Here is a 72,089-nt window from a genome sequence, read left to right on the forward strand (position 1 = left end):
CTGAGTTGTTCCCAAAGAACACTGCTCCAGCATGTCTGGTGTAGGTGTTGCTTGACCATTTGCCTTTATTTATACATCATTCTCAATCTCTATTTTACTTTGTTAAGATAAAAGTTGTGTCATTTTCTCTCTACAATCTATTCCTGTTTTTAAATTAAATTTATTGGGGTGACATTGGTTAATAACATTATATAGCTTTCAAGTATACAATTAAATAATACATCACCTGTGTATGCATTGTATGTTCACCACTCAAAGTCTAGTCTTCTTCTGTCACCATGTATTTGAATTCCTTTACCCTCTTCAACTCCCCCCCAGCCCCCTTCCCCTCTGGTAACCGCCATACTGTTTGTACCTATGAGTTTTTTGTTTGTTCATTTGTTGCTTTCAGTTTTATATCCCACATATGAGTGAAATTGTATGATTCTCAACTTTTTCTGTCTGACTTATTTCACTTAGCATGATTACCTCAAGATCTGTCCATGTTGCAAATGGCAGTATTTCATCTTTTCGTACAGCTGAGTAATATTCCATTGTATATATGTATCACACCTTTATTCAATTACCAATCATAGCACATCTAGGTTGTTTCCATATCTTGGCTACTATTTATAATGCTGCAATGAACATATATTTTTATTAATAAATGTTTACAAATTTTTCAGGTAGATACCCAGGAGAGGGATTGCTAGGTCATTGGTCTATTCTTAGTTTTTTGAGAAGCCTTCAGACTGTTTTCCATAGCAGCTGCACCAATTTACATTCCCACCAGCAGTGTATGAGGGTTCCTTTTTCTTTACATCCTCTCCAACATGTAATTTATTGTCTTATTCGTAAAGCCATCCTAGCAAGTGTGAGGCAATATCTCATTATAGTTTTGATTTGCATTTCCCTAATAGTTAGTGAAGTTAAGCGTCTTTTCATATGTCTGTTGACCATTTGTGTGTCTTCTTGGGAAAAGTATCTGTTCAAGTCCTCTGTCCATTTTTAAATAAGGTGTTTGGTTTTTGTTTTGTTGAATTGTATGAATTCTTTATATATTTTATAAATTAGTCCCTTATCAGAGGTATTATTTGCAAATATCTTCTCCCATTCAGTTGGTTGCTCTTTTGTTTTACTTACAGTTTCTTTTGCTGTGCAGAAGATTTTCAGTTTGATGTAGTTCCATTTATTTATTTTTGCTTTTACTTCCCTTGCCTTTGGGTTCAAGTTCATAAAATCTCTGAGACCAAGGTCCATAGGTTTAGTACCTATTTTCTTCTACATATTTTATTGTTTCATATCTTTTTTAAAAAATTATTTTTATTTTTCAGTTACACTTGACATTGAATATTGTTTTATATTAGTTTCAAGTATAAAGCACAGTGTTTAGACATTTATACAATGTATGAAGTGATCCCTTGATTAATCTAGTACCCACCTGGCACTATAGTTATTAAAATATTATTGACTATATTCCCCATGCTGTACTTCACATCTCCATGACTATTTTGTGACTATCATTTTGTACTTCTTTTTAAAAAATATTTAAAATTTTTAATTATACTTAGCATATGGTATTATATTAGTTTCAGGTGTACTACATAGTGATTAGACATTTATATCTTACAAAGTAATCACCTTGATAAATCTAGTACCCATCTGACACCATACATAGTTATTACAATATTAATGACTATATTCTTTATGCTGTACTTTACATCCCCATAACTATTTTGCACTACTAATTTGTATTTCTTTATTTCTCCTTTTTTTTTTCACCAACATCAACTCCCCTCCCATCTGGCAACTATCAAAATGTTTTCTGTATCTATGAGTTTCTGTTTTGTTTGTTTTGTTCTTTAGATTCCACACGTAAGTGAAATCATGTGGCATTTGTCTTTCTCTGACTTACTCCACTCAGCACACTACCCTCTAGGTCCAACCACGTTGTTTCAGATGGCAAGATTTCATTCTATTTTTATGGCTGAGTAATATTTAGTTGTATAGATGTACCATCTCTTCTTTATCAAATCATCTATTGATGGATACCAAGGTAGTCTCCATATCTTGACTATTGTAAATAATGCTGCAATAAACATATGGATTCACATGTCCCTTTAAAGTAGTGTTTTGGGTTTCTTCGGATAAATATCCAGAAATGGGATAACCGTGTCCTTCGTTGTCTTTTATTGTATCCTTTAAGTCTATTTTGTCTGATATAAGTATTGCTACCCTAGTTTTTAGCTTTTTCCATTTTCATGAAACATTTCATCCCTTTACTTTCAGTCTATGTATATCTTTTGATTTGAAGTGAATCTCTTGTAGGTAGCATATGTAGGGGTGTTGTTTTCTTATTCATTCGGCCACTCTATCTTTTGATTAGAACACTTAATTCTTTTGCATTTAAAGTAATTGTTGCTAAATATGTAGTTTTATTTTTCATATTTTACATCTTTTTAAAAATCTTCTTCTTCTTAAAGAAGTCCCTTCCATATTTTGTGTAATACTGGCTTGCTGTAGATGAACTTCTTTAGCTTTTTCTTGTCTGGGAAACACTTTTTCTGTCCTTTGATTCTAAATGATAGCTTTGTCAGAAAGAGTAATCTTGATTATAGGTCTTTGATTTTCATCCCTTGACTATATTCTGTAAGCCTTTCTGTCCTTCAAAGTTTCTATAGAGAAATTAGCTGACAGTCTTATAGGAGTTCCCTTGTAGGTAAATAACTTTTTCTCTTGCTGCTTTTAAGATTCTCTCTTTGTATTTAACCTTCAGCATTTTAATTATGATGTGTCTTGGTGTAGGTCTCTTTGGGTTCATCTTGTTTGGAACTCTCTGCACTTCCTGAATTTGTATGTCTATTTGCTTTGCCAGGTTAGGGAAATTTTCAGTCATTATTTCTTCAGATAGTTTTTCAATTCCTTGCTCTCTTTCTTCTCCTGATATCCCTAATAAAGTGGATGTTGTTGTTATGCTTGATGCCACTGAGGCTCTTAAAACTATTCTCATTTTTTTTGGATTCTTTTTTCTTATTGCTGTTCTGATTGGGTGTTTTCTGTTACCTTATCTTCTAAATCTCTGATTTGATACTCTGCTTCATCTAATCTACTATCGATTCCTCCTAAGGTATCCTTCATTTCAGTTATTGCATTCATTGCAGACTGGTTCTTTTTATGTTTTCTAACTCCACTTTTTTTTTTTAAGTTTCTTATATCTTTAAGTTCTCACTGGGATCATTTAGTGTCCTTACAACCAATGTTGTAAACTCTGTATTTGGTAGATTGCTTGTTTCCATTTCATTTAATTCTTTTTCTGGAGCATTTTTCTGTTCTTTCCTTTGGGACATGTTTCTTTGTCTCCTCATTTTGGCTGTCTCCCTGTATGTTTCTATGTATTAGGTAGGGCTGCTATGTTTTCTGGTCTTAGGAGACTGGCTTTATGTAGTAGGTGTCCTATGCGGCCCAGTGATGCCGTCTCCCTGATCACCTGAGCCAGGTATGTCCTTTATATGGGTTGCGTGTGCTTTTCTGTTGTGGTTGAATCTTGATTGCTGTTTGCCCATCAATGAGAGGGATTGACCATCGGGCTGATTGGTTGTGAGGACTGGCCATGACTACAGTGGAGGAGCTGTTGTACAGGGGCTGATCCTATGGAGCAGGATTTGCTTTAGCATGGGTCCAGGGCCTGCCCAGTCTGCCTTTTGGGTGTGTCATCTTGTGTGTGGCCCTGGGTGGTGTTCCACCTCAAATTGAAGTTGGCCAATGGGAGTACAGGCCGGGACCTTCTGGGAGGGGCTCTGCCACATGCCACGTTCAGCTGCAGCTTGTGCCCTGCCCAGGGCCACCTGGTATGAGCCGCCAAACAATCCACAGATGGCCATCACCCATGCTTGGTTTGACTATGCCTTGAGTGGCCAAGCCACAAACTGAGGCAGGTTGCTGCTAGTGCCGGTCTTGGGGCTGCACAGCAAGAGTTATGGGACACACTGAGGCCAGATGCTACTTGTTTGGGGTTTGTGAACCTTTCAGAGATTTTAGGAAAATCTGTAACATGAACTAAGTCAAGATGTTTGTATGGAAAATTCACTGAAGGCAGCTCGAGTGGGCCTGCAAGTTGGGAGAGGCAGAGTCTCAGAGAAGCATTAGGGTGGGGCAACCAGTGTTAGCCAGGTTGCTGGACACTAATATATGGTGGCCATCTGTGCCTGCACACCAGGCAGGGGAGGGCTCAACAGAGAAACGATGCCCTCTGCCAGTACTTCTGTCTGGGAGAAAGCTGCCCCTCCAGCCCTCCCCCTGAAGTCAGACAACTCAGTTTCTCCCTGTATGCCACCTTTTGTGCTGCTTCAGCACTGGAGCTCAGAGCAAGTGAATCCATCAGCAAGTCTGCGTGTGGGCTCCTTAAGAGGATTGTTTGTCATTCCAGCCACCTTTAGTCTCACTCAGCCCAATCTCCCCTCATTTTTATAGCCAGAAATTGTGGGGGACTTCTCTTCCCAGCACTGGAACCCTGGGCTGAGGTGCCAGGTATTGGACTGGGGCCCTCACTCTTCCAGGGTGACCTCCACAGCTGAGATATCCCTCTCATTTCACAACTGCTACATGACCAGCCCGTTCCATGTCTTTGTCCCTTATACCAGTCTAGAGGTCGCCTCTTCTGTGTGTCCCCAGTTGTAGAACTGCTACTTAGCTAGACTTCAGTTGATTCCTGATGATGGCTGTCCTTTAGCTTAGTTGTAATTATGATATGGTTGTGAGAGGAGGCAAGCACAACATTTACCTACTCTGCCATCTTCACAGAAAGCCCTTCAGGTTTTATATTTAAATCTTTAATCCATTTTGAGTTCATTTTTGTGTGTGGTTTCAGATAGCAGTTGTAGTTTCTTTCTTTGGCATGTAGCTTTCCAATTTTCCCAACACCATTTATTGAAGAGTTTTTCTTTTCCCTAGTCTATGTTTTTGTTTTCTTTGTTGAAAATTCGTTGCCCATATACATGTGGGTTTATTTCCTGGACTCTCAATTCTGTTCCACTGATCTGTGTGTCTGTTTTTCTGCAAATACCATGCTATTTTAATTATTTTACCTTTGTAGTGTAGTTTGAAGCCAGAGAGTATGATACCTCCAGCTTTGTTCTTTTTCTCAGGATTGCTTTGGCTATTTGGGATTGTTTGTGGTTCCATACAAAGTTGATGATTTTTTGTTCTATTTCTTTGAAAAAATGCCATTGAAATTTTGATGGGGATGGCATTAAATCTGTATATTGCTTTGGGTAATAAGGTCATTTTAACTGTATTGATTCTTCTAATCCTTGAACACTGAATATCTTTCCCTTTTTTTGTGTCTTCTTCAATTTCTTTTAATAATTATTTTCAGTGTATAGGCCCTTCACATGCTTCATTAGGTTTATTCCTAGGTATTTTATTCTATTTGTTGCAATTTCAAAAGCAATTGTTTTTTTTTTTCATTTCTTTTTCTGAAAATTCATTGTTAACATACAGGAATGCTGTGGATTTTTGAACATTGATTTTGTATACTGAAACTTTACTGTATTTGGTTATTACCTCTAATAGTTTTTTAGTGAAATGTTAGTTTTTTTGTTTTAGTTTTTTGTTTGTTTGTTTATTGAGGTAGATCTGTAATGCTATAAACTTCCTTCTTATTATCATTTTTGCTGCATCCCCCAAATTTTAATATGTAATTGTACTATCATTCTCATTTGTCTCTATGTATCTTTCGATCTTTTATTTCTTCTTTGACTCAGTCATTGTTTAGTGGCATATTGTTTAATCTTCATGTATTTATTGTTTTTTCAGCTTTCTTTTTGCAATTGATTTCCAATTTCAAAGCATTGTGTTTGGATAGTATGCTTGGTATGATTTCAGTCTTAAATTTGTTGGGACTAGTTTTGTGTCCCGACATATGGTCTATCCTTGAAAATGTTCTCTGTGCACTAGAGAAGAATGTATAATCTGGTGTTTGGGGATGAAAGGCTCTATAAATATTGATTATGTCCACTTGCTTTCTAATGTGTCATTTAAGACCAATATTTCCTTCTTATCTGTTTGGATGATCTATCCATAGGTGATACTGGGGTATTTAGGTCCCCTACTATAATTGTGTTTTTATCAGTTTATCCTTTTAGTTCTGTTAGTAATTGCTTTATTTATTTTGGTACTCCAAGATTGGGTGCATGTGTATTAATAAATGTTGTATCTTCTTTATGTACTGTCCCCTTTATCATTATAAAATGTCCTTTTTTGTCTCATTACTTTTCTTATCTTAAAATCTATTTTGTCTGATATAAGTGTGACTACACCCATTTTTCCCTGGATGCCATTGCTCGGAGTATAATTTTCCACCCCTTCAATTTGAGTCTGGTTGTCTTTCCAGCTGAGATGTATCTCTTGAAGGCAACATAGTTGTTTTTTTTTTAATCCATTCTGTTACTCAGTGACTATTAATTGGTGAGTTCAGTCCATTTACATTTAGAGTGATTATTGATACCTGAGAACTTCCTATAGCCAGTTTATGTTTTGTTTTGTTTTTTTTTTTTCTGGTAGGTCTGTGTCTTCATTCTTTCTTTTCCCTCATGTTTCTGTCTGTTATTTTAGTTTGGTGGTATTCGATAATTTTTTTTTCTGTTTCCTCTTTTTCTTTGTTATGTGTCCTAGTTCTAGATTTTTGTTTTGTGGTTATCATTATGTTTATACAAAAATAAGTTTCCTCTGTACAATAGTCCTTTTTCTTCTGATTGTATCTTATTTTCATTCACCTGTGGAAGTTCAGTCCTTTCTCCTCTCCTCTTTTATGTTTTTGTTGTCACAAATTATACCCTTTTATGCTGTGTGTTCATTTCCAAATCATAGTAGCTATTGTCTTCTTTAAAATTTTTTTTTTACCTCTTTTAACTTTTATGTTATATTTAAGTGTTTAATATTGTATTCTGAACAAGAGTTGCAGTTTTCTGCTTCTGGCTCTCCATCATATTACAGTTTTATATCCTTTTGTCCTTGTTTTAGACAGAAGAGTACATTTCATCATTCTTTGTAGTGCAGGTCTTGTGGTGTTAAATTCCCTCAGCTTCTGTATGTATGGAAAAAGTTTTATTTCTCCTTCATATCTAATGAATAACTTTGCTGGATATATTATTCTTGGCTGGTGATTTCTGTCTTTCCATAATTTGAATATTTGAATCTACTTTCTTCTAGTTTATAGGGTTTCTGCTGAAAAATTTGATGATAATCTAATGGGATTTCCTTTGTAGGTTACTGTCTTCTTTTCCCTGGCTGCCTTGAGAATTCTTTCTTTGTCATTAATTTTTGACAGCTTTAATATAATTTGCCTTGGAGAAGGCCTTTCTGGATTGAGATAATTAGGTATTCTGTTAGCTTTTTGGATCAAAGATCCAGTTATTTCCATAGTTTGGGGAAGTTCTTGTTTATTTGCTTGAATAGGCTCTCCGTTCCCTTCCCTGTCTTCTCCTTCTGGTATACCCATTATTCATATGTTGCTCTTTCTAAAGGAATTGGTTCTTATAGAGTTCTTTCATTTTTTTAGTTGTTTGTTTTACTCTCTTTTCTCTCTTCTTCCACCTGAGTCATTTCTAGGTTTATATTTTCATATCACCAATTCTTTCCTCCATCTTGTCTGCTCTATTTCCTAATTTCACTAGTTCATTCTTCATCTCATTTATTTGGTTCTTCAGCTCCATAATTTCTTTTTTTTTTTTTTTTTTTTTACAGTTTCAGTCTCTTTGTGATCTACTTCTTTTGCTCATGGATTTTATTTCTGAGCTTGTTGAATTGCTTTTATGAGTTTTCTTGTATCTTGTTGATTTTCTTCAGAACTACAATCTTGAATTTTCTGTCATTTAGATCACAGTCTTCCATTCTTTTTTATTTTCTAGAAATTTTTTATTTCTTTCTGAACTCCCTTATTTATTGTGCTGGATGAGTTATTTCTCTGCTTGAGCATTTGTGAAAACGAAATCTTTCTTTTCTTTCTTTTTTTCTTTTTTAGTATTTGACTTCTGTTTGGCTGATTAGTAAGTACAGGTCCTTCTTTTGTTTTCCAGTAGGTGGTGCTGAAGGTCAAGTTTTTATTTTCTCTTACCTGAACAACTGGGGTTTCTGAGATCTCTGTGAGGTGGTGTTGCCTCAGCTGTGGAAAATCCCCTGTATTCTCCAAGGAGGTGGATGTCCCCTTTATAACTTGGTTGCCTCAGCTTCAGGGCACCTTCTCCATGGTGAGATGCAGTGAGAATGGGTGTTCTGGCCTGTGCATTCCTGGTGTCAACTTCCTGTATCCAGGAGCTGCCAGGAGAGCCACTCTTGTCTCAGTTGACCCAGGTGCTTCTGCTGGGCTCGCTGTGATGGGTGGCAGGGTGAAAAGCAGGTTTGCGTGTCTGCAGCTCTATTCTTTCTAGTGGGTTTAGCCCAGTGAGTACAGAGCACTTAGACTGGAAAGTTGTTTCTGACATTTTGTGATCTGCTGAGTGAGGATTTTACTGCCTGGCAAGACACAGGAGGATGGGATAGGCAGGTTTCATGTCTACGGATTCCTTTGTCCTATAATGATGAGTTGTAGAAGACTGCCACCCTTCAAAATGCTTCTCTTCCCCTGACCCTGGGCTCAGTCTCAATGTGTACTGGCTACCCAGGCCTGATTGCTAACTCTGCCTATCTAATTTTCCCTTTGGGGGTTGCACCCCAACCCTTCACTGCTGTTGCGTATTCTGGGCCATGACGAACACCAGACTGCATCTGTGGCTCTTGTCTCTGTCCTTCCCCTATCTCATCTTCCCTGTTTGCTCTGATATGCCTACCTTCAGATGTCTCAATGCGTGGATCTCTCAGACATGTTTGTGTGTTGAGAAGGAAATCCTTTGTTGAATTATAGCTGCCTAACTTGTTGTAAGTTTAAGGAGAAAGGCCTGAAGGTCCTCTCATGCTGCCATGTTGCTGACATCACTCTATTCTTGATGAATCCATTGGTCCCTGTGATACTACAATTGATAATAAGTATATTTAATCTTCATCTTTGCTCCTGGTTTGGTTAGATTGTCTGTCTGATTTATTTTTATTTAATAGAAATGACTTGGAGTAGAACTAGGAAATAAACATTGAGAAACTGCTCTTGAGCAACAAATATATTTTTTCCAGAAACCATAAAGTCTTATTAATTCTGATGAGACTGTACTGGAATTGAAGCAGCCTTTTCCTGTCCACTTCACACTTGCTCTATCTACCTTTCCTGAACACGTGCACTCTGTGTTTTAGTGTTTGAGCACAAGCTACCTCACTTTATTCTATTGCTATTGCATTTAATTATCTGATTTTCTCAAGCAGGTTACAAAATTGATGAAGACAGGGACTCTTATATTGACATTCTCTTTGTCCCCTTCTTGTCATTGTCTCAGTGATGCAGCACAGAAGGTCTTTTAAGATTTCATTGTGAATAAAATGCGTTAATGAGAAGGAGAAGAGGTATAAAAAATAAATACATAATTTGAAAGAAGAGTCCTTCCACCCTCATTCTGTTTCTTTCTTTAGATATAAGAGCATTCCTTTCTCCCAATATCCCCTTTGAAATTTACACAATCCATCTCTCTCTCTTCAGACAAACCTCTTACAAATCTTCTACCACCTGCTCTAACTTTTCAATCCCATGCAGGCTAGGATTATCATCCTGAATGAAGCTCTGACTAAGAAGATTTTGTATATGTAGTCCTTTCTTGATAGGCAATTTTCTTAAAAGAATTTCATTAATAAGTACTGGCTTTAGGCCTGCTAAGAGGGGCCCTTGAACTGGGCCTCAAAATTTAGAGGGCACTACTCGATCTTCCTCTAGCTGTGCCCTGTTTCATGGGGAGAAGAGTTTGTGGCCCAAGGAGACATGCTTACTCAGAACCTGCACTCTCTCTGTTATACCATGCTCCAGCTGCCCTGGGCCCCAGAGTACCTGTTTTAAGAGCTCTACCCCTGCCTTGAGGTCATGCAGGGTCATCTTCCCCAAGTTTATCCTTTCAAGGGCAAATTATAACACAAACATGCACACATGGGGTCAAAGAGTAGCCAAAGGATGACAGGGGATGGGTTGGGGCAGATTGGAGGTGTGCAGACTATGGTGTCCACATACATGTGTGCAAATTTGCCACAGGTAGTGGGAAGAACTGAGGGGAAGGAAAAGAGTAGGCCACAGGCCTTCCCATGTGGCTGTGTTCTTGCTCAAGGACTCTCAGAATTCTAAATTCAAACCTGGGCTTCTAGGTTGTTACAAAAACATCTGATAAGAAAGCCTCCATCTATATATACTCTTGCCTCAATCCTGAAAATGTTAGGGAAGGATCTTCCAGCAATGTCATAAAAATTCGTTTTTTTGTTTTGTTTTGTTTCGTTTTTTGTTTTTTTTGTTTTTTGTTTTTGTTTTTTTACTTTAATCTGCCTTTGTTTTTCTTAGTAAATGGTGGTCACAACACTGCTCCTCAAAAGTCAAAACAAGGTGTCTGTAAAGTCAGTGTTTAGACGAATCATCTCTTTTAATTTCATTCTAGGATAACTAAGAAAAATAATGAACTTGCATAGCTTCCAGTAGTAATATGATCATTTATGAAGAGTGATTGAGAAAAACAAATGATGTTTTTCTCTTAAATTGTTTTAGAAATTTTAAAGATTTGAATTAACTGGCATTTCTTGTGCATGTTAAAGAGTGACTTTTTAGCAATGTGTAAAACGAACCTTACTTTACCCATGATATTTAAAAAGATATAAGAAATGATAACTCAGATAAACATAAGGAGAAAAGAGAGGATAAAGCAGGAGGTGCCATGTAATAAAAATGACTTAGAGACAAAGCTGTCCACTCACCTTGACTGGAAAGCACTATGAAAAATCTTGCAGCTCTAACATTAGGTCCAGCTATACATAAGCAATTTTGTAACTGACCTTCATGTTCGGTAGTTGTTACAAAGTTAGTCTCACTCAATTGAATTTGTATTATTATTTTGTTCCTGTCCTCGACTTTTAGAGAGAGAAAATTTTTTCCTTTCATTCTATCACATGAATTTTTTTCCCCAGCACATTTTGTTCTTGAGAAATATTTTAAGGCATTATCACTGGGCCCTTTCACTTGAAAGTGGAAAGCATTGTCGTTGATTCATCTTCTTTGTCTTGTCAAACACTTCACTCATCTTGACATTTGCAGAAGACTTCAAAGGTGTGTCTTCTATTAGTAATATCAAATTGCAGTTGCTCTCATAATTTTCAATAGAATTTGAATAGGATGCAGAAAATTACTAGAATATCTGATTTTGGCATTTGTTAACTGAATGATGCATTGTCAACAACCTTGGCTTTTTGTTCTATTCAATGGAGAAAGAAAAGCACTCTGAAAATAATATCACTTGTTTATGTAGGAAAAATGTAAATAGAGAGTATATATGGTGTTGTCTTTGATTTCTATACATCTCTGGACTTTACGTGATAGGCCTATATGTCAAGTGGTTCAGGTATCTCTTGCTCCCTCTCTTCCTACAACTCAGCATGGATCTGCTCATAAAATAGTATTTAAATTAGAACAGTAACCTAGAGAAATTTGTGTTACATATATAAAATATAGCAATATTATTTGTTTTAACAAAAAATTGGGAATATCCTAAAAAATCATTAGTAGAAAATATATATTAAGATATAGTCATACAAAGGAATATTGGATAACAATGAAAAGGAATTAACTAATCCTACATGCATTAACATGGCAGATCTCAAAAGCATATTTGGAAAGTGCAAGTTGCAAAGGGAGGGACACAGTATGTGTGGCTAGCATTGCTTTTGTTCCTTGACATCTAGTTCCTCTCTCCTATGGAGAATGTGGGAGAATTTTATTTCCCTGTTCCCTTGAAGTTTGGTGTGGCCACATGACATGCTTTGGCTAATAAAATATGAGCAGCAATAATGTTCATCACTTCCTAGAAGCATTTACATGCTGTTTATTGGTGCAGGACTCTTCTTCTTCCCCTGCACCAGTGAATGGAGGAAAATATCATGTGGAGGTGTGATACAAAGTCACCCTATAGGGGACAACTATCCCGAGATGTGTGGACCTGCAATGAATTTAGAGTAAGTGAAAAATAAACCTTTGTTTGAAGCCACTGAGATTGTTCTACTGAGTGTTGGGGGAACTGGAATGTTTATTCACCAACTTCCATTCTTTACTGGTTGAAGATGTTAAGTCCTTGACACTTCGAGGCTGCCCAAGCTCCATCACTGGATAAGGCCTCAGGATAGAAACAGTGGAACATGGGTGGTTTAAGTGAGAAGCTGTCAGTGTACATACGAATTGTCTGTTGCAGCTCTGGTTGAAGTCAGGAGTGGACCCAGGGAACATGGGGTAGTCCTTGCTATGGGATCAGTCAAATATGATTGTATGCTAGTTATTGTCAGCCACAGATACATTTTTGTTGTCTTATTAACATTTTTTGGGGGGATAATTACTGTATTTTGGAAATGCCAAGCAAAGAATGGCAAGTGTACATGGAAGAACAAAATTGTGTAGGTAAAGAGGAAAGAGAAAATCATAGAAGGGAAATGAGAATTAGATAATGGTGATGGGAGGAGAGAGTAGAGAGTAAGAGGGTTTTGGTTCTCATTTTCTAGATGTGGTCTTTTAAACCAGCAGTTAAGAGATGAGCTGTTCCTTCTCAGGCACTTTTCTGGCATTTGTGTGTTGATGTCTCCAGGAGAATTATGACAAGTTGTATATGGCCTCCAGTATCAGAAAAGTTCTCATAAAGTCAATAGTGAAGCACAACAGATCAGCATTTCTTTCTGTTAAGTTAAACTTTATCTCAAACCGTTGGAGCCAGACATCTTTTGGACTTCATAACTTTTTAGAGTTTAGAAAAATAATAATGGTTCAGAGATTTTGTATTACCTAATATTCCAGGATCATACCACCTAATCAAATGGATTTATGCAGTAAAATGTAGAAATGTTCACACCAAGTAAAATAGAATATCATTAGCTTCTTATCCGTTTAGACCAGGTTTTGCTGACAGATGAGTTCAGCTTGGGTGAAGTTTGACCAGTAATAGAGTTATAAAAACATTTGTTTTCAGGGCCTAATGGATTTTATTATTGAGGATAAGGAAATAAAACCTATATTAAACTATTCTTTAAAGTTGCTATAATGAATAAATGGAGTAATAACTGTAGTGTGGTAGCCAGCCTCCAAGATGGCCCTTAACGATTCTCATCTCCACACTGAATGAGGTTGATCTGTGTGTATTGAAGAAAATATTGTAGAAATGACCAAGTATGACTTCAAAGGGTAGGTCGTGAAAGACATGCAATTCTGCCTTGCCCTTTCTCCTGGATCACTAACTCTGGGGAAGCCAGCCATCATATAATGAGAATATTCAAACAATCAGACATATGAATGAGAAAATTTGGAAGCATATCTTTCAGGCCTAGTCAAGTCTTCTGATGATTGCAGCCCCAGCCAACATCCTAAGGAAAGACTTTGAACCAAAACCACGTAGCTAAGCTGTGCATAGATCTCTGACCTACAGAAATGGTATAAGATAATAATGTTTATTGTTTTAAGCTGCTAAGATTATTACACAGCAATAGACAATTAATATAGATTTAGGTATCTGAAAGTAGAGTGCTCCTATAACAAAAACCTAAATATGGGAGTGGTTTTGGAACTAGGTAATGAATGGAAGCTAGTAGGACTTTGAGGGAGTGCTAGTGAAATCCAGTCATATGAGTAAAGTTCTTTGAAAGCACATCCTCTAGCCCCAGTCAAGCCTTCAGATGACTGCAGCCCTAGCCGACATCCTGACTGCAACCTCATGAGAGACTTGGAGTCAGAGCCACCCAGCTAAAACATTCTTGAATTCTTGACCCACAGAAACATGTGCAATAACAGTTATTGCTATTTTCAGTGGCAAAGTTGGTAATAATATGTTATGTAACAGTAGCTGACCAATATATACAGTAAGAAATAAGATAAAGGATAAATAAACTGATACTTGGAAATCATGGACCTCGCGGTAACTCTCCAATAACTATAAAGTATAGTTACTGAATTTATACTTTCGTTGTCAAGAAAATATTTGCCATGTGTTTGTTTATAAAGCTCAGACTTATTATTTATTGTGCTTAGATGAAAAATTATTAAAGCTCATTCTCCTATTGAGAGTTAGCCTACAAAAACTGATCTTTCTGTTTAAGAGAGAGTTATTCTCGTTTCGAAATGATAATTCTGTGGAGGCTGTGTAGTCTCCTTTCTCTTTAAGATCAGAAACAGAAAACCAAAGCAAGCAAACAATACCTCTGTATTCTCATAATAGCCACAATAAAAAAAAGACCTTATTTAGCGATTAAGTAATTATCTTAATTAACTCCTCCATTCCTGATAGGAAGTCCATGCCATGAAAGAGGTTTCTTTACTAAAACTCTATAGGGTTAGGATTTTAGTACATATGATAAGATTTCGAAGTGTAAGTGGCCAGAAACTTTTTCAGTAAAGAGCCATATAATATTTCTGGATTTTCGGGCCATACACTTTCTGTCACAACTACTCAACTTTGCTATTATAATGAAACGACAGCCATAGACCATATGTAAATGAACAGGCATGGCAATATTCAAATAAAACTTTATAAAAAGAGGTGGCAGGCTGGATTTCACCCATAGGCCTTAGTTTGGCAATCCTGTATATACTTCAAACATTTGTTAAGACAGAGCAATTAATGGTTCTTTTTACTTTATTTATTAATTTCAAAAGATGTTTCATACACATCCTATGATATATTTAGGGATATTCTATGTCATCTACTCAATGATAAAAACTTGCAAAGTGTCTTTGAAGGAATAACTAGAGGGGCAAGTTTCATATATGGAATAGGTACAGTGATGCTGGATACTTAATGAACATAAAGGTCCCTCACATTCTTAAATTTGTCACTCAGCTGAAAGGACAATTTCTCAATGACTCAGATTTTTGAGACGTTTAACTTAATTCATGAACCATCTTTTACCTTTCTCCAAGCCCAGTAAACTTAGACATATAATCATTTTTGCTTCTCTAAAGAACATTATCAGTCAAACTTTAATTTAGTTGAAGAAAATACTCCATATTTGAGAAGATAATTTATTATATTTTGCAAAGTGATTTCATATAGATGATTTCACTTACTCTTCAAAATATTCAGAGAAGGAAATTAAAATCTAAGACATTGCAATTTTACATCCCCTCCTCCCACCAAGGTGTTATAGATTCGAATAAACTAATATAAAAGAAAAGAATAAAAACTTCCCACTCAATGTTGTTTTCATCTGCTCAGGAGAATTTGTAGTAACCATGATACTTTCTAGCTCAAAAGCAAAAGAATGAGGTCTACTTAGGGCAGAGCCAATGAGTCTCTGACCTGTAACTAGCAAGTGACTCTGATATAAGTAGGATTCAACTTCTGACCTTTGATAAAGAAGTCTCAAAGTTTCTGATGAAAGTTATTTTCAATGGCATCCAATTTAGGAGCTACTGAAATGAGGCCAACCATATAGTCGAAAAAAAATTTATAAAGACACCCACTAGTAAAAGGGTAAACAAAATATGGGGATAGAGAGGTTTCTAAACTGGTTGGCTAGTCATGGAAAACCAAAGTGAAAATCTCAATTCAGACATGTAATAATATAAAACCGGACATTTTTAAGGATGAACTTTGCATGTATTTCTTTTCCTTCTAATTATTTAAAAATACACACATGTAATTAAATGCACACGTACGTAGATACATACACACATAAATGGTTAGAAATATGACCAAGTAAGTAGAAAATAAAATCCAATATGTAATGGTTTGCTTCTACAGAGAAAGATATAAAAATTCATTTATCGAAGCACTTGCATGAACCAGGAAGTTTATGACTGATTTTGATGCCATTTCCTGCCTCTGCAGCAGTGGCCAGATTAGAGGGTGATGCTGCAATCATAGAATTTGGGCACCCAGATCTATGAGTCAGAGAATGGAAATCTAGAGAGGACATCTCACAGATGCGGATCACTTTTATAACTTGAAGAGCTCTAAAAGTCCCCTTGCTTTATCAAATGTCAGAAAAATGATGGTGTAAAAATTATCTCCTTTAAAACATATAAACTGAATGGTTTCTATTTACTGGCTTTCGATAATAACAAAGGAAAACATGTCTTTTGATTGTAAGAATGCACAAGAGGGAAAAATAAGGAGCTCTAGTGCAAAGCTAGCAGTAAGAAAAGAGTGGAGGCTGAAAACGTCAATGACTAAACTGCCGATGTTCTGATATAGACCCAGGAAAAGTTAAGAAAGAAGACCTAGAAATTGAATTGGGTACTAACTGATGGGAATTACATAGTGAATGGGAATAGAAAGCTAATAGGAGAAGCCAACTAGTGTCAATATAACAGATTCATAAATTACTTAATGTGTTAGAAGAAAACTGAGAATGGGTGTGGGGCTAGCAGGTTGGAACAGATGAAAAGAAAAAAATAAAGAACAAATAAATAGAAGGATTGAGAAAAATTTCAAATATATTGGATATATTCCAGTGGATTGTTTTTATGTGAGACAAATAGTTTTGCAAAAAGCTTACTGTAAAAGTGTTCCATTTTTGGCTCATGGTATTATGAGAGCATGTGCACAGATTTAGTGAAATCGCTAATAACTAAGATTTCTTGATCATTTACCATGTGGTAGACAAACTAATTTGTATATATTAATACATAGTATAGTCACATGTCTAGGGCAGGTTTGTTATTTTTTTTTTAATCTCACAAATAAGCAAACTGAGGGAAAGAGATGTGAAATAACTTCTCCAAAGATGTTTGTGAAACCATGTATCTTGGCTTCACAGACTTCATACATAACTTATACTTTATTTTGACTCCTTTTTTTAAAGAGCAGAATTGATATATTTCAAGTTTTATTTAAAATAGCACAGTAAATATGCATTTTTTTGTCCATGTGAAGTCCCTATAAAATAAGAGTAAAGAGATAAAAATTAGATAAAATCACAAGGACAAAGAGAGTAGCATGTATGATGAATACAACACAAGTTGGAAAACAAGATGATTGGTAACTGACCTAGCTGGTCTGAGAGACCCAATTCCTTATTTGACAGAGGAGAAGTTGAGAAACTAACAGATTTATACCTCTGGACCCTCAAAGTTCTAAGGGAATTGCTGATACCTCTGAAAGTGAAGGGTAAAGGAGGAGTTGAAAATAAAACTGGATGTAATTCTGTTTGAGAAGCAGTTAGTTCTTCAAGGCCACTCTTTTACCCTGTCTCAGTTCTGGGATTTTATTCTTGGGAGAAGTAAAACAGAGGGTTCCTGTTTTTCTCAGCAGAGAGGTTTGGTTAAATTTGCTAGTGCACCATTACCTGGAAGAGAAATTTATAGTTTTTTTCAACAGAAAAACCAGATTGATGCTGAGAAGATGACTTCTCATATAAACTGGAGTAAGAGTTGAAGTTTTTAGAAAGGTCTACAAGGCTCTACATCTGCCCTGCTTCAGAGTTTTCTCTCTAACCTCATCACCAACTACTCTGCCCTTTACTCATTTCATTCCATTTATGCTGGACTTCTTGCTCTTCTTCAAACATGGGACCATTTTCTCCTTTTGGCATTGACTGTGTCTCTTTTCTCTGCCTAGAATACCCTCACTCCAGAGATCTGTAATCCTCATTCCCTCATTTCGAGGAGATATTTAATAAAACCTTACCTTTTCCGGGACACAATTCTTGACCAACAAATCTAAAATTGCAGCCCTTCCCAGCCTTCCTTGTCCTTCCTTTTTGTTTTTTCCTTTAGTTTAGCATCCTATTTAACCACCCTTTACCTTAGTTTCCTCCCATGTAAAAGAAGGAAAATAACAAAAGCTACTTATGCTGTTTATTGTTTTTCTAATATCTTAAATATTTTACTTATCCTGTTTGTTTGTCTAGGACAATAGAATATAGAAACAATAGACTGTCATCTCCATGAGGGCAAGGGTTTTTGCTTCTGTTTTGTTCAGCTCCTGTATCCTCAGCAATTAAAACAATGCCTGACACTTGATAATTGTTCAATAATTGCTGACATATAAATAAAAGAATCCCAAGATAAAGTTGAAAAAATTGCTAGGAAAGTAGGGCCAAAAGATTAAATGAAGAAAGTTGGGAGGTAAAAAGATAAGAAAATTTAAGATCTAACCTAAGAGATCCATTATTCAAACAAGAAGAGTTCAGAAGTGAAAATGGAAACTAGAGGGAAGGATGTATATCAGATAAATCAAAAAAATGTCCTTGGGCATAAGTTTCTAGTTTGAAACGGCTCACTTAATACTTAGGTCAATGGTTGAAATTGGATTCACATCAAAGTGCATTTTAGAACACCAGAAACAAAGAGAGAATTCTAAAAGTATATACAGAGAAAAAAGTAAATTACTTACAAAGGATCAGCAATCATAATGTCCTCAGACTTCTCAATAGCAGTATTTGAATCTAGAAGTCATGCCTTCACTCTTCAGACGGAAAAGGAATATAAGTCTAAAATTTGTCAATCTATCATTTAGATGTGAGTCTATAATAAAGATATTTTCATATAGCCTGGGCCTCATAATATTTACTTCTCATGCATTCTTTCTCAGAAAGTTGGTAGACAAGACTTCACCACATAAGAGAATATAGTAAGTCTTCACTTAAGGTCATCGGTAGATTCTGTGACTTTAAGTGAAATGACCCATAAGGAAACCAGTTTTACCATAGGCTAAATGATATAAACAAGAGTTCTATCCCTAAGGCATCTTATCAACATTATAATGAATGGGAAGGGATGTTACGGGAGAACCTGCTATTACAGAAAGGGGAACATATGTGAAATTCAACATGGAAGAGCTAAAGGGAAAAGTAACTGTGACACAGTCTATGATTCAGATCACATTAACATTTATAAGTCAAAACAATGTAAATACTGATTATTCACATAACCAAAATTATGCCATAAACTGTTAGTGTGATTGCATCTTGGAGAACATAGGAAGCAAATGATTCAAATTCTTAGCTTTCATAGTGGGATATCAAGAAGTAACATCTAAAATGAGAAAATATCTAGAAGTTTCAAAATAAGCATATTCAGGCTTCTGGAGTTCTCTCTCTCTCTCTCTTTCTGTCTGTCTGTCTGTCTCTGTCTCTCTCTCTCTCTCTCTCTGTCTCTCTCTCCCTCTCTCTCTCTCACACACACACACACACAGTTGTTGAAAGTGCTTGTCTCTATGGCCTTTGAAATACAGTGGGAGGAAGGGACTACTGTTTCTTTGTAATATGACTTAAAGAACTATATGATCCTCTGAACTATGTGATGAACAACCTCAATAAATATGAAGACAATGTAAGCAACCTCAATATATATCAAGAAAAATAGATCTACTATTATATGTCTCATTTAATTTGGAAATAAATGATATTTCTTTGATAGTTCAACATGTCACAAGACCCCTTTGAACTCCAAACAATCCTGTTTATGCCCATGTCATTGTCACCTCAGAGAGGTGCACTTAGAAAAGCTTAGCAGAGACCCTGCTTCCTATTCTTTCTGAATTGTTCTCTAGGGATAACTTGGATAAAGGCAGCAGCTCTAAATTCTTGGATCTTGGTTCTGGTGCTATTTTCGCATGACTCAAGGGCAATCTTAGACAATTTGCCATCAGTCTCAAGTCTTCTTTTTCTCCCTTTTAAAGATCACCTAACTTTAAAACACTGAAATGTTTAAAAATAAAAACTAAAAAAGAAATTGTGAGGCCTGGCAGGAGGTAAATATTTTGAAGAAATTGGAAGGAATAAAGAAATTTAAGTGGCTATGTTTATAGAAACCATTTTCCCATCTTCAATTATATTTTACATGAAGCAGTGTATGAGTCCTATCTTTCAAGTAGCTTCAAGTGTACTCATTGTAGAAATAGCCAGGTTCTAATGATCATAACAATTTTTAGGCTTTGGATTGAAGCATAAGACAAATATCACCACTGCTATTGACTGTAGAAAAGTGTCGTGGTTAGTACCAAAGTGTGGCTTGATTTTTTTTTCCTTCAAATTTTCCACAATTTATATGAATTTATTTTTCATCTCTTTGTGTAGCTGAATTTAAAATGAAGCTAACACAAACTCCTTGTTTTAAAATATGCCATTGAAGTATCTATCTCATGCTGGTCTGAGTTATTTTTCAAGAGCCCCCAGGAGTTTCCAGAGGGCATTATGATTGAGATATAACTAAAAATTTATGGAAACATTTTAAGTAGATTTCTGACTACATTTATTCCAAATTATTCACCATTAATTTTCCCCAAGCCAATTTCACTGTGACACAAAACATACACTGGCCTACACATTCTTTTATAATAGATAGTTTCAGTTGATGTTGCATTCATATATTTAGTTTTACCTCAGTCTCTTAATATAGCTACAGTAATGAATCTGTAATTAGAATAACTTTTCGGTTTGTTCATTTGAGAGGCTAACATAGTATCCCAGATTCAATATTTACTCTCCATCTATTTGATGTAGTTTACAAATTAGAACACCATGAAAGATAGGACACAGAAAGTTAAAACAGAATCTAACTGAAGAAAGCAGAAGAGGTAAATAATGTCAGACCCCAGAAATGAGCAGATTATAATACATGGGAAAAAGTATACTTCTAAAGTTTCTGAAAGTGAAGGCTCTGGAGGAAACAATGTATTTGATAATTGTATTTATTTATTTTTTTGACAGTTCAGTGCTCATACATAAATCTATGGAGATGAAATATTTCTCTATGTGAAATTGGCTCTCCTGGCAGTCAGGACAAAAAGGGACGTGCTGGAATTTATTGTATATAAATGACATTAAGTCAACCTAGAGCTAATATTTTGAATTATATTTTGTAGGACTAAGGCAGAAATTCTGTTTAACGGGATGATTTTCACGTCTTCTCCCAATAAAAGATAGAAAGGAGAACCATCCAATAAAAGCATTTCAAGGGGATATGGAAAACCAGGATTTAATTAATGTGGTACAAGTATGATCACCATAAGAGAAATGATTGGTTCTGGCTAATAATGGGTGACTAACCATGGAGACAGGTCCGGGTATTGTTTTTCTGAAGTTAACTACAGAATAATATAAGCCTGAGTCTAGGTAAGGTTATGAGGTCTGAAGATTGTGTGTGTGCATGTCTCTGTGTGCATGTACATGGGTGTGCATATGTCTGCACACACATGTGCGTGTATGTACACATCTAATAATGTAGGGTACAGAAGGCAGAAGAAAATAGACCCATGAGTATCATTGTTTAATTTGTCAGACAAAGCTTGAAGTTCAAGAGCTGTTGGGTTTTTGATGTTTAGGGCCAGGACTTTCAGGCACTGAGATGGATTATTAAACTTGCTTTCCATACTGCAGTCCTGGTTTTATTTTATTAAATAGAGACTTCTTTTGAACATTTTAATGTCTGAGTTTCAGACAAGATAAAGAAGAGATAGGAGAGCTGAGAGAGCAGATAGGATCAAATTTTCTGAGAAGTGGGGAAAAAACGGTAGGAATGTAGCCAATAGTGAGAACATTTTGATTTTGGATCAGTAAGGTTCTCAAATAGGAACTCTTGTGTGCCCCTCCGCTAGGGTTGGTCCCAGAGTCAGACATAAGTTAACTGACACAGATAGCTTTTGAGAGGCTCAATGATGAAGTTTAGATGTGGGAGGTCAAGGTGAGGAAACAGTGTTCGTTGTCACAGTCGTCAACAGATATTACCCTCTAGACCCTGTCTTTAAGTTATTAATGAATGAACTTTTTTCATATGCTTTAATTCACAATATATTTGTGTCTGTGTCTGCATTTTGGCTGGGTTACCCAAGAATGTGCTTTTTTTAGGGGAGGATCTTAGTACCTCTCATACTTCAAACACTATTTTATTTGCCATGCTTTCCTGACAGTTGTGGAGGTCTGTGATGATTAATACTATGTGTCACCTTGATGTTCAGATAGCTGGTAAAATATTTTTCTGGGTGTGTCTGTGAGGGTGTTTCTGGAAGACATTAACATTGGAAGACATTAACATTTGAATCAGTAGAATGAGTAAAGAAGATTTCCTCACCAAGGCAAGTGGGCATCACCCAATCCATTGAGGGCCTAAATAGAACAAAAAGGTAGAGGAAAGGCTTATTTGCCCTCTCTTGTTGAGCTGGGGCATTGATTTTCTCCTGCCCTTGGACATAAGTGCTCCTGGTTCTCAAGTCTTCAAGTTTGGACTAGAAGTACATCACCAGCTTTCCTAGGCCTCCGGTTTCCAGGGAGTGGGACATCTCAGCCTCCATAATTGTGTAAGCCAATCCTTCATAATAAATTTCTTTCTATATATCTATACATATCCTATTGATTCTGTTTCTCTGGAGAACCTTGACTAATACGGGATCTTAAAAGTATTTCAAATTATTTTTGATGGTAAAGAACTGTGTGCGCATATGTGGGGAATATTACAACATAAAATGTAAAAATAAATGAAAGTTTCCCAGAACACAGTGTTAACTTATTTCCAAAATAATATTCTATATTTACTATGTGTTGGAGATCAACTAGTGAAGAAGACAGGCAAAGTTTCTGCCCTCATGGAGGTTACAGTTTGAGGAAATCTCTTGGTATGATAAAGGCCAAGGCAATAGATGGAGATGAGAGAATGTTTATATATAAAGAGAAAAATTAATAGGTTTAGTATACATTAAATTTTAGCTGATAGAGCCTGGAAAATTACAAAGGGGGAGGAGAGATCATTTCAGGTAGGAAAGTGACATGAACAAAAGCAGGAACATGGGATGTAATGAGGAATGGACTTATTTGCCTGGAGTCTAGGGCTTATATATAGAAATAGTGAGGGTCAATATTTGAGATAGAGAGTTAGAGATAAATAGATAAAAAGCTACTGAAAACCTGTGAACAGAGACATGACACAAGAAAATTGACATTAGTACAATTTACAATGAAATAAAAGCAGGAAGTAGGATACTGAAACAGACCAAGAATGAACTAAAGGCAATGGCAGTAGGAATGCAAAGTTAGTGAAATGTGTAAGACATGTGAAAAGAAGACTCAATAGTCTTGGGACTAGTGAATATGAGGCCAGAAAGAGAGATAGGGTCAAAGATCACTCCAGCATGTCAAACCTTATTTGTGAGAGTGAGGTGACATTTGAACAAATGGAGAAGTCCAGATGGCAGATATTTTGAGAGAATAATTGATGTTATAATTTAGGTATATGCAGTCAGGGAACTTGGGAATATGAGAGTTTAAATTTATTCTAGCTTCATTTCCCCCAAATTTTCCTTATCAGCGTTTTCAAATATACAAAGAAGCTATAAGACAATTAACACCTATATACCTCATACATCTAAATCCAGCAATTTCCATTTTCCTTATTAGTTTTATCTATATATCTAGCATCTATCTATCTTCATCTAGCAATCTTTTTGACTGAACAATTTGAAAATAACTTACAGGTGCAATAAAGCTTCATTGCTAAATGCTCTAGCATGCATCACCTAAGAACATAAACTTCGGTTTCGAAGGAAATTAAGATAAAAGGTGTTTCGCTTAGTGGTAAAGGCTATATTATATTTTCAGATTACCTGACAGTGAAAACCATTACTCTTTTCTCCTACTGAATACCTCCTGTGTTTACATATTATATTTATTGCTTGGGGTGTTCAGACATATAAACTATATTTGGGCAAGAAAAAAACAATATAAGAGAGTATAAAAGAGATCTAATAAGGTTTTAGGGACAGGAGAAGATTTTGAGGCTCACATAAGAGAAGATGAATGAAAACAGAACAATGGAGCAGAGATTTTCTTTTCAGGGGACAGATATAATGGTTGGATCCAGAGGCCCTTGGTGAAATCTGGCCATAACTGGACATATGGCCTAAGGAATTGGAAAGGTAGGACAAGATCATGCTCTGTGGTAGGTTTCATGGACTACTTTCTTTCTTTTTATAACAACCACATCTTCCACTGAGGAAAGCAATACTTTTGATTGATATTTGGGCATACCTGGTGGTGATATTATTATATCACTGGCTTAGTAAAAGCATACAAATAATTATTATGAGATTGTGGTAGATATGGGGTTTAAGGGAATATTTGAGGTTCTGTGTCAAGGTAGGGGTGTTTCAAGAGTGACCTCATGATCTCTTAATGGGTTACAGTTGTGTCACTAAAGTGCTGTGCAACTTGAGAGAGCTGTTGGGAGAATGAATTTTGTTATGAGGAGTAATTGAAGCTCTTGTTTCCTCTATTAACATGACTTTTGGGGAATGGGCTCCCAGGGACTGATGTATAGTTTATGTGTGCTATAAATAGTGAAAAAGATCTATAAAATATTCAAAGTTGCATGACAAGCTGCTTTAGTTCAGGTATTTTTAGTGTTTTTACTTTCGTTATTTGTTTTATATCTTTTACTCAGTGTTCATTCTTCTATTGTGTTCATTTTTGAGGGCAGCTTCCATATGCTTCTAGGTCTTTAGAGAATGAAAACTTGAATCATATGGAAGGTGCCTTCAAAAAACCTATGGTCTGAGTTGAACTCTGTATTGGGTAGAAAGGCCTTTCCCTCCACCTCTCTGAAAACCCATGTCTACTCAGAACCTCAGAATATGACCTTATTTGGAAATAGGGTCTTTATATCTATCATCAGTTAGGTTAAGATTAAATTCTAGTGGATTAAGTTGGGCCCTAATCCAATGTGACTAGGATCCTCACAGAGAGGATAATGCGATGTGAAGACAGAGGCAGAGATTGGAATGATGTGTCTACAATCCAAGAAACAGTAAGGATTGCTGGTAACCACCAGAAGCTAGGAGAGAGGTGTGGCACAGAATTTCCCTCAGAGCCTCTAGAAGGAGCCAATCCTGTTGACATCTTGACTTTGGACTTCTAGCTTCCAAAATGTGACAACAAATTTCTTTTGTTTGAAAGCACCCACTTTGTGGTAAATTTTTTATGTCAGCCTTAGGAAACTAATACAGATTCTAAGTGAAAATATTCATAACATTCATGCTTTTTATTTTTGTTAATTTTTGATGAAAGTAGTTGCAAGAGAATCTGAAATACTGCACAAAAATAGTACATGTGAACTAAAGCCAAATAAAATATTATTTCTGAGTAGATATTAACTGAAAATTCTGCATATAAAAATCAATTTTTCATTTAATTTCACTATCAGAAAAAAACTATTGAACAAAAATATAACATATATCTCTTTTCAAATGAAGTACTGATGATTGAAAAAGAAGCAAAGCCTACTTAAACAGACAAATCTTTTGCCCCAAAATTCTTTTATTTATTATTTTAACATTTTTCTGTTTTATATTTTTTAATGTTTTTTAGTTGGAATTCTCTACCATCTCACCTTTTTTTCTTTTTCTTTTCAAGACCAAAATCAGGGGTTATACATTCTTATGAAGGCATTCTTATAAACACCATATTTGGAGTATTATAAAGTGGAATATTGTAGAAATGGACTTGTAGAAGTGATCATGTGGGAGGATAATCAATTGAGAATTTAAGGAGAAAAAAATCCTGTCTACTATTTACAAATAAATAGTAGTCTCTTGGTCTACTTTTTTAAAAAATGAAGTATAATTGACACACAACATTATATTAGTTTCAGGTATATATCATAATGACTTGACATTTATATATATTGCAAAATAATCACCACAATAAGTCTAGTTAATATCCATCACCATACATAGTTACAGAATTTTTTTCTTGCGATGAGAACTTTTAAGATTTATTCTCAGAAACATTCAAATCAGCAGTACAGTATTATTATATTTGCCATGCTGTACATTATATCCCCATGACTTATTTCATAACTGGAAGTTTGTATCTTTTGACTCCTTTCACTCATTTTGCATTTATTCCTGCCAACTTTACCACCAATCTGTTCTCCATATCTATGAGCTTGGTTTATTTTGTTTGTTTTCTTTAGATTCCACGTATAAGTGTGATCACATGGTATTTGTCTTTCTCTGTCTGGTTTATTTCATTTAAGGTTCACTTATGTTGTCACAAATGCTAAGATTTCATTCTTTTTTATGACTGAGTAATATTCTATTGTATATATATTTTTTCTTTATTTTTCTAATCTAGTCATCCATTGATGGACACTTAGGTTGTTTTTATATCTTGACTATTGCAGATAATGCCACAATGAACATAGGAGTGCAGATATCCTTAGACTGTTAAGCTCAGTTTTCCTCATCTGTATAATGAGAGCCAAATCATTGTGACATGAGCTTCTTGATCACTATAAATTCAAAACAGCATTAATATATTTGATTGAATTGTTAATGAGATAGCACTTAATTTTCCACTTTGCCTCATATCGGCCTTCAATTTTACATTTTTTTGCCTCCTGCTGAGAGGATTCTACCTCTTATAATTCCTTTTGTGATTCTGATTCTGGAATGATAGCACCATCACAAGTCACCTTTAATAAGCCTCTCCTCTCTGGCTATTTTCTGCTCAGTACTGCAGCAATCTCAGGTAGGATATACTTTTGGCTCAAGTCTGTAGACTCTAGGTTGACGATTTAATCAAAGATGCAACTGGGTACTGGCCTTAGTTCAGAAATCTTGGCTGAGCTTTCAAATATATCCTGCCTGTACATTTTGTCCCCTGTTCAAGAGGACTGACATTGTTTGATTTTGTGCCAACCCTGATGTAGAGCTGGATCCCTCCACTGGCTCCCACAAGATACCCAATCACACCAAATGTTACTAAATGTATCACTAAGGGTCACATTGCACAGGACAAGCATTTACTTTGAAAAACAATCATTACCATCCTTGGGCCTTATCTCAGAATTTTCTAGACCTTACTGTCAGCTAAGGTTTCTTTTCTCCTCCCTCCCTCCCTTTCTTCCTTGTACTCTTTCTCTCTTTTCTTTCTTTGTTTTTCTTCCTTTCTGTGTACAGCACCTGGTCTGTCTGCTTCCTTGACCATTCTGCTGAGATTTACCCCCGGCCCTTATTCTCTCCCTCTTTCCCCTTGAATCTTACTATGCCTTCTTTTTATCATGGAGAGCAATTCAATCTAAGTGTTTATTTATAATATGCCCATGGCCAATCATCGAGCAAAAAGCCTTCCAGGTAAAAGACATACTGCTCTTAAAAGATTATTTATGACAATTTTTTTCCTTTCAAGTGATAATCCATATTCTCTGATCACTTTTAAAAATAACCACAACCACTTCACTGAAAGATACCACAATATATTAGCTTCTATGCAAAGGGGTCTGTTCTACTTTGGCAATATACAGTGTGGCTTTTAAAATGTAGAGTATCCTGGCACATGAATTTGAACTAAGAGTTGTGTATTGCCAATTTACTAAAGAAGAATAAATGTAGTAGGACGTGACCCAAGGATACTCAGAATTAATTCATGTTTCTGAATCATCATGCTAATTACTCTGTACTTGCTCTTTTACAATCCGATAGAAAATTCTAGATCTCTAGAATTTAATAATGATTAAATTCTCTTTCAATAATACAATGTTCTGGCTTTTGTAAGAATTTAGATTCTGAATAGTTCATAATAGTATCAGCCTTTATGCAGCAAGGCAATATCTCTCTTTTAGAAAGACAGTCTGTGATGGTCAGCTTCTGCAGTTATATGTGCCTTAAAATCATAGATTTATGTTAGTCGTTGCCTTTTCCTGAGATACTGGTTCTACTTAAATGTTCGCTGTGTAAATTGAGATGATGCTAATTGGTTTTTATAGGCTAATTAGACCATCCTTTACCAATTTAAAGTGTCCGATATTTCTATCACTCTGCTAGTTTCTCTACTTGCAGTATCCATGTGGCTTCACTCCACAGTTTCCTACATTATGTTCTAGAAATGTCTCTTTTGCTTGCTATCGATGATATTAACTCAGCCAGATAACAGTAAAGGGGTTATAAGAGAGTTATAAGAAATTATAATAATTATTCACTTTTTTCATGTACTTGTTGAGCTGAACGGGCTTTGAATTTTGCTATAGTTCTAATAACAAGGTCTGATTATGATCAAAAATGTAAAACAGAGAATCTTCTTGTGACATTTCATGTTGTTAGACTGTTGTATTATCTCTGTAACTGAGTGTGTGTGTGTGCGTGTGTGTGTGTGTGTGTGTGTGTGTGCGCATGTGTGTGTGTATGTTTGCCAGCAATGGCCATTCCAGATATTCAGTGCTTGAAGACAATTGGGCAAAAGTGCAATTTGGCCAATTTTGATATTTTGTAGTCATGTCATGCCAGTTTGCTATGATGTCCTCCCGGGCATCCCAAAGACTCTAAACCACTTGTTTTTCTAATCTGAAGTTTAACCTCCTTATCCAAATGCTAGTTTATGGAGGATATTCATCCAAGTGACCAAGTAACCATTGTAATCTGTTTATAAAGTATATTTTGCATGGGTAAAACATAAATTTTTGCTTTATTCAGTTTGAGTGAGCATATACTTCTTGTACTGATGAAAATAATTAACATTTACTGAGCACACAGGACCCTTGACCCTATTCTATACACTGAAGGATTATGAGGGTAGTTGTGTTATACTTACTTGATAATTAGAAACAACATTCAAGAAAACATTCTAACCATGAGGGTAAAAAATGAACAGAAGGGAAATGGAAATAACCTCATATGAACAGGCAGATGATCCAATGAGCCTATAAAACCAATGAGGTGGAACTGCCCCAACTGTGACCATGAATCAAATGGACAATATACACTTCCCTGCAGTAAACTCTCCCATTCTGACAAGTAACAAGCATAGACAAACCCGCTCTAGTCTCCTTGGTACTATCTAAGCCACAATTTCTGGATATCTTCAATGACAGCTATGACATTCAGATATTCTTATTTGATGCCCTAGCTTACTGTAAAAGAAAAGGCATTAACTTCAGAGGAGAAAAATCTGGGTTTGTATTTCAGTTCTCTGGCTTGCTAGCTAGCTGAGTTACTTTAGTTACAACAACTCTTTGGGCCCTAGTAGCTTCACCTGTAAAATATGGATAATAATGCCTATCTTGTAGGGTTGCTGATGTAGGATTATATGAGGTAATGTCTATGTATAAACAACACTGTGTCTAGAACACAATGACCACATAAAATTTCGAGTTCCTTCCTTATTTTTTTCCCCTATAAACTCTAAACTTTCACCTTAGACACTGAGATAGGATCTTACATATTTCATCTGGTTTGGTCCACTCTTTGGCTTCGGTTGTCAAATTCTGTATGTTCTGCCCATGCCTCATGCCCTTAGGATATCTTTGGTGGGCTGAAACCATCCTTGTTTAAGCCGCTCCCTGTATTCTGTATACACCACATTAACAGTCGCCCCTTCAGATGTGCCCCTTGTCTTAGCCTCTTTGTCATACTTGTACATTCTCATGAACCCAAAATATGCTTCAGGCAGACTTAATAAGAATGTTAACAAAGCTCATATGTTAAGGCACCTTTCATTTTCCAGAGGACTGAGTAAAATAAAAATATATAGAGTCTACTTCGAATGTTTGCAGTGTGCTTGTGATAGCAATGGCTGGATTGCAGAGGGAGGCAAGACCTATTTAAGTAATGAAAGACTTTGAACCAATGAAGAAGAACTTAAGTGTGGTCAATATTTGAATATTTTGATAATCAGAGGTTAGAGGGAGCATCTGGTATTGAAAAAACGATTGGTTTGTGTGGGGTACGGGTATGTGGGACAATCCAAGTAGTGGCCTTTCTTATCACTAGCTATGCAAATTTGGAGAATTTGTAACCTTTAATCTCTAAATTAAAAAAAGTATGTGTTAAAAAGAGAGCATGACTCTGATTCTGGGTTGGGGCATGTTAAATGAATTAATGGTCACAGAATAATTAGCATAGTGCCTGCAACTTAGTAAGTATGTAGTGAACATGAGGTGTTACTATTATCCAAGGTTTTCAAGAACAATAAGCAAAATCATAGAGAAATGCTGGGTAAAACAGAGTTGCGTGCTCCTCCTCATTGAACTCAGTTGACTTGGTCATTTTTCTGTTGTCAATATGGACTAAAATCTGTTAGCTTCATTCACTGATCATTAGTACTGATATAAGACAAGTAAATAATTTCCAGCCAGATCATTTTCATTGGTTCGATGGTGTTATAGCACACAGGAGGGATATGCCATATGTTCCCATCATTGAAACAGTTAATAATGATTTAAAATGTTATATTTAAATTTACTAGAATTAGAAAGAGGAAGAAACTAAGTGCATATTCCTTATATTTGTTAAGGAGATGAGTTTTGAATAAAGAATTAGCTAACTGGCCAACTATAGCTTTTTAGTTAGTGAATCAAGACCTAAAATTAAATATGTAACAACTTCTAGCTAATTTCTTCAAAGGTTTACTAGGTAATGAGGGAGAGCAAAGTTTCCCACCCTAAAATATGCCTTTTTGGGATATTGATTATTTCAAGCTATTATTTTTAAGAAACAAATGACTCAAGAAGAATCTTTACCTCCTGTCTTGCCTGCCTAAAGGAATTCAGATAGAAAAATTTGTGTAAATGAAGGGAGCAGAATATAAACTAACTGTGGCAGACAGGGAGGAACCTAGTAAAGTTTGCTAGTTAGATTTCTGTCTGTGTCTGTGTTCCATTGTTTCTGGATGTTTACCAAATATTTACTCCTTCTCATCTATCTGTGCATTGTCTAATTTCCCCATGAAGTCCAAACCACTTCTCCCTTTTTCCTTAGCTCAAGATGGCTTATAAATCTCAACTGCTCAATTTGTCCTCTGGTCTCACATTCTTACAGAACTCCCATATGTACATGTGTAATAAATTTGGTTATTTTCTCCTATTAATCTGTCTCATGTCAATTCGATTATCAGACCAACCAGAATTTAGATGTGTAGATGGAAAATTATTTTTCCTCCCCTACAATAACAACATTCCTCTTAGATGTGTGAACTTCATGCTGCTTATTTTTAGAATTCTAAATATCAGTGTTTTGTGTTATAGTTGCCTGTGTCAATGTCACAGTTACCTGGTTTCGTTGAAGACCAGACTAAATGATGCTTTGTAATAAGGGAAGGCTGCTATTTATAAGCTTGCTAATACTGTTTACTTATACCAATAAGATTGGTTCAAATACAATAATGCTAAAGTTTCTTAACCCTGCTCAGATAAGTCACCGCAGCATTAACATCTCAAAGCTTGTCATTTTTTCAATATTGTGAGATATTTCTGTGGACTTTAGGGAACCCTTCTAAGCCCCCGGAAGCTATGGTCAATTCTCAGAGTAGTGGGAATTAAGATATTGCAAAAACTAACCGGAACCCTTTGTCAATTGATATTGATGAAGCAACTTTACCACCAAAGTTGTGACCCCCCTCACAAGTTTATTTTTAAGTGCCCGGTTTGATTTCTTAGTATCCACAGGGTCTTGAATGGAACTTTTGGCACCTGAACATATTTTTAAGCACTCTACTTCAGTTTGGCTGCTTCCCAAATTCTCTCTCACTCCCTTATCCCAAGAATCCACGTTTATGGGGGCGGGGAGGGAATGAGTCTTCAAAGAATCTTCAGAGTGAGAACTTAAGAGTGATGCCTCATAGAAGAAATGGTAAAACTACTTTAACTCTACTGAAACCCTCTGTTCATTCATAAGGCAGGAAGATGATCTCCCCAAATGGCCTTACTCACTTCTGCAATAGAAAAGTAAGCCTTGACCACAGGAAGCAGGAGAACTGTTTATGGTGCCAGAGAAGATCAGCAAGTTTATGGCAAGCTTTGAGGCACCAGGCCTTATAAGGAGAGATGCTGCATCTGGGTTAAGTAAAGTAACTATTCATCCAGTTGTGCCAGTGGAGTTGCCTTCCATAGTTAAAATGAATACTTGCTCTATATCTGGGAAACTGCAAGGTGGTTCCAGCAGCAAAGTCTTCTATAATTAATTATATGTGTATTGCTATTCATGTGAGAGGCAGGTGATTACTTGCCTGAGTGTCACCCTAAGACATTACAAATATCAATAGCACTACTGATTTTAATTAAAACTTCAAAATGTATGTCTGTTGAAATATTCATTACTGCACCCTTGATTGTGTGTGAGAATTCAGTCTTCTATGCTTATTTTTTATATAAGAATACTAAAGCAAATTAACAGGAGACAGACTTTGCAGAATATTTTTCTCTTCATAAGATAATGAAATGTTTTCATGTGTGTGTGAGCACGTGCATGCATGTGAGTTTAATATTTTTGATGTTATTCTGATTGGACTTTTTTTTGAACTTTGAAAAATGTCTTGTCAAAGCTAGTAGACAAAATGAGACAGGTGGGACAGAAGAGGTAAAAAGGCAGAATGAATAATGTTTTTGTCGCCAGTTAATTGTATTCCAATCTTGATTTAGTACAGTAGTTGTGTACTCTCTGAAAAATATATTGATCTTTAGTATAAAGTCACACCTGGATTTGCTTAATTAAGATGCTTAGAAAAAATAGAAAAGATGCTAGTATTACAGAAGAATAGCAGAAAAGCTGTGTGGAACAGAAAAGCTGTTGATGGGGCTGTTTTGGATATGGAGACATTTTAAGGCAGTCCAGATTCATGCGCCAAATGTGTCAAGTACAAATGGCAAGGAACAGTAGAGACAATCCAGGCTAGTTCCTTCATTTTACAGATTGTATTTGTAACCACCGTTTCTGTTAAGTGTTTTTTGATGCACTGGAAGTGAAGAAAACTTCAATAAGGTAGAATATCTAATTAAATTTAGCTTTATTTTTTAATTCAAATGTTCCAGGTCTTCCAGACAAAATATAGAGAAGTGTGTGTGTGTGTGTGTGTGTGTGTAGCATGTCTACAGTGTTTGTAGCCTTGCTTTGCTTTTTGACATGGAAAATAAGGTTTTGAAACTTGGTGAGAAGCTAGTCATTAAATTATTGCTGCTGTTTTTGAAGAATGTTGATTGCACTGTGGTTTTCTTCCCCCAAAGCCCTTAATATAAGGCTATATTTTTATGGTTTTGAAGTTTTTGGTGACTCCATTAGGAACATTTCTAGTGAGCCTGAATCATACTCAAGATATCATTTCCTTGCTGGGGGAAGAACAATGAAATCATTGCAATAAAAATAGTATACTTCGGAAAAACAGTAAGTGGTTTTATTTGAATGGATATTCGGTGCTTAAGCAGCACAAACTAAAACAGGTAGGCTGTGGTGTCACTGCAGATTTCTTGACAGGAGAGAAAATCTGGCCTTGATTACTTCGACTCTATGCTGACTCTGGAGAGTGGTTTCAATTAAAACTTTCCCCCTAGCATTAGAGACAAATCTTTTTCTTCTTTATTAAAGTTGGTTTGAGGATGAAACTTTGAAACCAGAAGGAGTCATATCATTAAGAGTTTAGATTTAGTGCGTGGGAAGAAAGATAAAAATCTAAATTTCTTTGGTAGGCTTCAAGTGAAAACTATATTTTAATTATAGCAATATTTTTAGATGAGATAAGCAAGTACCTAGAGCAGTGGGACGTAGTTAGAACCTCAGAATATGAGCTCTGACCCCATCTGTGATTTGTTTAAAGACTAGGGGCGAATATCATTTATCTTCTGACTTCAGTCTCTTAACTGAATTACTAAGCTTCTTCCCTCTCTTTATGCTCTTTTTCTTCCATCTCTTATGCCAGACTTTCATTTCACAACGTGACTTATTTTCAGTATGGCACTAGCCATTGAGAAATCCCTTGATCCTTTACTTTGCCTTAACTTGAACTGATTTTAATTCCCAGTGTTGAAATATTGCTATTCACCAGTCATATCAGGAATAGATATTCCTGATGCTTTATCTTTAGACAGATTAGACTTTTCACTTATTTTTGGAAGACTTCAAAGAAGGTGATAGTTTGCTTTTCCTTTAAACTCATCCTAATATTCAACAAGCCTTAGGTTCTTTCTTTCTTAAATTTTGTTTAACATTTATTTACATTTTAAGGTAACATTTACATACAAAGAGATATGCAAATCTTAAATATATAATTTGATGAGTTTTGGCAAATACACGAAACTGTGTAATTCATACTCCTAATCAGGAGATAGAACATTTCTATCATCCCAGAAATGCTGTTAATGGGTCTTTTCAATTAATCTTTACCCCACGAAACAGCAACTTTTCTGAAATTTTTAACCATAAATTAGTTTTTCCTGTTTAGAATTTCATACAAAAGGAATTATATACTATGATCTTTTGAGTCAAGCTTCTTTTATTCAGTATAACATCTGTGATACTCATCCATCTTGTGGTCTAAATCATAAGTTTGTTCTTTTTTATTTCTGAGTAGTATCCTACTGTATGGCTATATCATAATTTGTTTCTCCCTTTTCCCATTGATATTTGTTTTCTTTTTCCAGTTTGGGGCTATTACATATAAATGGATGCTATGAATATTCCTGTACAAGCCTTAGTTTGTTTCTTTTTTCCTTCTTCTTCTTTTTCTTCTTCTTCTTCTTCTTCTTCTTCTTCTTCTTCTTCTTCTTCTTCTTCTTCTTCTTCTTCTTCTTCTTCTTCTTCTTCTTCTCCTTCTTCTTTGCTTTTGGTCTGTGTTAGAAGGTAGTCTCTAATATTTCTGCCTCTTGGTATTCATGCCCTTGACTGTGAGATGGATCGTTTGACTCAATTCTAATACTATAACACAGTAGAGGTTTTGTAATAGTAAAACAAGTAGAAGAGTGAGTTGCCACTTCTGAGACTGGGTGCTACCTCTCACTCTCTCAGCCTGCTAACTCTGCAAAGAGTCAGCTTTCATGTCATAGACAATCCTGTGGAGAGGCCCTCATGAGTAAGTTTGGAAGATAATCTGCTGAAGCCTTGCTACCAGCCATGTAAATGAGCTCAGAAGCTAATTCTATTCCAGATGGGCCTTGAGATGACTGTAGCACTGGCTGACACCTTGATTACAATGTCACAAGACACTGAGCTCAAACTTCCCAGCTAAGCTGCTTCTGAATTCCTGACACCAAGAAAATGTGAGATAATAAATATTTGTTGTTTCTAGCTGTTAAGTTTTTGGGTGATTTCTTTCTCTTTTTTTTTTCAAATGGAGTGATTTCTTACATAGCACTAGATAGCTACTACAACTTACTTGAACGACCGTGATGTGCTTTTATTTTACTATATTTTTCCAGTTTTATTGAGATACAACTGATATACAGCTCTGTAAATTTAAAATGTACCACAAGATTATTTGAGATACATATATTGTAAAATGATTATCCCTACAAGTTTAGTTAACATCTGTCTTCTCATATAGTTACCAAAAGAAAAAAAAAATTCCTTGCAATGCAAGCTTTTATTATTTACTCTCTTGGCAACTTTCATATATACCACACAACAGTGTTAACAATAGTCCTCAACTTGCACATTACATCCGCAGGACTTATTTATCTTATAACTGGACGTTGGTACCTTTTGAGCACTCTCATCCAATTTCCCCTCCCCTCACTCTCTCCCTCTGATAACCACAAATCTGATCTTTTTTTTTCTGAGTTTGGTGATTTTTTCTGCAGATTCCATGGTGTGGTTTTAAATAAGTCCTTCTTTACTGATCCCTCAGTGGAAGATAGTTTGCTAGGAGCTTTGTGTTTCTCAGATCCACAGCTGGTAACAGAAGTTAGGGTAATTGTCTACAGAGAAAATATTGTGTAGTTTCTTTATTCATTTTTGGAAAGTTGCTGAAGAACTTGTTTTTCTCAAAATGGAGTTTTGTTCTTTATTGTAAAATAGCATAAACTCATCATTAAAATATTCATTTAATAGAATGAAGAAAAAAGTAAAACTCATCTATAAAATTACCACCTCAACATGATAATTGTTAAAATTATGCTGTTTATTTCCCTAGATTTTTTTTCCATAAAAATACACATACATATGGGCATGCCCACATTTTCACAAATGTAGTCATACTAAACATATTAAATCTCCTTTCCTCTTTCAAAGTATATTATTACATTATTTCGATGCTAACAAAGACAGACCTAAATGATTATTTTAATTGTTCATAGTGTTATTATTATACATAATAATTTTTCTTATTCTGTGCCTTTAATAGTTATATTTTTCCCCACCCTCCACTATTTTTTTGAACATTATAAAAAGCCAATGATAATCATCCTTAGTCATTCACCATTGTTTACTTCTCTAGTATTTCCTTAGCATAACTCATCAAGCATGTATTTCCGGAAGGGTGTACACATTTAAAGGTTTGGATCGATATTACAAAATTGCCATTCAGAAAGGGGAAAATATTCCTGTGCCTCCTTCAGCTTGGTAACATTGAGCATTATCAAACTTATTAACATTTGACAGTGTGATGAACAAATGCACTATCATTTTAACTTGCATTTGTTTGATTGAAAGTTATATTGAACGTGTGTATTTTTTATTATTTGTGGCCATGTAATTTGGGAATTATTTATATCATTAATTTTTGTACTATGGGAATATACTTTTTTTCTCACTGACTTGTAAGTCCTCTCATATGTATGTATATATATAATTTTTATATATATAACATATTATATACGCAGTGTAAATATTTCTTTTTCATACTGTAGTGATAATGGTGGGTTGTTTGGCTGTAAAGAAATTTTATATGTTAGTTAAATTTATCATTTCTTGAATAGTTTATGGCTTTAATATGATACTTAGTCTTTTCCGCTTCAGTATTATAAAAGTACTCACTTCATTTTTCTGTTTTAAAGCTATTATGACTTCATATTTTGACATTTACATTTACGTCTATATTTTACTATTTATATTTTTTAAATTTATGGTAATATTTTTATATTTAAAATTTTTAATTGATCTGCAATTTTTTTCATATAAGATTGGGCGTAGGGATCCAGTGTAATTTCCCCCCAAACTATTGATCAATTATCCTAATATAATTGATTGAATATTTCTTTATTTAGTTACCAGTAATTTTAAGGGTACCATTATAACTTCCTAATTAATATGCATTATAAACAGGCATCTCTCCTCACATGTCTCCTCATCTCCCTCAGTACTAATTAGATTTCTACATTTTAACTAATAAATTCGTATACTTGAAATTAATAATAAAATAAATAAATAAGAAAACTAGTCCCTAAAAAAAGTTGTGTTTTGAATTATACGAGTATGTTTGTCCCTGCATTTGTGTATTTTCCATGTGCTATAGATGGAAAAGCATATCCCAAACCTACCTTACAGTTTCTGTGAATACCTAAAGTTACATCTCAAGCTATATTTATACAATGACTATTATTTCCTTATAAGTTATAAAAGAATTCATGACTGCTACCTTGTGGTATCAAAAAGAAGAGGATATTAAAAAGTGCATGCTAATAAATTTTACATTAAAGTTGGAATTTAAAATGTTTAAATGCCTTTTTCGTTAAATTCCCCTTTAAAGACATTTCGGTAAGTTTAAATTTTATGCATAGGATAGAAACATTTTATATTAGCTACATTTTATATATGAGCTACTGACCACCTCACTATATTTAAATAATTAAATTTATACTTTTATACGTGAATTGATAAACAAATATTTCAAGCTACTGAATAACTTGACTTACTAGGCAGCAATTTGCATCACGCCGTCTTTGCTATTGCAAACAATTATTTCAATATTATTCTTCATTGCATTTTTGCTATTACTATCTTAAAAAGAGAAGGAAAATTTTTAATGATGCCAGTAATACTAATAAGATGCTTTGATCTCATAAGCTTAGTATAATTGAGACATGGAAATGAGCTGAAAATGGTGATTCTTTAACCCTAATTGCTTGCTGATAAACTTATGTCAGAAGACTATTGAAGAAAAAGAATATATACAATTGTGAGAAGACTGTCCAAAAGATAAAATGTATTAAGGCATTTATAATATTTTTAGTTTTCTGTGAACCAGACATTCCTTAAAAACAGGTTTTAAATCTAACTGACACATTCCAGTTCTCATTTTACTTGCCCTCTTAGCATTAAACACTTCTTGAAACCATCTCTTCTTTTGGCTTTTGTTCTTCACATCTTCTTGGCCACTTCTTCTCCCAGATTTTAAATGTTAGAGTTATTTAGTGGTCAAATCTAGTCCAGTTCCTCTACTCTATACTTTCTCTCTTTTTCATTATTCTAAGCTTGTGGCTTCAAGTTTATTCTCAATACAGATGACTTGCAAATCTAAACTGTAACCCAGAAACCTTTGAAATACAAACCTTTATGTCCAACTCACTACTTAACATTTTCTTGTTGATGACTCAGACATTCAAATACCTAATGTCCCACCAAGCCCAATCTTTCTCTCAAATCTGTTTTTACTTTAGGGTACTTTAGATCAGTGATTCATCTATTTGTGCAAGCAAGAAACCCAGAGTCATACGTGGTACTTCCCTCTCTCTCAACTCTATATCCAGTCCTTCACCAAATCCTATTTTACTTTCTCAATCTCTTCTGAGTCCGTCTACTTTTCTTCACCCCAGACACCCAGACAGCAATTTGTTCCTCTCTAATTTGTTCTTCACATTGAAATGTCATTTGTTCTTAGCAAATTTAAGATCCTTGAGCTACACAATGCATCCTTCTTAAAAGATAAGGCAGTGTTGGAAAGAGAGGTGGAATTATCATGAATAGTTATAAATATGTGAAACATTTATTTGTAAAAGATGATTGAGATATATGCATGTTTAAATTCTGATGGTAAGGGTTTGTTAAGAGGAAGAGGTGAACATATAGAGGAAGAAATTCTATGGCTGTGATGTTCCTGAAAGTGAGGAAAGGAGTGACATGTCAAGTATAGGTGGCATTTCATTTGAAACAGGAAAGAAGGAGGATTACAGAATACATTTAGGTACGTTGCTAGAATGTTCAGTTTGGTTGATAACCTTAGCATTTCATGTGAATTATCAGGTATGTTCATCTTTTAAGACTGGAAAGAAACGTGGGGATCAGAGTTCTGAGAAGGATGGAGAGGTTCGAATAACTTTGGTAACAGGGGTACTCGAGCAGAGAAACATGGGAAAACTTCTGGTAGTCTGGGGGTTCTAGCTGAGGTTGCCATTTAAATTTATTGAGGTACAGCTTGCCCTATTGTGTGACTTTCTTCTGAAGCATCCCGCTGACTTGGACTAGGATTGGAGAAAGCAAATATTTCATTTCATCCAGATTGGGGGTTTACTTAGATGAGTATAATGAAAATACAGATGGGTAATGGAATTTAGAGTGTTTGCCTAAGATTTTTTGACATGCTAATTGTGGATTCTTTGGTGGCTAAGGAGGTGGAGGAAAAAAATAGGAGAGTTAATGACTGAGAGAAAGCAGGAAGGTCAAGGACTTTATGTTCCCAAATGAAGCCAAAGTATAACAAATAAAAATTATCTCTTTTTCTATCATTGTTTGAAACTATTTCCTACTGTTTATCTGAAATTAAAAAAAAAATTGTTTGTCGTGAATCTCTTATCAACAGACTGTAATTTAGTTTCCCATCTGTAGAGAATGTTACAGGAATTGACAAGCTAATTCAGTAATGTTTCATCCATTTCTAGATGTGAAATTTGACCAACCTCTAGTCTTCATGAAAAAGTCTTTCCTCAGTGATTGGTTTATTTTGCCTTTCCTTGAATTAGCAAAAATATAGCAAAGTAAATCAGTCAAGGGCCTAACGGCAAACAAATAACACACTCAAGGGAGGGTAATTTAAAGAGGGGTCATTTAGAAAGGGGTTTTTTAAGAAAGTATGTCTAGCTATAGTGGAATCATAAGGGAAATTGCAGTGAACTGAAGCTAGTAATAGCTGAGCTTTCATCATCCCTAAGTATAAAAGAATGTGGGGAGGATGCAGTTCTAACCCCAAAATAGACAGTCCTGTAGAGCCGGCAACTTGGGGAAGTGCAATGACCTTTGTCCGAGGGATATGACCAGGCCACACAGACCTTGGGAGTATGGAATATAAATTCTCTGCCCTTACTTCCCTCTTTCCCTCCAATATCCTCAGAGTTCTCTATTGGATGAACTGAATTGGAAGTGAATCCTGTTGATGTGGTACTTACAAATTAGCTTGTTGAGGCTCAGAGCAAGGTGGACAAGGGTGGAATATGGATCTGAAGGGCCAAATAGATGATTTCTGGCACACATAAGGGAGGGAACTAATATTTTAGTTCATTTTCTAAGTCAGATCTTGTTTTAATTCCTAGAATAAGGGCCTAATCTTTCATACACTAGTGTCTTCAATCATGCGTTCAAAGTTTACTATGTGATAGATATTAACTGTGTTTGGGACTGGCTATATAAAGATGCATAAAATGTAGTTCCACTTTTGAGATGAAGTATATAGTGGTAGAGGTGTGTGTATATGTGTATATGTTTGTGTGTGTGTGTGTGTGTGTATATATATAAAATATATAGATATCACTTATGCTTATTATGTTTACTATTGTTTTCCATCTAAAGTCCTATGGTAGCTTGAAGAATGAAGGATATAAATTTTTGCTTGTATGTGTTTACATATATTTAATGTGTGTATATAAGTATGTATGTGTGTGAAGATTGCTTGAGGGGAAAGAATATGATTTCAATCAATCTTGCTTATTTCCATATGACTAATTTAATTAAAATATCACTTTCATTACATCATTCTCTTGAGAACATATATTGACTCCTTTTTAGAGGAAATCCCAAAAGCTTCTTCCTGATCTTCAAAGGCTTCCATCCTTTTGTCGTACCCTGCCTTTATAGTTTCATTTTCTAGCACCTGTTCCTTGACCAGCAGCCCTCTCTCTCTTTCTCTCCTGGCATTTCGCAATAATTTCTGTGATGATTGTATTACCAATCCTCCCTCCCCAAAACTTAAGTACCTTTTAACCTACTGCTGCTTATCATTCAAAATTGTGCTCAAATCCTACTTTTTCCTATTAAGTCTTTCCCAATATTTTAATTAATAATCAACTATTCTTCTTTTGCTCAACTCTGCTGGTCCTTATAGCCAGTTCTACAGTGAACTTAATTATTCTTTGCAAATCTTGCATGTGCTAATTTTGCCTCCACAGATATATTGTGGACCTGTCTTATCACTTACTCTGTGTCTGCTTCAGCACTTGGGAAAATACTGCGTTTAATGAATACTTGGTTGAGAGTGTTGTGTGAAGTGTACCATGGCAAGTATGCCACCACTGTCAGAAAAATAATTCAAAGGACATGTTCTACCAATTGATAGGATTCATTGTGGAGGAAAGATAATGCATTATATTTGTTTGAATTACTCGTTCATACAGTTTTATTGATGTTGGTCTGATGTGGTGATTATAGCTGAATAGATATTCAATTATGACCGTAGTCTAGTAAGTTTAGCTGGCCTCCAACTTTAGAAGTAATGTATTACCAGCATGAAATATCATCAAGTTATAATCAGCCCACACTTCCTCTTGCTAGTGTTGTTAGGCTCTCTATGAAGTCCTCTCAAGTTTCCTGTTAACCTCCGATTCTGAATCTATGTATGTGGGTCTACCACCTAAGGCTCCATCAAAAGCATTAATGTGACTGCTTCCTTTTCTCAGGCCTGATTTGCTCCCTCCTCACCTCCTATTGGAGACTTTATTCCCTTGTTTAAGTTGCCTCTCTCCTTTAACAACTAAAATTCAAAAGTAGAGGATGGTTTAAATAAATTATGAGATATCCATAGAATTTAATAATGTACATTAGAATATTTAATAATACTGAAACTATGTTATGCTAAGAGAAAAATCAGATGTTAAAATAGTATGTACAATATTGTCTCAATTTTATAAAAATGTTATAAAATACATGTGTTTTCATAAAAAATAAAAAATATATTTATCAAATTATAATTAGTGACTAATAGTGTTTAGCATACATTAACACTTTTTAGCACATATTGCTGGCTCTCTGCTATCTGGGTAGATGCTAGGATGACACTTTCCCTTTCCTTTGATAGCAAGAGTGGCCACATGACTTGCTTTGGCCTATGAAATATGAATGGATTATATATATGTCACTTATAAGTGGTATTTTATGAGACAGTGCTAGATTTGTGTTTCCCTCCCACTGCTACTATAGTTGTGGAAGCATTTTTTTTCAAATGATGCCTCCATTCACCAAGGTTTTGAGTGACTATTAAGTGAGAAATAATCTTTTGTTATGCTAAACTACAGAGATTTGGGAGGTTATTTGTTACTGTAGCACAATCTAGGCCACCCTGGGTGATTTAATATTCATTTTATAATTTTTAGAAGATAAAGAGAAGCAAGAAGGAGAAAACAAAAATGACCTGTGACACCACACTGTAGGTTTGCTATGCATTTCTTTTTGCAGTCCTCAAAGCTATGCCAACTTTCCTGATTTTTTTAATGCTGAAAATATTCCTGATATCTGTGACAATAAAAATGAACTAAGTCTTATGGGGAACCTTGTTCATTTTATTCTGCCGTACTAGTCCCTTACCAATATTGATGCGTCGTTAGGAATACTGCCACTTAGGGTTGACTTTAAGCTAAATAAAAGTGGTTTGAGGCACCCTGAGCCTCTTCTTTTTGTTGCCTTCATCTACTCCTTTCTTTACTTCATACACACACTCACACACACACACACACACACACACTTAAGGCTATTCCTAAAAATGCTATCATGTCCTTTTTAGCTGGGGATGAGTACCTTCAATGTGCTGTTAACTTAAGAGCTCTCATACCTGTCTTAATTATGTTCTTATTTCTATTTTCCTTAGAATAATATTAAATTCCTAAAGAATTTCATAATAAAAACATTAAAAAAAGATACTTGCATAGTTTTCTTCTTACATGCACATATAGTACATCAATATAAGAAATGATAAAATTTGTGAGGCTTTGAAACAATCATTTGTGAATATTAACTTAGCTCGATTGAAGTGAACTCTAGAAGATCAGTAGGAATTTATTTTGAGACTTATGTAGGAGGCAAATAGTTTCTGTAAACTATTTGCCTCCTACATAAGTAATATGTAGTAATACATATTACTACATATTACTTATGTAGTAATATTATTACAACACTATTATTATTATTACAAATAGTAATAGTGAGAGGATTTTAGCATTTATTGCATCAATATTTTCTTTTATTTTGCTTCTCTCTAACTCACAAAACTATCTCTATTCACACATCATGATACATCAGCTTATGCACCCAGTACCCTAAGACTAAAGTCAGTTGTAAAGCATGTCATGATTTATATTACAGTATATTGTGCAAATTCTCTCTAGCATTTTGAACATTAAAAGAATGAAGAATAGTATCTTTCTTTATAAATTCATTTCCTACTGTCAGAGCCAAGACTCATATGACCTTGCAGCTCACAATTAGGATTGCAAAAGAACTAGTTTTGACAGTCAGCCAACTCCATAAAAGAAAAGGAAAGAGCAATTCTAAAAGTCAAAAACAGACAGACTGAGGCATGCGATGAGGGAATAACTCTGCCTTTGCAAGTGAAACTCATCATTACAGAATGACACCTTTCAGGACTTAAATTTTAAAACCTAGAAAAAAATAACAAGGTGAAGTTGCCAAACAAAGATTGGGCTTTCATGCAAATGTCTTTGGTAATTAAGGGGAGAGTGCTAAATGTGCAAAATTCCTTCTAAGCAGAATTGTTTCTAAATTCAGGGGTATGTTCACACTGTAGTCTATGAAGCAACAGCTGTTCTTAAGAGAGCGCTGTCAATGTTGATAAGTTACTTTTAAAACTAAATCTGTTTGCTGAGCTCATGTTGTTTGGAAAACTATAAAGAAATCTTTAATGTATTTTTTTACTTTGAAAAAAGAGAAAAATCCTATCAATTGCAAGCTAAAGCAGTTTTCTAAAAGCCCATAACCTAGTGATATCCTAGGGTAAGTTCCTTTACATGAGGGAGGGAGGAAAACAAAACATTGAAATTGAAGTCTCTAATCTGTGAGTAACAATTTAAATTCTGAAAATGCACTGATTGATTGCATTCTCTTAGTTTTTTGGGGGGTGGGGGTGGGGGAGGGAGAATGATTGGTTATAGGACTGAGAGCTATTTTGAATAGCTGCCCTTTTGTTTGTTTTCCAGGACATATTATTTTACTGTGAGTTAATTTGTTGTGAGTGATGGTGTGGCCAAAGCAGCCTTGGACATGTGATATTTTGGACATTATTTAACTACCTGGGTAAAACAAAGCATGTAGTCTAGTGTCTGATGGGACTATATCACTCTGGCCTTAGGGGAAGTATGTGAGAGAAATTACTTTCTCTCTTTAGTGTGGTGCCCTTCTCTATTCTACTCAATTTCATAAATTGTTTAATCTTATTCAAGGGTCCAAACCAGGCCCAAGAATTCCAGTCAACTGCATTCTGATCTCTTCTCATTCTTTTTATTTATTTATTTATTTATTTATTTATTTATTTATTTATTTACAAACTAACAAGTTCCCTGTCTAATAAGCTTGGAGGCCTTTGACAATTATACAATCAGAGTGTTGAAGAGTATATTTTTAAAGTTTTCTAGTCCAATGTCTATGAAATAAAAAATTCTCTTCCCTATATATAATGATCTAGTCTGCTCAAACATTACGTTTAAGGGCATTTTTAATTGTTAGAAAAATTTCTCTTATATTAAGCAATAATAGTTTTACCTACAAATTTTTACTCACTAGTTATGGTTTTGCTCATTGTTTAACAAAACAATCCCACTTGGTTGCATAATTAAAGAATGTGAACACAAACCTTAACATAGTGAGGATATCAAGAACTCAACTAGAGTTCAGCATTGGAGAGTTAGGGCTTTTTTCATAAAAAAATGATTGAGAATGTTCAGCTTGAAGATAGGAAGGACTGAGAAAGTTGCAATCAATTTTGTGTGCATGTGTATCATATATTTGAATGGCATGTATTTCAATGGAATATATTTGAATGGGTGGAAGAATAATTAAGTTTTTCAGATATGACTCCAAGAGACAGAATTGGAACCAGTGGCAGGAATTAGAGGTAGGCAGATTCTGAATTAACTGAATGGTGAACATGGCCTGTTCCTCATTAAGAGAGCATTTAACATTAGGTAGTTGGATTTGATGACCTTTCAGGAGCTATAGAATTTTTTTAAGTCTGATACCTAACAGGAGTATAAAAGAAATAATATGTTTAGAAGATATAATGTTGTGTAGTTATTGGAATATGAGGGATATCAAAGTGGAAGCATAATGGAGAATTGTGAGATAAGGCTGAAAGGAGACAAGAATCAAAGTTATTTGGAGAATTTAGGGTGGACGATCTGGCTAATGAAAAGCTATGGAACAATAGTTTTTTAAAATCAGATTTATGGTGGAATAAGTTACATGAAATAATATAGACTATCTTTTCTACAATTTGTTGAGGTTTGATAGATTTATGTGCACTTATGTAACCATAACTATAATCAAGATATAGGAGATTTCCACATTTCCCCACAAAAGTGCTTTTCTTCTCCTTCCCATTCAAATCCTGCTTCAGGCAAATTATTTTCCAAAGTGGTTGGACCATTTTACATACCCACCAGTAGTGTCTGAGAGTTCTAGTTTTTCCACTTTCTTGCCAACACTTGTTCTTATGGTCAATCTTCTTAATTTCAGCCACTCTAATGTGTATGAAGTAATATATCATTGTGGTTTTAGTTTGCATTTCTCTAGTGAATAACACATCTTTCCATCTGCTTATTGGCCATTTGCATACCTTCTTTCATGAAATTGGACCAGTCTATTTCTAAGGTAGCTAGCACAAAGCAAGATATGGCAGTGATATGGTACTTTTGTTTTCTAGGGCAGGGTTAGCAAACTTTTTCTGTAAAGGGCCAGATAGTAAATATTTCCAGCTTTGAGGTCCATACAGTCTCTGTTGCAGCTACTCAATTCTGACGTTGTAGTGGGAAAACAGCCATAGACAATGCACCCCTGTGTTCTAATAAAGCTTTATTTATAAAATACAGGTGGTGGGTCAGATTTACCTGACCCCTGACCTAGAGAAATGATACATCCATTTTATGGGAAATAATGCCTCTGTTTATATTATCATTTTCAAAAGCTAAAGACCATCTGTGCAGAAATGCTACTCTGGATTTAATTATGCTGAGCAAGTGAGAATTGTTAATGATGAGGGTTAAGAAAAGGAGGGCTGGGCATCCTCAGGATGCCCTTTATATATCTTAAATAATTTTTAAAAGTATTAGATACTTATAAATCCAATATTTATGAGAAGTAGTAAGAATTAGCATCACTACTAGTAAGTCCTGAGTCTGTCCTAGGAGAAAAATCCAGAGGGATGTAGATAGCTTTGCTTTTCATTACTCTGGTGCCAATTAGTACTGTAGTAAAAGAAGATTTTTGCTTCAGTGTTCAGGTCACAAGCATTAGATCTCTGACTTAGAAGCAGTAAGTTGTTATCACCCTCTTGGTAATTCATTTACAGCATCTATTACAGACTGCAAATCTTGTTAATGGTGAGTTTGGGTCTGAAATATTCATCTCAAGAAGAATCCAGTCAAGTCTAAATCAGGGTTGGGTAGAAAAGAAAAAATTTTTCTCTTGATAGGAAGATCTATTTGATTTCCCTTATCCTTTAAGAAATAGACTATACTTTTTCTAGTTGACTCCTAACAGCTTTTCTCTTATCTTTATTTATTTCACATTTATTGAAGCAAATACATACTTAGGGTAGAGAAATCAATAATGTAAATGAAATGCATAGTCATATGAACAGATTTTATAATAAGCTTAAAAGACCCTCAAAAAAATGGAAGCCAACTAATTTTATATACTCAGACCTTTTCAACATCCTGAAATTTTCCCACTGGCCACATGCCTGCCTATTTGGCCATCCTTTCCTCCTACCTGCCATGCTCACCATTTCCCTTCTTCAAGGTTAAGAGAATGTTAATTGCTGGCAGAAAATGCCTTTAGATACTCCTCTTTCCCTCCGCTTGAAACTACAAAGTTTCTTGAAAATTCTTCTTAATTCAGAATTTTTTTTCGAATATTTACTGTGTGACCATCATTGCACCAAACTCTGTGGGGTATACAAAGATAATATATACTTGATTGCTATTTTCCCTTGTGTTGAAAATCTAAATCAGATTTGAAACAGGAAATCAGAGGTGAAATAAGAAAATTTTCAGCTGTTAATTTTATTATATATGTTGATTAATTTCCTTTAGGCTTATAATTTTCTTGGTCTATAAAGATGTTAAATTGAAAGTTTTGTTAAAATTTTGTGACCAACAAATTTTTCTATCATGATTAATTTTCTTTTTTCAGTCATTAGAGGAGGATATAGATCATGTGGTCATCTTTAAGGTGGGGACATATCTTACACAGCTTTATTCACCAAGCACATGACACACAGTATATCTCAAGATATATTTTTTGAATTAAGATGAATTGGCAGAAGTGTCGGTGAAAAACAGGGTTGTTTTGGATGAGATTTGGGCTTCGAATCACTGTACAACTGATTCATTGAGTAAAAGAGAAAAAGCATATTTTTAAATAAATATTTTTCATGTGCAGTAAATCTAGTGATGAAGCAGTTTAGGAATTATTACTTAATGAATTATTTTGAATGGTTTAGAGAGTTAGGAGACAGTAGCTGAAGTACTAAATATAGAGACAGTGGATACAGATATTGATAAAATATATAGATCATTATAATTTAGTCAGAAAAAAATTATTTATTTGAGTGAAGAAAAAGAGTGTAAAACAAAATGAAAAACTTCCTCACTTGTACTGTCCTGTGAGGAATAGAATCGGTTGCTAGGTTTAGGTGCCAGAACCAGAAGTAAATAGCCTCTGTTCCACGTGAACACCATGTACAGATTAAAACACCTCAATGAACGTTCTGAGTAACACTTCTTTAAATTTACAGCTCCTGACCTTCAGAACACTGACATTTTTATCTTATTCTTACCACATCGACTCTGAACATTTCAGTTTGTAAGGCAGATTTTGTGCACATTGTGGAGTCTAGGTTAAAAAATAAATTGGCGGTCACTTCAAGCTTACAGGTGTGTATATTTACTTTGTGAAGGGATTAATAACTCAGAAAATGGAAGTATTCTTTGTTCACTCCCATCTCCTCCCACTTCTCCAACTCCTCACTGCCTGATGTACCTGATGCTATGAGGGTAGGGAAGAAATTGTTCTCCCCGCTTCTTACTCATTCCCTTCCTACTTATTCATCTCTGTAATCATAAGTCAGAGGACAAAATATATATTTCTCTATGAATCTATTCATTTTATCTTCCATGTTGTTGGTTTGACATTAGCATTTCAATATCGTCCATTTTGCACTGGAGTACAGAACACAAAAAGTCGTTTTCATTATGTTTTTCTCTTCCAACTCTGCATGAGAGGTCAGTGTGGTTATAATGAGGATACAGAAACACAGGTAGAGAAATGCACAGGATAATCTTAACAATTCCACAGGCATGAGATTTCCATACCTTTGCAGTAGAGTGTCCTTGCAATTGTCATTGAGTTTTAAGTACTCTTTCAAGATAAGATTTTGCTGCCAGTGAAACAAAGTAGTTTTATGTCTTTATTAATTCTACCTTATTAAGATGAATATAAGTAATCTCTTTTACTGCCTTGACCTTTTTTTAATCTCAATGAATATAGTTGACAGGGCTGGAGAAAATAGGGGAAAATAACCTTATTTGCTCTTAGGAATATATGCAAAATAAATCTTTATTATGAAGCTCTCTTGAATAAGGATGGCTTAGATATTAAACTATTACATCTTATCTTCCAATTCAACTACATTATTATATACATATGCACTGAAAACCATTATGAGATGTATAGTCAAAAATCACATTTCGAAAACAGAAATGCATTTAGACCTAATAGATATTTAAATGATTTAGATTGTGGAAGGTTGTTTTGGGGAGCTATAACAAAATATTTATTTCTATATTAACAATTAAGTTATTAATAAAGTATGACTGGGTAGATATGAACATCTGAAAGTACATTAAAAACATTTTTCATGTAAAAATGTGAGATTTTTCTTTAATGGTTTATTAGTTTCAGGGCTTTGCACATGTTGTTTAGATGAAACAATAGTGTTCTCGAACTTTACTTAAAAAACACTGAAGGACTCAGAGTGGATAGGGAGCATAAAGTTAATTTATGTATTAGAAATATCATTCCATTGTAGGAGTATAATTGTCAAGACACTGAAATCAAGATGAATGGAAGCTAAAATAATCTGGAAAGCAGAAGTGGGTAGAAGGTAGGTACCAATAGCCAGAGGGCATGGAACTCCACTCTTACATCAAGGGAGCTGTGGTGGATAGATTAATGTGTAGAGTTAGAGAAGGTATCTTAGAACTCAACACTGAGTTGTATCTCCCAAAGGGTATTGAAAAAGCACTAGATTAGGGGTCCTTCTTCCTACTTTATTGTATATATGGGTCAGCTGTGGATCTGATGACAAATGCAGATTCTGATTCACTAGGTTTGGGCTGGAACCCAGGGGATGCTGATATTGATGCTGCTGGTCCTAGGACCAACCTGGAGCAGGAAAAGCCCAAGAAACATCTTCCAATCATTCATGGAAGAGGTCTATAAACATTGAAAGAACCAGTTAGCCTTTGCTTTCTTAAGCCATAATTGTATTTCCTGACTGAGGAGAAAACATTCTTTCATCTCAGGCACCCCTATGACTGCTGAAAGAGCACAGAAACAATAACAGAAATGCCAACAACCCCTGTAGTGACATCACTGGGCTCTCTCACAGTCTTGTAAATAATAAAAGTAGCATTAGTATTATTATTAGTAGTAGTAATAGTAATAATAGTGAATATTTACATGGGACTTACTGAGTGTTAGGCATTGTGCTAGGTGCTGTCTATGCGTAATTTTATCCTAGTCCTTACACCCACCCTGTGAAAGAGGTACCGTTATTATCTACAGTTTACAGTAACCTGATGTAGGGAACGTTAAGTGGTGTGTCAAGATCACACTCAGCTACTTCGGTTATATGACAGCAGAATCTATGCTTTCAGCTGTTTTTCTAAGTGCTTGCTATGTGCCAGGAGCATTTAATTGAATCCAACATTTGAGAGAGGAAAAAGAGTGTCATTGAAGATGTAGAAACAGGTTCAGAGAGGGAAAATTACCCAGATTGGAATTATTTGTGTTAAAGTATGGATGCAAATTTAGGCTGACTACAAAGCAGAGTGAGGTGGGAATAATGGCAGCGAAAAAGCTCCAACAGACACAGAGGAGTGTTTATGAGTAATTCGAGACCCACCAGGAAGAAGAGGATCTTGGGAAATTGTAGTCCAAGTATTACTATTTAGGAGGTTCAGGAACCAAAGACATTTTGACTGTCATCTAAGCCCTTGCTTTTCCCCAAGTTCTGGTATGGCCTTGGAAAACATGGTTTTACAGTATATCTAGAAAAGACTTAAATATTTGAACAACTATATATACAATATAATAATAATATTTATACCTTATTTGACCAATTGCAAATTTAACATAAACTAGTAGTCTGGAGAATAGAGCTGTTCAGCCAAGGAAGGTTGGATGAAGGCAGATGTATGTTTGTGTAAGTATATAACTGGAGCTTATTCAGAGTTCGTTTACTATTTCCTTCTAAGTTTCTACCAAAATCATTTGCATTTAAATAAATATAAGCAATGGGCAAATTGCTTCACAAGTATTTTTTTTCCAAAAGAAGATTTATGCGTATGTATGTAATCTTTACAAAGAATGATGAGTATAAAAAAATTATACTTTACCAAAACATATGCATCTATATTAGCTTATCCCTCAAAATCATGGAGTAATGCAACTTGAGTAACTACCAAATTCCTAGATTTGGGTTCACATGACTTTTCTTTAATTTTTATTTTGAAATAGTTTTAGATTTACAGAAAATTTGCAAATATGGTACAGAGTTCCCATAGGTCTTTCACTGAATTTCCCCGTGTTAACATCTTATCACCCTAGTAAAATGATCAAAAGCAAAAGGTTAATATTGCCAAAATGCTATTAGCTGATCTACAGATCTTCTTTATTTTTTCTAATTGTTCTACCAATAACTTCATTTTTCAAAAAATATCTTTTTGAACTTATTCTCAAAGATTGATCTTTTTTTTAAATTAATTAATTATTTTTATGGTGACATTGGTTAACGAAATCCAATAAGTTTCAGCTGTATACCTTAACAGTAAGGCGTATATATATTTACACTGTGTGTTCACTTCCCATAGTTTGATTTCTTTCTGTCACTACATATTAGACCCCCTTTACCCCATTTACCTCTCCCCTCCCCCTACCCTCTGGTAACCACTAGTCTATTATTCATGTCCATGAATCTCTGTTTGTTTGCCCTATTCATTTGTTGCTTTTAGGTTTATATCCCACATATAAGTGATATCATGTAATTTCCAATTTTTTCTATCTGGCTTATTTCGCCTAGCATGATTATCTCAAGGTTCATCCATACCGTCACAAATGGCAGTATTTCATCTCTTTTTATGGCTGACAAAGATTGAGCTTAACGATGAGTTAAGAGTAGAGAAAGAGGGAAGAAGATGTGGCCACAAATTGAGAATTTACACACATGTATTCTGCCATTTTGGGTTAAATTTTATCCCCCAAAGGTGCTGAAGTCCTAACTCTCAGTATCTACGAATGTGACTTTATTAGAAAATAGGGTCTTTCCAGATGACCAAATTTAGATAAGGTTATTAGTGTAGGCCCTTATCCAATATGACTGTATTCTCACAAAAAAGAGAGATTTGGACTCAGAGACAGACATACCCATAGGGAGAACATCATGCAAAGACTGGAGTTATACTGCCATGAGTCAAGGAAATACCAGGCGGTAGGGGAGAGGCCTGAAACAGATCCTTCTCTTCCACCTTAAGAGAAAGCATGTTTTTGTCATCACCTTCATCTTAGTCTTATAGCCTCCAAAACAATGAGACAATAAAAATCTGTCATTTTAGCCACTCACTTTGTGGTACTTTGCTATGACAGACTAAGCAAACTAATACATTTGCTATGTTTGAGAAATCAGTTGAACCTTGGGTACTTTTCATGTGATGTGCTGTTCTTACCATGGCAGTTATGAATAACTGGCCAAGTAGAATCAAAGGACTGAGATAATGTGTGAATAAACACTATTATGAACTAGTAGCACATGCATAAAAGCACAAGGAAAAATTACAAAGGAGAATAACAGATCTGTGGATGGTGAGAGAGGTTCCTTTAATGTGGTGAGTCAAGAATGGATCATGTGGGGCTAATTGCAGGTTGGGTGGAAACCACCAGGAAGGAACTTGAGTTCAACTGCCCACTACACCCTGTCACTGCTTCCACTGTCACCTTGGTGGTGGCAGTATGGGTTCTTGACTATTCTTCCTCACGAAACTTGTATTTTTTTTTTAAATAAGTTTATTGAGGTTGAAACTTGTATTTTTTATAATATACCTTACTTGTATTTCATATGCTGTTGTCGAACCCAGAATTATCACAGGTGTCATAGCATTCATAAGGACATTTCAAAGGATCTAATATAGCTTCAAGGTAATACCAATGAACAAATTATAAAATATTTGGCACAAATAAAGTATAAATTAAATAAAGGTATATGTTTCCAAAGCAACTACTTAAAATTAGACAGCAAGTTATGTTTGTATTAATTCCTAGGGGTAGCTGTTGAAGACTTATAAAGACCTTACCAAATTTGAGTTTTTATGATTTTATAGAATGTCTATTTTAAAAATCAGCTGCATTTCTGTGTAGCCACACATTGTGTTACTCTATTGCCAAATATTTATTATTGCTTTATCAGGTGGGTTATGTGTTGGTGAGTATAAATAGCACTGAACCTGAGCATTCTAACAAAACACAGGAAATCCCATGTATATAGAACTGAATAATGGGTGAGAAAAAGCTATAATTGTTATTGTGAACTCGTCAATTAATGTAGGCATCAAGAATTCCTCTTTTATGAGTATTATTTATTTTCACAAAATTAGACTGATAAAGAGAGGAAATATCTTTTGTGGGGTGGTGGGGAGGTGAGGGGGTGGCAGTGTGTGTGTACATGTGCATGCAGAATTTCAGATTCCAGAACTTTCCTGCAAAAATAACCTGTGATTTTATTAAAGCTGGCCCTGGCTTTACATACTGGTGTCATCTTTCTTCCACATTTATTACTAGAAGTCTTCCCAATGCAAGTCCTCTTCTAGGTAGGGAGACTGGTCTATACCTACACTTCTGCCTCTTCTGGGTCTAGTGAGCCATCTTAGAATCAGCCAATGTTAGTCACTGAAATTTTTGACATCATTATCAGTCTGTTGAAGAGTGATTCTGCAGCTTACTGGAAACTTTTCATCAAGCTTATTCTTTGGGGATGGCTGCAGGAATGTAGGCACTTTGGATATTAGGTTGGATCCAGCAGGCCTTGATAGTGTGCCTGGTTGTGTGGGACAGTCTGGTTTTTGCTGGAGTCTAACAAGTTCAATTGGAACTGAACCAGTTTGGGGAATGAAGCAAGTCTAGCAGCTGTCTGACTTCCTACATTCAGCTAGCTGTGACGATTCCAATTTACCTGGCAGTGTGTGTTGAATAAATATGAAAAAATTGTCCAAAATTTTTATCTCTGAGTTAAAATTCCCAGAGAAATAGTTAGCATTCCAGGAGTCCTCTCCAAGTTGTAATAAACCACCTGCCTCTAGTAGACAGAATCCACAGAAATAGAATATTGGCCAACACAACTACTCACATTTAATTTAATTTAATTTAATTACTTATTCTAGCCTCCTCTCAGAACTCCATATACAGGTTAAGTGGTCATCTTCTTAAGTTGTTGAGGTGTTACTGTTGGATATCCAGTTATATTTATTTTTCTTGAAAAGTAGTGGCTATAATAAACTTATTTGAGGATTACTATAAACAAAAGTATCAAAGCTCTACTTAAAATTTATTTGATACAAGAAATAATTTGGGATACTTTGTGATTGAGTGCCCAGGTCAATAACTGGTTTTAAGGAAACAGAGTTCATGTAAGATAATATATGTTTAATATTAAACAGAAATGGGAGAAAATTAGGGAAGGAAAATATGAGGTCTAACATCATCTTCAAGCAGAATATCATGATTGCCAGGCATCTGCATAATATCTATTTTTTCAATTATTCTTTCTATTTTTGTAGCCATTGATTTTAGAATGCTATTGCTAACTTCTCATGTCTCTTTTATCTATAAATGTAGGTAACCTGGGCATGATATTGTGATTTATAATCAGAAATATATGTTGGTCTCTACCTCCGACTCCAAGTACACAGCTACTGAAACCCTGGTAATTTCTTGAGTGTTTGAGTGTTAGGAATATATTTTGTTCTAATGAGATGACTCTGAGTTGGCTCCTGGGTAAGAGCTGGTCATGGGAAATACCAAACCGTGATTAAAAGCTTGAAATTTTCAGCCCCACCCTTCATTCTCTTGAGAATGGAGGTGCTGGTGAACTCATGGAGGTGCTGGGAGAGTGATGTACTAGGAGAGGACATAGAAGTTCTTCACCCCTTCCCACATACCTTGTCCTATTTATCTCTTCCATCTGGATGTTCATCTGTGTCCTTTAGCTTATCCTTTTATAACAAGCCAGTAAATATAAGTAAACTGTTTTCCTGAGTTCTGTTCTAGCAAATTAACCAAACCAAAGGAGAGGGTTGTGGGAACCTCTGATTTATACCCTGTTGGTCAGAAGCACAGGTAACAATCCGGGCTTGCAACTGGTGCCAGAAGTGCGTGCGTGTGTGTGTGTGTGTGTGTGTGTGTGTGTGTGTGTGTGTGTGTTTTGTGGGGCTGTAATCTTATAGGAATGAACCCTTAACCTGTGGAATATGATGCTATCTTTGGGTAGAGTCAGAATTAAGGTTCAATTGTAGGATACCCAGCTGGCGTCATAGAGAATTCCTTGTTCTGGGGGAAACCCCACATATTTGGTGATCAGAGGTGTCAGAAGTGTGTTTTGTATGAGTAGTAAAGGAAACTCAGGAAAGACAGACATAGTAGGGAAGGTTTTTCCCTACCATGCTGAGTTTTTCTTTTTTATCAGGGTTAGCAAATTTGAAATACCAGGGTGCAGAATTGCACTCGATCATACTTTACTCAATGGTAGAGCACATAGATAGTTACTTTCTCCCACTCTTTCCTCTTGGCCCTGAAAGACATATAGTAGTTCCTCCTGCTGTTCTTTTAGGGAAAAATGTCTGCGGTTTTTCCTAAATCTGGGCCAAGTTACATTTCTTTGAGGCAACTTTGAGACATCGCACAGTTGTCTCTTGCATCTATTGAGTTTTGTCCTTGTATTTTATGATGCAGTGAATATGATATTTCCAAGTGATGTTTTATGAGTACCAAATTGAGACTCTTTTTCCATAATTCACCTTATTTCTATTTTAAGTCCTCAGTCTTTCCAGTGACAGAAAGCTTAAATACGGTGAGTTCTGTACAAGTGGTTATTTAAGAGTTGAATGCATTTAATTAGGAATTTTTGCTCTTTTTCTCTTCTCAGAGGTTCCCACAACCCTCTCCTTTGGTTTGTTCTAGAGTTTAGGTAGTGTTATGGCTCTGGGCATGAGTTGAGGGTGGCACCAGGCCTCCCAAGCTGTGGGTCATGTGACTTATACTGGTATCCATTTATGTGGACTGTGAAATCTGTCCTCAGCTGTGTTCACTACTCCTCACTGGCATCAGGCAAAGCATCTGTGTTCCCACTGGTGCTCTGGGTCCCATCAGTGCCATGTGGGAAGATATTTGTTTTTTTTCCTAAGATGTGCAAAGATGGCAGAGAGAGCTGCAAGGCTGTAAGGCTGATTTAGGCCTATTGCACTACATGCAATGGTGACTCACAGAGCTCTGAGAGGCCCTATAGATCAGAATCCTTCTATTCTCAGCTCTCAAAACCTTGTCTCTTGGTTTTATTATACTCTCTACACTTTCCTGGGTCTGGTTCTATCATGATAATCCCTCTTGCAGGGTAATGGTAGCCTCATATCTTGCAGCCTCAAGTCATGATGGTAAAGGGAGTCACGTGATTAAATGGAAGTACAGAGTGGGGTGAGATTGTGTGGTGGAGTTTATAAATATATCGGTCACTGCTGAAAAGGTTTGTCTTACCATAGAACGTTACCCAGTAGACTCGTGAAGGTCTCAGCTGCTGTGGGGAAGGATCCTGCTAACAGAAACAAAAGTAAGTAGACTGGAATAAATGTGTAGATTTAGAAGATACCTTGTAGAGGTGGGTCTTGACTTAAAACTTGGGATAGGCTTGAAGGAAAGTTTCAGGTTTATATTGGCAGATGGAATACTTTGCAAAGGGATGAAAAATAGTAAGGAGAGGATTGCAAATCAAGATGGAGTGTGTGTGTTATTTCTAGATATCACACATAAACACATACACATATATGCATGCCTGCACGCACACACATACACATAAATACACATATATGTTTTGCTAGTGTAAATGGAATTTTTTCCATTATATTTTCCAGTTGGTTACTGCTGGTATACAGGGAACTACTAATTTTTATATGTATATAATATAACTGATAGCTTACTCAACCCTCTTTTTAGTTTTAATAGTTTTTTTGGAGTTTGGGGGGTAGATGATTCTGTGAATAATTAAATTTATGCTTTTTCCCTAATTGACCTAAAATCGTTTTGGTTTTTGTTTTATCAAAAATAGATGTTAACATTTAACATTGATCTTTTGGTATTTATGTGAATTCACAGATAGTTTCTTGTGGAAGAGTCTTCATGTTAAACAATTTTTGAATTCCTAGAATAAAACTTTGTTTTGGAGGATTTTTTCTTTTAAGATGTCTGTTTTAAAGTATATTTTAGATTTGATTTGCTAATGGCCTTCTGATAATTTTTATTGGATATATTCATGTCAGTTTGTTGGGTTTTTGTGTGTGTGCACATGCATACATGCATGCGTGCTACTTTCACAAAGCTTTGGAGTCAGAGCTCAGCTGTTACATTCATAAAATAAATTGAGAAGCTTTGCCTCCCTTATTCTAATTGGATATGGTTGATAAAATATAGGAATTATCTGTCCCATGTAATATTGAATGAACATAACTATAAAATTGTCTGATATTGGGTTGGGTTTTTAAGTAATTCTTTCATAGTTCAATTGATTAAAATTTTTGTTCTATAAGATTTATCTACTTTATTGTTCTTTTTAAAGAATATGCCTTTTATCATACTAATCTTTTCTTTTCCAGTTACCATTATTAATTTCTTTCTTTTTTCACTGGCTAAACTGTTTGGCCCTTTGTTTTTAATCTTTTATGTACTAAGAGTATGTGTATTATCTGCTGAAATTGGCTTTGGTTGCTTTTCATAGCGTTATATGGGCTGTGGATCATGTTAGCCTTCCTAGCTAAAGAGATGGTAATTTCAGTTTTGATTTCTTTATCTCAGGAGTTCTATGGAAGAGTGTCTTAAATTTCTAAATAGACAGATCCTTTGTTCTTTTTTTTTGTAAATTTCTTGCTTAACTGCTCACTTTTAAGAGAAGAGGCCTGTATAGTTTCTACTTTTGTAAGGCTTTGGTGAGTTTTTTACTGATACAGTAAAATTTTGTAAACATTCCATGTTAATTTGACAACTGAGTTTCTATTTTAGAGAGTAAATATTTTGTATATATATTAAATCACTCTCTTATTCAAAAATAATAAGTAATGCTCATTACTTATACAAAGGGAACTATTTTGGTCACAGAGAGTCTCAATTATATATTCTGATAATAATCGAGCTGCCCGTGATGTTTTCCCATAGGCCATGTTCCATGAATTCATAAATTTCAGATCTGTTTACCATAAGCAACCATGACAGACCAGGTATATCCTGTGAAAAGCATTTCAAACTTTGTTAGCAAATACCTTCAATGTTAAAGGAGATTTGGCCAGATTCTTTATTTTTCTTCCCAGGAAAAAGAGGATGGGATATAGATGAACTATCAATATTTTCTTTCCTGATCGTTAAGAAACAGTTTCAAATAACCAAAGAGAAAGTGTTTAAAATCTGGAAATAAAATTCCAGGTGATTTTAAAACAAAAACAGAAATAAAGAAGAAATAAAGACTAGAGATACTAAATAATTCTCAACAATGATAGACAAAATATAGGTTAAAATACCTGTTACTTCTCGTTTCATTCTCCCTTTACTCCTTACCCTCCTGCCACCATGGCCTACTTTTTAATTCTCAAATATGCCAAGTTTCTTCTCTGCCTTAGCCTTTGCATTGTCTGATTCCTCTACCTGCAACATCCTTCTCCCAAATCTTCAGATATCTAATTCTTTTTTTGTAAATAACATGCAGTACAACGATTGAGACTGTACACTCTGAAGCCAGACTACATGGGCTCAAAGCCCACCTCCACCACTCAATAGCAGGATTATGTAGCCTCTCTATGCATCAGCTTTACCATTTATGAAATGGAGATGATAAACTTACCTCCTAGAGTTGTGAAAACTAAATGAGTCAATTATAGTATGTGACACATAATAGTTATTAATCATTATTGTCCTTCATGACTTATTATTTGTTCACTATTTATCTTATTTGCTGTATAATTTAAATATTAAAAATATTTATATCTTTATGAATTATTTTCTTTTTTTTTCAATGTGGAAGTTAACTAAACTCGCTGTTGGCAGTGCCCACCAAATTGGTTAGCTGGATGTTGGTGTCCATAAGTACTCACATAATTTCATTATTTTGAGAGTGAAAAACATTCTAAAATAAGTTACTGACATTATCACTAAGTGCTATATCAGCATATCCCTCATTGTTCCTGAACATGTGTTCCACTATTTTCTTTGGGGTTGGATGTCAACATTAATAAACTGTTACCTTAAGCTTTATTTTTATTCTCAGGGGCAATGTTTCTTAACAAAAGACATATTGTATAGGTTTATTGTAAGCTTCATTACACTCCATCCTAGTTGCTCTTTATTATTTGAATCAACATTTATTGACCAACATGATCCAATTGACTCATCTGGATTCAATCAAGATGATTGACCTGGTATTAATCTCAATAGAAATCAATAAATTTACATTCAAACATTAATGACTTATTAGATTGAAAGCTTTAGGAAGCAATTCAAGACAATATCTTGTTAGCTACATTAGTTCTATCATTCATTTGACTTGGAGGTTCTGGCCTTGGGTGAGTAGAAGGTTGAAGAACCATTAAGCAAAGTTTTAGAATCAAATTGAATTCAAAGATGTTCTGGCAGAGCTTTTGACATCAAGCATTGCAAGCCACATAATGAATAAGGAATCATAGGCCAACATTTTAAAACAGTGAGACTTTCAACACATATGTTTTAAGAATCCCAACAGAGTAAATGCATTTGAGTACAATTACATTTTTGTGGGTTTTTTTGTTTGCTCCCAATACTTTTTAATCAGAATATTTAATTTTATTCCTCTTGAATCCACCTCATTTATGCATTGTTTATGATTGTGAATATGCATTCTTAGCAGGGCTTTGCGATTTGAATAGTTTTATGTATTCAATATTAATAAAGAGTTGGTCTTTGGGTTTCTGTACTTTTTTATCCCAGAACACTGCTTTATGTATAGTATTTGTCAAGATACCAAAAGAAAATATAGACTTATTTCACTACCTTTGATTGAGGATGAGGGCTTGGGGGAAGGATGTAACAGTTAACAAATGGTGTTTCTTTCAAAATGTTTTTTTTTGGATTTTGGAAAGAAAGCAAATCATGCCAGAATCAGATTATAAATGTAAGTAAAACCACCATGTAAGCTTTGCAATGTTTTCATAAAGTTCTGCCTTCTACTAATCCAGTAGTTCTCAAGCAGGGGAAATTTTACTTCCCCAAGGGGACATTTGACAATGTCTGGAGACATTTTTAGTTGATATGACTAGTTGAGGAGAGGAGGGGGCAGTGGTACTGGCATCTGGTGGGTAGAGACCAAAGATTTTGCTACATATCCTATAGTGCACAGGACCGCCCCACAATGGAGTTACCAGCTCCAAATATCAATAGTGATGAGTTGAGAGACCCTGGTTTAGAGGAAGAACCCAGCACCTTTTGCTTTAGCGCTAGTCATTCAGAAGGAGCATCCAAGATTTGTTTTCCTAGCTAACTCACATTATGCAACCTTGTTTTAAAATTCCAATCTGTCTGTGTCAGAAGCACAGCAGTAAGTCTGCTTCTCTGTATGAGGGAAATTGTTTTCTGCTAACTGATGACCTCAGCTTAGTGGTTTCTTTTCCAACACATCAAAGCTCACAGTCAGACTTGCTGCAGCTAGTGCACTTTTGAGTGGCTTTATGACATATAAAGACCCTCTTTGGCATTCACACTGTGCTGCTCTATTGTTTACAAGCTTGCAGTAAATTATTTATGGATATTGCCAGAGATAGGACTCATGAGCTCCTTTTTTTTTTTTTTTTAAATCTCAGAGCTATTTTTTATCTGGTGGCAAGATTTTATGTGAAAACTATTTGGGGTGGCAGGTTATGTCCTCTGCATTTATGTGACAGGTTTTACGGTACCAATACCATCCACTTTTTATTACTTTAAACTTGTTTGGGAAATGATTATTAACTACATAATGAACTCAACAGCTAGTATTTTTTTCCCTTAGAATTTCCAATTTAGCATAATTTCAGGAAGGTTCTTCCTGAGTCAGTATTGAGGAAAACTGAGAAAAATCTTATTTTAAATCAAAATCGAAGCAAAAGATCTTTAGGTTGCTTTGGAGCATTGATCTATAAATGGATTTAGTTTGCATGAGAGTGGGTTTTTGTTTTATATTCAATCAGTCACCAAGAATCATTGTAGAGTATGCAATTCTTTTTGCCAACATTAGTGTTCTTCAGTTTTTTTTTTATATGCAGAACATTATTTCCGGTTGAGTTTATACTAACATATTTTCAACCACTGCCTCTGATTTGGGGACACTTTTTCTTATTCTTTGTGGGGGTAGAAAAATAATTTTTCTTTCTCCTATGCTATGATTTCTTCTTGCTACACTAATAATCAAATTAACATGAGACATTAACTTGAAAAAAATGACTAAATTTATTACATATGTATATATGGGAGTTCCATAAGAATATGTATCCTGAGGACAAATCAGGCAGTTGAGGCTTATATGCCATTCTAGACTAAGGACAGGGAGGCAGGGGTCTGTGATTTCAAAGGGAAAGTAGGCAATTCACAGAGAAAGAGCAAACACATGGTAAACATTTTATTGCCTGACCACTCAGAAATAGTGGGACAAAGAAGGGAGTCTAACAAACCTACTTTGCTTGGTTTGTCCCTGTCTGCCACATTTAGTTTGTATTATGATGCTGAAGTGATTCTCCCTTCCTTTAAGCAGGTTTTTCTATCTGAATTTTTTTAGGCAGGTAAGGGGGAGGTAAAAAGCTCTTCCTAAATCTTTTGTTTCTTAAAAATTACCAGCTTAAAATAATTAATATCCTCAAAGGCTTGGCATGGCAAACTCTGCTTCCTTTCATCTTCATCATCCTTTTCTGAAGTAACATTTTGTTTTTAAATTTGCAAAGCACTTATGAGATTGACCATTTTCTAAAAAACAGTAACTCCAAAAGTATATGTAGAAGGCAATGTATAAGAATGTATAGCTTAACCCAGAACCCTGCAGCTCTCTCTAGTAGATATTTGCTTTTTATTGTTGCTAATAAACTACAAATTGAAAGTTAAAGAAATGACTTATGAATAAATTAACAAGGGACTATAAAGAGAAAACCACAGACCCAAAATGGCATCACTCATGCTAAAAGCCCATGATACCAAACTTAGATGTAATACCTGATCTAATTGCAGTTTCAACCTCTCCCAGAAATAAAATCTTAATAAACCAGTCTGGAATTTTCTGATCAAGCACGAGTAAAGTAATCTATCACATGGGCCCTCTCTTAACTCCACAGGAAGAAGAAACAATCTGCATTATAAAAACAGGTCTCCTCATGTTCCCCTAAAGAGGCCCCAAAATAATCCTTTTTTTTATTTTTTCGATAGCTCCATTGCCCCACCCTTCTTCCTATAAAAACCTTAGCTTTCGAAGGACTCCTTTTATTACCGAGTTCAAGCAATTTGTTTTGCCTGCATGCATCAATAGCCAAAAGAGACACAGACAGGAGTTTGCAGCAAAGAAAGTAGAGGTTTGTTTAAGGAAATGGCACCAGGCCCAGAGACACAGGTGAGCTGGTGCTCAAACACCTGGCTCCCTGATGGCCTCTAGTGGATAGGTTCTATAGGAGAAGACTCATTAGTCGCAGTAGCTACGGGAGTCAGGGTCGTGGGCTCTACTGACTGGTCAGGGTTGGGGTAGAGGGCAGTTGATCATTGCATTGGGTCCTGATGTCAGTCAGGGCGTCTTTCCACCAGGTTGCAAGGGGATGCTGGTAGGGTTGTCCACCTTCATGCCTGTGGAACAGCAAGTTGTTATCTTTAGTTTGCCTGAAACTCTGTTTCTGTGGTCAATACACCTCAGACTTTGTTTCTAAGACTGTTTGATGCCAACGACTTAAGGGCTTAATGATGAAGGGAGTGGTCATGCAGAATGCAGAAAAGAAAAGATGAAAGTGAGCCCACAGCTGGTTTGAATCAAGGAGAAAGGGAAGAAGAAATGCTACCCAGTTCATAGGAATCACTTGATAAAGCCAATTAGATCTTCAAATTTACTGGGTTGAATTTTGTTTTTTTTTTAACAGGACAAACTATTGAATGTCAACAAGAATTCATTCCCAGTGGATTTCATTAATAGACTAAATTTTTTTGCTAATAATTTAGGTTCTAAGAAAACTCAGAAACCAGGTTAAAAATAAAGGCCAGAAGATGAAATCTACTTGTAATCAAGCCATTAGCCCCTAGGTATAATAAAGCTATTGGCAACAAGAAATAAAAGAACTAAGGATAAATATTATAATATTATTTATAAATGATTTCTTTATTTTATAGAGGCATCATTTTAGAGCCTTGAGATTTCCCAGTTTAAGGGTTTAGTTAAAAACACAAAATAATTCTCTGTGGGTTACTGCTATAGAAAGGTGTAAAGGATCATGTGGTCTATTGGATCCTCTAAGAATCTTGTGCCTTGCATGAAACTAAATTTTATAGGTTGAACTCCTTTTTTTTTGATGAGAAAGTAAAATCTGTAGGTAAAGACTTAAAAAAAATCACAGTCCCATAAAAATTGCATTTTCAAAGTTGCATAAATAACCAATATATAAGGTTGGTTTATATATTATTATAGGGCTGTAGATCTGAGGCCTTCAACAAAAAAGGCAACAAAGCAAATGAAATGAAAGGAAATGAAATGAAAAAATCCCCACCAATACAACAATAAAATAAACTCAAGTTTAATACTTTTAATATATTGAACAAAATTGGGATGACCATATATCCTTGTTTTTTGACATTTAATTACTTTCGGTGCTTCTTTTCACTATCAAAAATATTCCTATTTGGATGAGAAACATAAATGAGCTCTATGTTTGAGACTACCAAATTGATATCCTATTCTTTTCTTAAAGTAATTCAGTTCACTATAACAATCCTTTTGTCTTCCTCTCACAAAGATAAACCATCTTTGATTATTATATTACTTTTAAGACCATTGTTTACAATTCTAATGTATTTAAATGATTTTAATTATTTGAATGGGTTATATTAAAAATAAGATTGTAGTTTTGTTTTTGATGGATTGTTATTTCCTCTGTTTCTGCAAGGATTTGTAGTTTATGCTGTCAAAATAGTAACTAACAAATTGTTGCTCAATTGATTTTGAGAAATTGGTCTTTTAAAGAACTTATGTAGGAAGATTATATTTAAGATTCCTGACTGTTACTGAGTCCACAGTTGTTTTTGAATCAATGAGGTTTTTTTTCAATTATAATTGACATTCAATATTATTTTATATTAGTTTCAGGTGTACAGCATGGCGGTGAGACATTTCTATAATTTATGAAGTGATCCTCCCCTGCCCTGATAAGTCTTTATTTTGAATCTTGAATGGGAGCTAAATTTGCCACCTCAAAATATGTTTCTTTGGCATAAGAATTTATCTTTAGCTGGATATTCTTAAGAACTAGCAGACATAGGAAAAGCTCTGAAAACTTGAGTCTACGTTACCTTTTTGTCAGAGACATTTTTAAGAGAAATCTCCATTTGTAAGGGTGTCTCCCTCTCTGTACTAGGAAGAGAAGGTGACTAAATCTTTAGAAACTCTTATCAATGGACAAGGCAAGCTAAATCTGCATGACAATCTTACCTTGTTTACTGTGATTTTCCTGATAGTGTCCCATAACTGGGTTCCCTCTTCCCTCAACATCTTTCTTTGACGTTTGCTGGAGATGGTATTTTAGGTGGTGGCTTGGGCTATTTAGGTACTCAGTTTTCCTGGGTCTCTCCCATGTACACTAGAGGTAACCATGTTATTAAACTTCTTTTTCTCCTGTTAATCTGTCCTTTGTCCCAGAGGTGTGTCAGCTGAGAACCGAGAAGAGTAGAAGGGAAATTATTTTTTCCTCCCCTAAAATTTCATACCATTATACTACTTGAGAAGCTGATAAAACCAAGATCTCCCCCCCCACACACACACAAAATCATATACCCATAACATTTTCTAAAACTTTTGAGTTCAAGAAACCTCCAATGCCCTTCAAAGCATTTTAGTTTAAGAAATCCATCCCTAGCTGAAACCGGAGGGCAACCAAGTCTGGGGCTCGAGCTGCCTGTGCTGTTCAGTCAATAGACCGATACAGGAGTTAAGATACTTAGAACAAGTGTTTATTGTTGGAGAACCTGTGATTTGAGATAGCAGCAGGTTAACACCTTCATAACTGCCTCATTTTCTCAATCCAGCAAGGGTAAATCTGGGCATTATTCCAAGGGCTATGTGATGGCTCCAGGGGGTCTGTTGTGCTTTGTGGAGCCACTTCTCTGGCAATGAGGTTTTCCAGTGGCATGAGCAAACCAGGAACAAAGATGGGAGTATGGAAAGATTGCTAGACCACAAGGATTGTGATCAGTAAGCATAAGGGCATTAATCATAAGTTTCAGGGCAATTTTCCATGGCAGGGGGTGTTCCAAGGCTCTGGGTCAAGCTACTGGGGATGATATATTGTTAAGCTATAAGGCAAGGAGAGGTGAAGCCAGAGTTTCTGTGAGGCCTCTACTACGGGGGTCCCAACTGGGCCCTTCTTTAAGACTATGAGAAGTTGGGGAATAAGATTTGTGTTTTTTACTTTTTCTTTTTTTTTCACTCTTCTCTGCATCTCCAGTATTGATACAATAGTTATACTCTATTACTGTTGAATGATAGCATGAAAGAATTTCAATCTAAAATATAACTGGAAGATATGAAATTAATCTCACAAGTGTGCCTTCAGAAGAACAGAACTTGAGAACTGAGAGACTGATTTCCATTATATGCATGCTTTACAGAAGACTGAGACTTAACTCTTTACCAACGAACACCAGCTAAGAATCTCTACCCATCCTCAAGCCAATGAACTTACTGCTTGAACTGTGGCTAGACTTCTCCCTCTTTGCACTCCTTGTCTGTAAATACCGCCTGCCCCAACCCCTCAACTAACAGGGCTGTAACTTGTTACACCATGCATTTCCAGAAATGAAAATCCTATGCTATTCCCAAATACACTTAATTTCTGGTAATTCTAGCTTGCCTCAAGTTTACTTCTTTATTTAGATTGACAATTGAATGAAAGGATGCTTTCTTTACCAGTATGGCAGGGGTTTGAGTTATATACTTTATATTTTTTCACTTCTAGCTTTCTTTCTGTTTTCTCCTTTTTTATTTTCTTTTTCATCTGTAGCATCAACATTATATTTGTTGGAAAATATTTCCTGTTCTTTGCAACAGATCATATAACAGAAGCATTAGAACCAACATTTACAAGTTATGTGTCCTGGAGTCATTTACTTAAGCCTTTTTGAACTTCAGTTGCTTCGTGTGCAAAACACAGATAACGATATGTACTTCATGGACTGTTAAAAGTTCCTTTAGTTTTATAAGTTGATTAGCTATGCCCTCTCAACTACCTGATCACATAAAGTAAATTTTCCCATCAAACCAAACTTGTGCTGATGAAATTGAGTTATTCTCTAGTTATTTAGTCTTATATAGATACATGGAATTGCCAAAGAGCTGCTCATTTATCCCAAATCTTTTCATGTTTCTTGATAGACAGGGTTAATGTGCTTTAAGGAAAGCCATACTATCTCTAACCCTATTCGAAACCACTGTATTTTTCTTATTGACCATGTTATATTGTCTAAAATTCCCATAGCTACAAATAATCTCCACTTTCCTCTTTAGGTTAGAAATGAACTCAAATGTTCAAGCCACTTACCACACAGGGGACTAGGAATAGACTAAAGACAGATTTTAATGATGATGGGAAGGTCAGATGGGATCAGAGTATGTGGTGTACGTTGGGACAAATAACACAGTAAATGCAGGGAAAACATGGGGCAGAAGACAGCCAGAAGCTGTAGAATTTTAGAAATAGGCCCCAAATTGTCAGATTTTCTACATAAGAAATCAAAGACAAATCTTCCTCATATCATAATGGTATTTCCTGGCCCATTATCCTCTTCCTCCATTTTTAAAGTTTATAAGTCTCCAATTGTATGTATTAGTTGAATAAGACCCTTGCAGATAGCAGACAAATAATTTACATTGCTAATGTGATTTTATTTTAACTGAGTCATTCTAATACACTAATTTCTGAGTTGAGCACAAAAATCAGTGTGGACAGTGGATCAAAAGATCTAAGATAATTTTTCTTCATTGAGCCTTAGTTTTCTTATTTCTCAAATGCAAATCATTTTACCTACTTCAAAGTGATTTCTGTGTTAAATATCACTCTTGGGGAGAAAATTTTCCTTTACCTTTCTAGGTTCTTTTAGCTGGTCTAATAATTGAACTTACACAAAACAGATAAATAGAAGAAAAAAAGCACAATTTTATATGTTCAGGAACCTCACATAGACTGAGAGGGTCAAAGACCTGACCAAACCAGGCAATTTTTATAATTCTTAAAGAAACAATAAATTTGTGAAAGACTGAGAAGACAAAGAAAGTTGATCTTCGGCACAAATTAGTGAAGAAGCTAAGCAGAGTTTGTAACACAGCCTTCTGGGCTTTGAGTTTCCTGTCTCTGGTGCTAAGGATGTCTCTCTACCTTCTGGTGCAGGAAGAAGGGTGCCTATCACATAGGAGATTTATTCCTGCTTTCAGGGGGACAAAGGAAGGTCATAGTTTTCCTTGCACCAGCTGTTTCTTAAGTAGCTTTAATTCAAAATAATCAATGTGCCATACTGGCTTATTTTGGGGTGGCACATTTTGCTTCTCTATAAGACATTTTTAAAAGTGACTTGTTCAGAGATTGGCACATAATGGGCACTAAATCATTACCTTAAATGTGAGATATATGCATTTAAAAATGCTAAAACTGTTAATTTTAACTAGGAGGCTTGGTCTCCTATAAATTAAATTATTTCTATTTCTTTTTAACGTGTTTATTTTATAGTGGTTCTCAACTTTGGCATGTATCAGTTACATTTTGGGCTCTTAATAAAACATTGATATCTATGGCCATTCTTCATTTGTACTTTAGAAGATTCCTTGATGATTCTAATTATATTCTTGTGAATTTTTCTAGTTTTTTTGCATATTTTATTTTTACTTTCTCTCTGTGGTTTTGTAGTCTCCCAAAAGCCAGGTAGAAAAATGAGAGTGGAACTAACAATTCAAAGGTAACTTCACCACCACCTCTGTCTACTATTACTGTGTAATATGCTTTCATATCTCCTATTTCATTATTAGTTCTCTCCAACCTCAGACACTACAGGCGATAATGCACTTACTTCATTCTTTTCTGCTTCCACTGATGAAGCTGAGTTATAAGAAGCATTCATATTCAGATGCAATTGACTTTCTGTAGAAACCTATAGCTATATTGAACTTAACAGAAATATTTCATATGTACTTTCTCATGCAAATTCTTTCTCCATCTGAATGATAAACTAAGTAAGCATTAAGAGGACATTTTTGATAGGAGATTGGAGGGGAGGTCTTAAACGGTTGTGGTTAAAGTTAGGGTAGTTGGAGATTAGATACCTGTGCTCAAAATTGCTTCTTCACTTATATTTTTAACTGTTTGGCCCTCTTATTTTTAGTGGTTAAAATACCATAAAAGGTAGATTTAAAAAAAAAACACCATTAGTCTTTGTAATATAAAAACTAGAAAAGTATTAATAGGTTCTATACATGGAACACCTGACTTCATGAAACCAGTTGAAAATAGAATTAAGCATAGGTCAAAAGATTTTAAATGAATCTTTTGGATACTTAAGGCCTTTTTATTATTCTCTTTTTTCATACTCAGACAAGATTATACTCATTGATTTTTATTTTTGTTTTATTTATTATTTACATGGTACTCACAAAAGTAAATAATTTTTTATTATAATCATTTTTAAAGTACAAGTTATTTTAAAACATTTTTATTGTAGAATTTTTCAAATGTACACAAATATATAGCAAATAATGTGATAAAATCCAATGTAACTGGCTTCACCAATTTTCTATATTTTGCCTTTTTTTCATTTATTTCCTCCTTTTTTATAGATATTTTAAATTTCAGATATTGTATCATTTCATCCTTGAATACCTCAGTATATTTCTGTTATGGTTATAGGTCACTTTATAGTAAACTACCTCAATACTGAGTGCATGATTCTATGATTTGATCTGGGTTCAGCTCTGTGGATTGTCCTGCTCTCTATGTCATGCAGTTTGGGCTTACTCATGAATTTTCAGTTAGTTGGCTGAATTTGGTAAATTTGGGCTGTGGGGTCTAAAATAGTCTCACTCACATGTCTGGCGCTTGGTAGTGGCTGTAGGCCCAAGCACCTTGATTTTTCTCCGCATGAACTTTCGTCCTCTAATAAGCTAGACCTGGGTTTTTCAATCCTAAGGTGGTCTTATGATTCTGGGAGAGAGAAGACAGGTCTCTTAAGTGTTAGCCTTTGAAATCACATATCAGCTTCCTGTTGCCTTCTATAGGTCACAGAAAACAAAAGGGTCAGCCCATATTCAAAGGGAGGGAAACAGGATTTACCTCTTGATGGGAAGAGGGTCAAAATCACATTGCACAGGGACATGTGGGCAATGAGAGGAATTGTTTTTGCTATTTTGAAAATAGAATTTACTTTTTATAGCAGTGTTGAGCAGTAAGTACAGAGAGTTCCCCTATACCCCCTGCCCCAACATATGCACAGCCTCCCCCATTATCAACATCCACCATGAAAAGTGGTACATTTGTCACAATGGGTAAGCTTACATTGATACATTATTATTACCCAGAGTCCATAGTTTACAATTCACTCTTAGAGTTGCACATTCTGTGGGTTTGGAGAATTCGTAACATTAATTCATTCTTTTTTAATAGCTTTCTTGTTTTCTGGCACAGTAATGTCCAAAGCTAATCTTGTACATTTCCAGTCCCATTCCTAAATTTATCCATTTCTCCAAGGAATCTGTGGAACCTTTTTACTTGAAGACAGAATTTAGAGACCACATTTGGTAAAACACATAAATTTTGAATGTTGACTATCTGGTGATTTTTAGGCTTTTGATTCTCAAGCACCATAAATACCCTCGAAGAAAGTTTATAATCATAATCTCCTCATTATCTGTTAATAAGACTCAATTAAAAGAAGTTGCCTGGGGGTAGGAATTTATCAACCTCCATGTCCTAAAATGGTGTGTCCCTGAATTCCTATAACCAATTATCAGTCTACCTGTGGATTGGAAAGGATTGGAACATTCCAGGAAGAAAATTCAGCTAAAGGTTTCTTAGAGGCAGTGATTTACTGTAATGTGAATACAAGTGTCCTTGCCAATAGGGCTGGGATGTCTACATTATAAGGAAGTTCATTTCTAACCATATATCAAGGTTTGTTTACATTAAGTCACCAAATTTCATTTCAGCAATGTCACACTTACTTTCCTGTTATATTTGCTCACTGGAAATTGGGGAAAAAAGACGTGTTCCAGGATTAAATCTGATGTGAGTATAAAAATTTTTATTAAACTAGACAACAGTGTGAACATGAAGACTTTAAAGTGACAATTTTTGTATAGAACCAGCAAGACATTTCAATTTCATTACCTTGAATAAAGTTATGCTGCACTTTGCATAAATGTGTTTATTCTCCTATTTGCATTTGGAAATGACCTTTCACTCAGTACTGATGCCAGCTGCAATGCAGATAGCTCTGTATAACTTAGGAATCCTGTGACAGTATTCAGGCAGGTGCTGTGTATTGCCTCAGTCTGTCTACTTTCTCATTTTCAAGAAATGAGAAAGGTCAAAGATTGCCGCATTCTGTGATTTGATTTAAAATTCAAATGAGAAACTTTCACTTGTTCTATAAACCCAATCATTATCCATGATCGGTCATGTCCTTTGCCTACTTGATTTTTTTCTTAGTTTTTTCTTTTTACTTGTGCAGAATATTGGAATAAACAAAAAATGTATATGACAAGTTTCCCCATTGTTTGACTCCCTTTATATCTATATCATATTTAAATATGTACCTATAGCTAGTTAGCTAGCTAGCTAGACCAGTAAGAATTTGGTGAGCTTTTCATTATGTTCCTTTTTTCATTGTTTGTTAGTACTATCAACCAACATCCTAGAGTACTAAGAATTTCTTCTAAAACATTATGGATATCATAGAAAGTAACTATTTATAAGCATCTTAATGCTGAAATATATGTATGCTTGAGGTCAAACTGACCCTAGAATGTAAAAAAATATTTGCCCAAATGAAGACTTATATAGTACACTCTTCATGTAATCCTCTGTCATGAACTTTGATCACTGGTCAATGTTCCCTGTAATTTAACCAGATTCTCATACTAATGATGACCTTAACCCAGCAGTTTTGTAGGAAGAACAGAGCTTGTCTGTTTATTGTGTAGTATGGTGTCATAGGCCTTTACAAATATTTTGACTTTACATATATTCCAACCAAAATAAAATGAACTGCAGTTAGAGCTTTAACAAACAGCTCCATTGACTTAGCCCTTGTACCACGTGACAATCCATTGTGTAGCACAGGGGCACAACATTCCCCTTGTCTTTGTACTTTATTTATGAATTTTACATGAAATCATTACCATTTCTGTATTCAGTTTTTCTGCAGTGGCGGAAGCAGGGATCTAAACAGGCTGTTACATCTCAAAGACACATTCATTAGGCCTGAATTATGAGTTCAGCATATCCTGAAAATAGGAACTGCTCAGAACCTCCTCACAGCTGTTTTTTTGCTTCTCTCTTACAACTGCCATCACCCTGTACAAAATGACGACTCCATTCCACACCCACCAGATGTTTTTGCCCCATTTCATGGTGTCAGCCTTGAATATAGAAATCTTGAGTTTTATCAAAACCAAAATATGCTGCTTTTAAGGGAGATAAAGAAATAAAATACAAGGTTGTAGACATTATTATAAAGGTGCAAGAAAAATCTGTCTACTGGCTTCAGTCATTCTTTAGAAGGTAGAAAAATATGAGTATTTTATATTGTGAAAAGATTAATTTAAGAGATCTGACATTTTAAAAATATCACGTGTTCTAGTCTTAAATGGAAGATAATAAATATCACTACCAATCTTCTTTGGAATTATGAGAGATGAAGAAATTTTCCTCTCTCCTTCTAGATTATTTCAGCTAGTCTAATAATTTAATCTACATGAGACAGATTAAAAAGAGAAAATGACCAAATTTAATTATACATATATATGGGAACCCCACATACATGAGAAAGTCAGAGACACCGCATACATGAGAGTTCAAAGACAGAAAGGTAAAATGAGGTATATATGGAATCTGACCT

Source organism: Rousettus aegyptiacus, unplaced genomic scaffold (genome assembly GCF_014176215.1).
Source record: "Rousettus aegyptiacus isolate mRouAeg1 unplaced genomic scaffold, mRouAeg1.p scaffold_m13_p_9, whole genome shotgun sequence".
NCBI lineage: Eukaryota > Metazoa > Chordata > Mammalia > Chiroptera > Pteropodidae > Rousettus > Rousettus aegyptiacus.